General features: G+C 35.0%; 1 protein-coding gene and 3 non-coding genes across 4 annotated transcripts; 1 reads left to right on the forward strand and 3 right to left on the reverse strand.

The window, feature by feature from the left end:
• Positions 1 to 24,132: 24,132 nt before the first annotated feature.
• TRNAP-AGG (transfer RNA proline (anticodon AGG)) lies at positions 24,133 to 24,204 on the reverse strand. Its single transcript has one exon. It is a non-coding gene; the product is annotated as a tRNA-Pro (tRNA).
• A 428-nt stretch (positions 24,205 to 24,632) lies between these two features.
• On the reverse strand, positions 24,633 to 24,704 carry TRNAP-UGG (transfer RNA proline (anticodon UGG)). Its single transcript has one exon. It is a non-coding gene; the product is annotated as a tRNA-Pro (tRNA).
• Positions 24,705 to 24,782: 78 nt separating this feature from the next.
• TRNAP-UGG (transfer RNA proline (anticodon UGG)) lies at positions 24,783 to 24,854 on the reverse strand. Its single transcript has one exon. It is a non-coding gene; the product is annotated as a tRNA-Pro (tRNA).
• A 19,018-nt stretch (positions 24,855 to 43,872) lies between these two features.
• On the forward strand, positions 43,873 to 46,804 carry LOC140747875 (trypsin-1-like). Its single transcript, XM_073080495.1, has 4 exons — positions 43,873 to 44,026; positions 44,568 to 44,794; positions 45,805 to 45,986; positions 46,603 to 46,804. Exons 1-4 carry the CDS (start codon positions 43,873 to 43,875, stop codon positions 46,802 to 46,804), a joined length of 765 nt encoding a protein of 254 aa, XP_072936596.1.
• Positions 46,805 to 54,455: the final 7,651 nt, after the last annotated feature.

Raw genomic sequence — 54,455 nt, forward strand, 5'->3', positions numbered from 1 at the left:
GACTATTTGAGGATCTGATAATGTGGCTCGGAGACAAAATATGTAACTCCTCAACCGATGGGAATAATTGAGTTGTATTTGAAGATATTTGGTGTAGGTTCTAATGAAATTGAAAAACCAGTTTATCTTTGACTATTTAAGGGTCTGATAATGTGGCTCGGAGTCAAAATATGTAACTCCTCAACCGATGGGAATAATTGAGTTGTGTTTGAAGAATGTTGGTGTAGGTTCTAATGAAATTGCGAAGCCAGTTTATCATTGACTATTTGAGGATCTGATAATGTGGCTCGGAGACAAAATATGTAACTCCTCAACCGATGGGAATAATTGAGTTGTGTTTGAAGATATTTGGTGAAAGTTCTAACGAAATTGCAAAGCCAGTTCATCATTGACTATTTAAGGGTCTGATAATGTGGCTCGGAGACAAAATATGTAACTCCTCAACCAATGGGAATAATTGAGTTGTGTTTGAAGATATTTACTGGTTCTAATGAAATTGCAAAGCCAGTTCATCATTGACTATTTAGTTAGGTTAGGTTGGAACATATAAGACAATATAAAACTAAGCGAGCAGGGCGCGGCAGCGCCCTGCGAGCGGGCGGTTCCAATCAATGTAAATTCAGACCTTACCTTAATTCATGATCTCGCTTATACAATTTTATATTGTATTAATATAAATGTTATTATGTCATCACTAAAAAGGGTGAAAAAAATTTTTTAACAAAAAATACAACCGACTTCTATGTCACTACAAAGTAAAAAATAATTCGAATAAATGTTGGTTTAGTACATATTTCTGAAGTCGGCGCTCATATTAGACACGCTGTTTACATCGTTATCCAACGAAATATATTGAGCGCCGAATTAGACACGCACACATATTAGACACGCTGTTTACATCGTTATCCAACGAAATATATTGAGCGCCGACTTCAGAAATATGTACTAAACCAACATTTATTCGAATTATTTTTTACTTTGTAGTGACATAGAAGTCGGTTGTATTTTTTGTTAAAAATTTTTTAGTGTTTGAAAGCTAATACGACGTAGAATTGCATTAAACAATAATAAAAAAATAAAATGCCTAGATTATTTTGAGGAAATTGATGATTACTGAAAATTTTACCTAAAAAAAGTGCTTTTTTGCACTAATCTGACATTTTTTTCCTGGGAAGATGATTTTTTTTTTGTTTTTTTTTTCATGGATCAGTACGGCCTATCATTGGCAATCATTCTTATTTTTGTTTGAACCTGATAACCCTCTTAGTTTAAAAGTTATAGCGATTTATTTACTTCAGGTGCACAATTCCCAAAAAAATAATTCAAAAGGTCGTAAAACCCAAAAAAAAATTTTTTTAATTTTTTTTATATTTTTTTTGTCGACAAAATGCGGTTTAATTTTACCTGTTTCAATATGTGCACTTTATGGAGATTCACCCTGTATATATATATATTTGTCGGGTTAATGACAAAAACCTTTTAACGATTGTTATCTAATAATAGACGTCAAAACCAGCTGTTTGGAAGCTCGTTAACGAACATGATGGATGGATGAATACCACTAATACGAGTAGCTACCCATTTAATAACTTAACTGTCAAGAATTGTTTAATTTGAAATATTATATTTGTGGCCTGGATAACACAGGAATTTATACAAGTGCTCTTTAGGATCATAATAAATTATATGATCCATTTTAAATACGGGGACATGTTTTTAAACCATTAGTATTATTTACTTAATATTGCGTCTATAATATAGACAACGTTGGAATGCATCGTAGGTAAGTCTCTCCCTTGCCATATGTTTTAAACCAAAAAACATGAGCATTTAAAACTGTTATTTTAAGGCAGATATAGTAGCACGGTGGATTTTAACACCTTTATTACGTTAATTTACCGCTCATATGCTAAAATCTCTTCTTATATAAACTAATCATAAGTAAGAGGGTCACAATTAGCGTCTATAAAATAACTCGTCAAACATGAGTCCGTGTTACGACAAAGGTATGATGCGAACAAATGTTCGACATTTAATCATGTCAAACATTCCGTAGGCAGCCGAAAGTTGATGTATTAATCTATTGGACTATTCAGCTCACACTAAGCTATTTAAGCCAATTACAGTACATCAGAATGACAATTGTTACTATAACATAACTCGTCAAACATGAGTCCGTCCGTTTACGACAAAGGTAATCGATGCGAACAAATGTTCGACATTTAATCATGCCAACATTCCGTAGGCAGCCAAAAGTTGATGTATTAAACGTAATGGCCTATTCAGGTCACACTAACCTATTTAAGCCAATTATAGTACATGAGGATCATAATTGCGTTTATAACATAACTCATCAAACATTAGTCCGTTTACGACAAAGGTAATCGATCCTAACAAATGTTCGACATTTAATCATGCCAAACACTCCGTAGGCAGCCGAAAGTTGATGTATTAATGTAATAGGCTATTCAGGTCAAACTAAGCTATTTAAGCCAATTGAAGTACATGAGGATGACAACTATGTGTATAACATAACTCGTGAAACACGAGCCCGTGTTACGACAAAGGTAATCGATGCAAACAAATGTTCAGCATTTAATCGTGTCAAACATTCCGTAGGCCGCCAAAGTTGATGTATTAATCTAATGGGCTATTCAGGTCACACTAAGCTATTTAAGCCAATTGCAGTACATGAGGATGACAATTGTGTCTATAACATAATTCGTCAATACGAGTCCGAGTCCGTATTACGACAAAGGTAATCAATGAGAACAAATGTTCGACATTTAATCATGAAAGCATTCCGTAGGCAGCCGAAAGTTGATGTATTAATCTAATGGTCTATTCAGGTCACAGTAAGCTATTTATCCCTGTAGACTTAGGGAAGCTTATTTCTAGATCAGGCGAGTTTTAGATTAACTTATCACGGGGCACAGGGTAACTGGGTATTACGTACTTATCCAGAGGGATTTTATTGTTTAGGGTAAAATACCCTTTCGAAATTTTGGCATCAGAATATTGAAATATAGAGTTGAAGTTCAATTATAAAATAGATGTTAATAAGTAAGTGTTCTGGAATCAAATTAAGTATAATTTGCAATAATACATGAAATTATTTAAATTACATAATTTATGACATCATATTACATATTATGTATGTCTTAATTTAATAACATATATTTAAGTATTTTCAAAAAGTAACACTCGTACTACGAATTACTATTACTAATTAGCCATTAAAAATCTCATAATTATAGATTTTAATTTTGTGAAATGTTAAAGAATTTGGAATGGAGACTCAAAAGCCTTTAAATGTTTAATATTGGAATGAACACGGAATGTAATAAAACAAAAACGCCACACTGTAATAGTAGAGTTTAATATAGTTACTAAATTATCCACCACGGTAACACATTTGACCTGAGACGTGTCGCAAGCAGGATGTTTGCCCGCGCCCTGTGTGCACACCGCCGGCAAATATTGACATAAACCGACTTATACTTAGCCCCTAGTATGGAGCGGAAAAATACGACGCAATAAATGAAACCTACTACGGATTGTAGTGACTAAATGACTATTGTTTTGAGCATAATAGAGATATGTCGGTATTGAGCTTATATATTGAAGAGTGAAGCCATTGTCACTTATTTCTGTCTAATTTAAATGGGTACCATCATTAAATTCTAATTTAAATAATAGCGCAAAATGGACACATGAGTTAGCTATCCCAGCATATGTTTTCATAAAAGTATAGAATCATTTAAGTCATAAAGCAAAACTTAATATTAGAAATCCCGTAATTTTTCATCAAGGTTTCGAATATGTTGTCAACTAGATACAATTTTGCATAAGATAATTTAATGACAGCTTTTGTATACTAATATTATAAAGAGGTAAAATTTGTAACTTTGATTGTTTGTTTGTTTGTTTGTTTGTAAGGGCTAATCTTCGGAAATACTGAACCGATCATGAAAATTCTTTCACAATCACATAGCTACACTACACTACATAACAGATGTAGGAACACCGATTGAACCTCTATATACACTACTGTACACTGTACAGTCTATATCAATAGGGCTCAACAACAACCTATTTTTTTAGTTTCTTACACTACTTTTAAAAAGTACCTACTTATAGAGTCGCATGTGCAGACAACATGTGCAAATACAGATTTGTTCTAGATACATGTCTGTGGTCACATGAATTATTATGAAAGAAAAAAAACAGAGTTTAATGATCATCAATATTATTTTTTATTTCACCGCCATGTAATTGACGAATACGCAACATATTTATTCATTATTTCGTGTTCATATTATGTTCGTCATTGTCAAATATTGATAATACTGTTATTGTGTACACAGACGCAATAAATTCTCGTTCGTAACAGCTGTGTCACACATGTTCCGATTAATGTGAGTACAAACAATAGCTCCGTATACATCAACTTACATAAATCATCGAAGTTATCCTCGTTAACCCGTAAGAAAGAAAAATATTCTTATATTGTCAAAGTCAAATTTTACTTACAATTGGATAGTTAATTGTATCAGGCGTTACTTTGCGGAAATCCATGCTATTAAGTTAAGATTAAAACTACTTCGCAACAATCCGCTACAAATATGTATGATGGTATATATTTTAAACCATGCAGTATGTACTACCAGTTACTTTCAATTCAATATGGACATTTGACTTTCTCACTACCGGTTAGTAAGTACTACGGTTCTCTGATCATAACGGAATGCTCGTTAAATGGATTTGGAGCATTTCAAGCATTTTTTACACTCTTGACAATAGTTCTAGGCAATAATTGTCAAATCGAACGTTGATAGACAAAAATTTGTTAATATTTATGATTATTTACGAACGTAGGATACTTCTTCATATTTAGATGACGTTAAAGAAGATTTAAAGATTTTTTAATACATATCAGATCTCTCGGTATCCTCGCTATGTCTAATTAAAACAAGTGATTATTTATTATTAACTAGCTGACCCGGCAAACTTTGTACCGCCTCACAATCTATTTATCAAATATAATTCAAATAAAATATAGCCTATGTTACTCGTGGATAATGTGGCTTTCGAATGGTGAAAGAATTTTTAAAATCGGTCCAGTTGTTTTTGAGCCTATCCATTACAACCAAACAAACAAACAAAGTTTTCCTCTTTATAATATTAGTATAGATGTATATCGAAGTATAATTTTCAAAAATCAATACGTTACTGGGGTATAAAGTATGCGAGTCGACAAGATGCATGCTCAGCATAACTGCTTATTCATCTATGGTTTATTATGAAAAGAAAGTGGATAAAGGAATTCTATAAAAGTAATTTGTCTCCTTCACAAGGGTGTTAAGGCAGACTGGCACTCCTTGTGTGCCGTGCGGCGACAAATATTGACAACCCCGTCGACTTACGCCTTGCGACATTCATTTCGCCTAATGAGTTATATATACAGCTGTACATAAAAATTACATTTAAAATAAGTGTATAATGCCTTTCTGGTGTTAATTCATTATTATCTCACTGCTACTGGTCTGCTCTCAGATTGAGGGGGACTGGGCCATAGTTCACCACGCTGGCCAAGTGCGAATTGGTAGACTTCACACGTCCTTAAGAACTTTTTTCTAAAGAACTTTTATGCGAGAAGGTTGCTTCACGCAAGTAATAATTATCTTATTTCTAAATTGATAATAACTTTTTGAAATCTGAGGCTCCTGGCATTCGAACCTTGAACTCTCCGACTGAGGGGCCGAGTTTTAACCACGAAGCTATTAACGAAGCTTCTAAAATACTTATCTAGACGAAATACCATTTTGGAAAAAAATGTGACTTATTATTGAAATAGCCAAGGAAATTTCTATATTGTATACAGGATAAAATAACATTCAGCTCCTTTTCATTGCTTTTTTTATAAATAGGTCATTCCAAAATTATCACTAGAACGGATGGTAGTGTCACCAAAATTATTCAAAGTGTGCCAATTCTATCTCCTTTATTACGCTGTAATGTGGACTATAAATTTGAAGTTAAGTGGGAAACTTCAGAATAACCAACTAAGTTTCTACTAAAAGATATGAAAAGTCTTATAGTACTCGTAGGTAGAGTTTAAGCGACCACTTGCGTTTTTGTGTTAGTAACTAAAATTTATGCAGGTTTGTAAATGTTTTACGTGTTCATAGATGTAAATGTTAAGCTATGGATTAAGAACGCATAAAATGAAAAAATATAGATAAGTATACAAAAATATAGAGGATACAAAAGAAAACATAATGAAATGACTTAAACCAATTGCATATTCGAATTTTAATTTAATAATTTCTTTACTTGCTTTTTCCTGTCTACGTCATCATCATTATCATCATTGACTTGCCCTTTTCTGTTATATTTGTCAAAGCAGTTTAAGAAATAGCGATTTAAAAATGAAACAAACATTTCTTCATTGCTACATAAAGTTACTTAAGTTTGAACAACTTAGTGTGTTTTCATTTGAACCTTGTTTGTACTTAAAATTCTCATTCTTCTCGTAATTGTATTTCCGTTACCACAGCTGCAGTTTCCGTGAAATCCGTTTCTATAAATAGAATAAATGTTTATTTGCTGATCTATTGAAAAATCATACTGAAGTTTGAACGAGCATTCACACTACTATTTGCTGTTGAAACTACCGCAATTTCCTCGTATACCTTCCGCACAGCAACTTCCGATTGTTTGCGGATTTATACAATGCAAGAAATATTGTATTTTCATCCATTGTACCCATTTTATAAGGATGTGAATGAGACACGTAATAATTACAGTATCTATGGCTACATTAATTGTAATAATAATCACTATGTATATTTTTATTTTTTTAATATCCATGCCTCAATGTCTTTATTTTATTAGAAACATTTAAAAGCATGTTTATAAAGAAAAATGTAAAATAAAATGTAGTAAACTTAAATAATTATTAACCAATATGATTAACTAATTAATTTTATCAACATATAATCCAATTTACATAATCACTTTTACTCGTTTATAATTGCTTTGAATGCCAGGAATTGAGGAAATTTAAATTATTACCTATTAGTTAATAAGCAAACAATTATCTTATTTGGTTGGTATTTAAATTAAACAAATAGAAACATTATTACCCATCCGTCATTTAATTTCTGCTTCATAAAAAATGAGCAGAGTAATTAGGCTAAATGGTACAACTGGCCTGAAAACAGTGTAAACGACAGGCTATTATGAAAATTACCTGAAATTACGACAGGTACATTTTACTGCGAAATAAGCTTGTAAAGCGAAATCTTCAAGTTTTCGTAATCATTCATTAATGAGATTAAAATTCGATTACACGGTTAACGGCATCGAATTATTCCACCATCGTTCCACCCTCGTCATTATAATGCATATGACGTAGAAAGACATAAACGTATAAACAACTAGCTTTATTCCCGCGGGTTCGCTTGCAGTCAGGTTTTAATCTATCCCTCAAGAACGGTACATTTTTTGGGATAAAAAATACCCTATGTCTTTTTCTAAACTCCTGACGACGTGTGTACAAAATTTCATGACAATCGGTTACGTAGTTAAAGCGTGAAAGTCTAACAAACAAACAAACAAACAAACAAACAGGCTCAAATTCGCATTTTTAATATTAGTAACAAACAAACAAACTCTTTTTACACTCACAGCCCCATACTAGGATTCCCTGTGTCGTGGGTGCCATGGACACACACATAGATGAATACACAAAGACCCAGACCCAGAAACAGAAATCTAAATTCATCATTTAGATATCTGTCTGACCGGGGATGGAACCCGGGACCCTTTGCGCGTCAGACCGGAATGGTGACAGCTCCGCCACGCGGGTCGTTAGATTAAATTAGTTAGGTTATATTAAAACCTAATTTACAAGAAAAACACGTTTCGTGGCAGTAAAATTAGACGTTTCCGTTGAATATTAATTAAAATGGACAGCTTTTTAAGATTAATTTGCTAATCTGACAATATTATTACTGTAACATAATTTTAGGTCGTAAACCTAAGTCTTCGAGAATAAGCCTGGTTATGACCAAATTGCTCTCTAACAACATTTCTCCTTGTATTCAAATAAACATTTTACTTATATTAATATAACATCCTTCTTTTTTACGCATTTTATATATAAGTTAAAATATTTTACAAAGTCTAATAGATTTGTTTCTTTCTTTTACTGATGTCTGCTACTTCTTTTAAAATAATAGGTACGGGCTACGATTCCTTGCGATTTGTTTCCTACCATTCTTTGGATTCTATTTTACTTCTGATTCAGTATTGCAATTTTCCGAATGTAGATATGTAGAATTAGTTTAGTACTGATGCAATGATTACGAGGTACAAACAAATGTAATTAATTCGATAAATCGTACCGTATTTATTTGTGTTCATTTCATCAAAGCGAAAATCTCCTGTTCTCCCTCAGGCAAAAGGAGATAAATATTAAATAACATAATAATACACTGTTTTCTACTTGGCTATCATAGTTTTACGTTGTAGTCTTAAAAACATTTTTACGGAGAAACATTCGATGATCAATGTTAAAATTACTTTATAAATATTGTTTTTTTTTATTAGATTGATGTAGAAAAAGTATGTGGGCCCTAAAGCCCAGACAGAGGCGGCCCTAGGGCGGTGCGAACGGTGTTACACACCGGGCCCCGTCATACGAGGGGCGCCGAAAACACATACAGGTGGCCCCAAAAACACCAGTGTCATTATTTAGTAAAGAGGCTAGAATGTTAATTGAACGGCTACTTAAGCTACTTGTTTGCAACATACATATTCTGTGGCGTAAGTATAGGGTGCGAGCTAAAAACGTCCCCAAGACCTAGGGAGCGCCACCATTTGATATCATCTAAAATTTTGGTGAAACAATAAGCCGCCATTGAGTCCAGATATCTATAACAAGCTCCTATAGGACAGGAATTCTACCTAAAGCCAATTACAAATCCGTTGCTTCTCTTGATGATGGTCACCGCATATGTAAGTCAACCGGTATCCATACTCCTCTATCAAAATGTAAGAACCTTAAATAGCTATCGCGGTGGTACCTCCCCGGTCAAACCATACTTGTTTACCCTTTCAAAATAATAATTAATAGGACAAATATGATTTTAAAGCCAGCAATTACCGCGGTCATTGTGTCCAGGGTACCTCATTAACCTGGATTCAGTCTGCAGCTGTATAAATAGCGAATTAGTGGTTTCAAAACAAACAAAATTACACAATCACGTCATGTTCTTTGTCTATTTGTTGTTGCCATAACTGAGTTCCCACTTTTGCGAAATAATTAGGTACGTAAAGAACATTTTGTGGTTTTAGATTTTTGTATCTTGATTTTAATGTGTTCAACACGGGAAAATCAGTTGTAGTCCACGCTAAACTGCTAGTCCGCTGTGAAGTTGTTGCGAGCAGATGTAGTCATATACGCGCTCCACATTCTCGCGAGATTGTGGGAAAAATACGAGAATCGGCTTAAAGCGTTCACGCGAGATTCTCGCGAGAATGTGGGGCGGGCTGTACAATTTGCTATGGCGACGTGATTCATTTCTATATTCAGAGCGTACTAGCAGTTTAACGCGGACTATACAAGTGTAATATATTAAGCCTAAACCCTTTAACCCCATGGCTTAAAGGTATAATTTATGAAATCAAAAACACAAAACAAAATGTTTTCTTACACTCTCGTATCATAGTATGGGGTTGTACACTATAATTCCCTGTGCAGTAGGTGTGATAGTGTGTTCATGGGAACACACAAAGACAAAAAAAAATACTATTATGTATTTTAAGGCTTTGTGATCATCGTTTAGATATCTAACCAGGGATCAAACCCGGGACGTTCTGCGCGTCAGACAAGTATGGTGACCGCTCAGTCACGGGAGTTGTCGAATAAAATTTCTTCTATAAATTTCAAAATTATTGAAACTGTTACCATTATATCTTTAGTTAGAACTTAATCCTGGAACAAGAACAATAAATAATAAGTTCTTTAGGACTTCGACTTAACTGAGGCTTATTGGCCCAGAACAGTGAAAAACTTTGAAACTATCTGAAATATCGCCGGCAATTTATTGAGTCCATTCTTAGATCGTATCTTTGGATTAAGAAGTTATTTCCTATCACTTCAAATAAGTGCTATAGGTATCTTAAGTCCATATAGAAAAGTAATAAAAAGTAACAAACTAGCATTAATACCTTTTATAATTCAACATGTCCCGTAGCTACGCAATGTTTATGGGGTTACTTTCTGTTAGGATCCCAAGCACTGTAGAATATCTTTTCTAGGATAAGCTAAATAAATGAAAAGGAGGCAATCCTATTAGTGAATTGGTCACACAGATGTGTGACACATAGATATGTAGGAGGAAGATATTTTTTAATAAATCTTTCAACCAAAAATATTTTCTCCAAATGTCAATCACCTCTCTCCCCTCACCTAATCCCTCCTCGCCCTCCGTCACCGTACCTTGCCTTAAAGCACATCACCACTGCTTTGTTACACATTAAAGCATCTCACCACTGCTCCGTTACACATCCGTAGCCCATTACCACGTGTCTCGTCTCTGAAAGAGCACCCTTAGTATAGTATATCCAGGTTACTAAATAAATTATTTGCCGAGAACGGCGCCCGCATTGTCTTCAGTCTTCACCGATGGAATAAGTGTGATGAAAGCGCAAAGCACAACGGAAGTCCTCGTTTATTGAAAATTAATTATTATCCACTCACACCGTTCACTACGCCGGTGGTAATAAAATAGCCTAGCGGACTGTATCAGAACTGATTTAAAATGTATGGGAAATACGTAAACAAATACAATAACAGACATTTTTGTAAAAATGTAAAAACTCATACTACGGGTACAGGAAACTAGTAATCTTTTCCTAGGGTATAGCAAAATAATAGTAATTTGTTACCAATGTAGCCCTGAACTAGCAATTATGGCCCGCGTGGTGGAACACGTTACCTGATACGACTGATGTTACGATTCTACTGATCAAACCGTCATGGTTTGATCAGTAGAATCCCAGATTCTAACCCCAGCAGGTTAGACATCTGAACAATAAATATTTTTTTATCTGGGTCTGGTTACTGATATACGGTTACATGTCTATGTGTGCGACATGTGTACGTACGTACATCGCACACATAGACGAGTACGATGCATCATCATCATCATCATCATCATCATCAACCCATTACTGTCCCACTGCTGGGCACGGGTCTCCTCTCACAATGAGAAGGATTAGGCCATAGTCCACCGCGCTGGCCAAGTGCGTATTGGTAGACTTCACATACCTTTAAGATTTTTTATAAATCTCTCAGGTATGCAGGTTTCCTCACGATGTTTTCCTTCACCGTTTAAGCGAGTGATAATTAATTTCTAATACGCACATAAATTTGAAAATCAGAGGTGCGTGCCTGGGATTTGAACCTCGGACCCCTCGATCGAGAGGCCGCGTTTCTTAACCACTAGGCTATCACTGCTATACAAGTACGAGTACGATACAGCGAGTCCCCATATTGTCACATGGTCTACCAATGGTCACACACATACATAATCTATGACTCTTAATACATATATTGATTTTTTAATCGTAGGGTTAAATATGCCTATCTTTCATACAAATTCATCATATATTTTATCCATAATTTATTTGTGGTTGAATCACGTCCCTATTCACATTAAATTATGGAGTTGTATTGAAAATTATCCGCGCATTGAATAAATAATGTTAGCTATGATCTAATTTATTATTGAAACTCTCAATCCAGTGATTTTATTAATATACTAACTTTTGCTAGGATGTGGCTATTTATTTTCATGTGGCTATTTAATAAAACCTTAATATAGTTTTTACGTTTTGGTATCATGGAAAAAGTATTTTGAAGGGACCATTTGTGGTTGGATTCCGGCGGCACTACCGCCACACCTATTTTTGCCTAATAACACCAGTGTTAGGGGCTGCTGTGTTCTAGTTTGAAGGGTGTAGTAAGGAAGACATACTTTTCCTCGCTCCAGCTTTAGGTATAGTGGCGAATCTGTGGCCGACCGCAGGTAGAAATCTAATTCTATCTGTGGTTGATTACAGATGTCCATAGCAATAGCCACTTACCATCAGGGGGACTCCATGCTCGTCTGCTACTCCTATATTATGTAAAAAAGTATAATTTGTGTCGTCCTCAATTGATATCAATCTTCAAAATTTTCAATTTCAAATTCAAAATCTTTGTTTGTTTTCACCTCATATGACTGTAACACCCATCACAAAAGAGAACAGGGAACTATAAGTAACACAAGCATTATTTATTTAGAAAGCATTATTGTATCATTGTTACCTTGTCGAATAATATAGACGTTATTCCACGTCAGTAATACACCAGACGTCTGTCTATACGATATGGGTACGCCCTTGGGTACGATATCTGACATATCGTATCTCCAATATCTTATTCTAATAAATCTAATAAAACAATAGTATCTAACGTACTTAGTTATTGACACCTCATTTCGACCTATCGGCTTTAGATGGAAAATATATGTAATATTTTGAATGAAAGAGATCAATTTAATTTATTTGTGTAGCGTACAGAAATTGTCAAATATATTTTGTATTTATTTCAATTATGTTTACTGGAAGTAGAAAATACTCATAGTATTGCCATATAATGTGAATTTTCTGCCTCGTATTATAGGCATCTATAATATAATGTGAAGGATATTATTAGTATTATGAGAAGGATTAGGCCATAGTCCACCGCGCTGGCCAAGTGCGTATTGGACTATGGCCTAATAAGACTTCACACATACCTTTAAGATTTTTTTTATAAATCTCACAGGTCTGCAGGTTTCCTCACGATCGTTTCCTTCGCCGTTTAAGCAAGTGATAATTAATTTCTAATACACTTATAATTTTAAAAAATCAGAGGTGCGTGCCTCGGACCCCTCGATCGAGAGGCCGAGTTTCTTAACCACTCGGCTATCACTGCTACTGCTCGGATATCACTGCTTGTAATACTTTTATAGCTCGTCAGTATATAAAAAAACTGATAAATGATTGTTTAGTTAAGTTTATGAAATTAAATTGCATAAAATATACAAATGAAATTTTTGAGGTTGCAGGACCCTCTTTTGGTTCAACTTTGGTGACATAATCGCTGCACCTAGTTCTGCCTATAACATTTTCAAGAGCAATACCGAAAACATTGCCTTCCGCAGCCGGGTAAAACATGTATTCAGTAATTATTATGTAATGCAAAACCTTTTACAAATTATTAAGAAGGTAATAATTAAACGTAGACTCATCGAAAATGGAGAGTTCTTTAAATATCTCTACCAGCGTTTCCTGCGACTTTGTTGGTTTCGCAATCAAATAATTTCCTTTAACTATGGACGTAATTGACTCTCGATTCTCTTTGAAAATTGCTTCGTGGTTCTGACGATGCAAACGATCCTATATTGCTGTTCGACAAATGAAAAAATATTGTAATTTAGAACCAATTTAGGACTTCAAAGAAATATTGCGGAAGAATTATGCGATGTTTGTTGTTAATTTTTCTTTACATAATGGAATTAGTATTCCATTTTGGTCATTCATATATAAAAAATATGTTTTCAGTCGACTACGGAAGGTAATGTTTTGTTAATCATACATATGAAACATAATACTCGTTTGATTCAACTAAGTTGTGGGTGGGTGACGTTAACTATGTATATAAAAACATTCGGGATTTTTCTTTATAATAATTCTGTATTTAAGTTTAAATATAGGGGATATTTCTTTCCACGATTAAGGGATTTACGGCGCAGTTAATTTGTATAAAAGATAACTTTGAAAGCTACGGTTTCGAATTCAATAATTTATTGCTTCAAAGATGAACTTGACTTTTTACGAAACGACGAAGTGGTTTTTATTTTACTATCTGGTAATGATTTCCATTTTAAAATCAAAATCTTAAGTTTCTATATTAATCGTTAAGTACCACAAACTAAGAGGTATTTGATAATAAACCTTGCAATATTGTAGCTTTTCATTTTTTACCCATCAAACATCGAAAGTACAATGCCCATGAAAGTATGGACCGCCGTCCAGAGTTGCATCAAATTGAAACTTGTTGTGGACGATGTATAATTAACCAATTACTACCACCAATAATTATTTTTTTTTAGATCAGCACCCGGGTTCTGAAGTTATTTACCGAAATGTTACATAACCTCAAAATCTAAAATATCCGATTATCCGGTATTGACAAACACACACGAACTAAATCAAAATAAAACGCCATTGCCTTCAAACGCCACAACGCCTTGCCATCAAATTGTCACTTTATACATCAATTGTAATTATATTATTTGTTTAGTCAAAACACTTAATAGATCTTATTGAATTCCGAGTATAAAATACCGCCATTTTAATTTTTAAGAACAACAATCAACATTTTGTCTTATTTTATCTTAAAAGCTAGTATAAATGAAATTCCCTGTTCAAAGAAACTATTCTGATCGACAAACTATGTAAAAACATCAAAAAATAATTTTAATATTACTTTCATTTTGACGCATGAGAAAAATCAGTACCAAGAATGGGCATTCTCCTTTCATAATATCTGTATGAAGATATTTGGTAGGTCCAATGTCGATGTTTGGTGCGCAAAAGAATAAATAGATTGATTATTAATAAAGGGCGTTAGTCGCCAAAGATTAATAAATTCAACGCTTTCTCAGAAATTACAGGTACCGAACAAAAACGCTTCATTCCCTTTATGCTCAAAATTTTTACTTCGTTAAGCGCCTTTATTGCTTATTGACAATAATTTGGTTTCAAAAGAGAAATCTTTTATAGTATCTTCTTTTATTCTATACGGTAAACCTACTCAAGATGAATTGTCGAGATTTCTATTGTCGATATGTTGGCTTGGATAGATCTTTTGTGGAAATAAGACGTATTTCCGTTAGAAAGCGTATTATTTCATATTTCCGTTTTAAGTTCAACGGCTTAAGACTTGATTACAATTTTGTAATAACTGTATAGGTAAAATTAGAAAAACCATTTTGTGTCTGTCTAGGAGGAAATACCTGAAGCAATTTTAACGGAATCTTCTAGCAAAAATATAGCTAAAATAGATAAAAATCACATAAATAATATACATAAAATAAATACTAACAATGCAGTTATCAAATTAAATTGTCTTATCTACCACAAAAATATAAATAATCATTTTAAAATCCACCTCAGTATTTTTTTTATTTCGAGTGTTAAGTATTTACTGAAGTCATATAGATTGAAGAATAAATCTTATAAAATTTTGCTGTGAAATAGCAAATGAAATATTGTAATTAGGCATTTCTTATCGCACTTTGAGAATTTTCTATTCAGGCTAATAAACTCAACTCAGACAAATTTCTTTGTAAGTCGCGTAAAACACTTAATATAAAGTCACTAATTAGACCTAAATGGTTTTAGATGATTAAAATCTAAAAACATTAATGAATCTAGCCTTATTTGAAGAGGTATTGAAGCAATTAGCTTTTAATTTGAATTGCCTATTGTCTGAATGTAACGATTTGATTGAATTTAACCTTTTGTTGGAGAGTGAAAGGGCTCTCTGTTAGAAGCGTCCTTGTAATTCCATATTTTCTGAGACACCATTGTTTTAATAATGAAGATTAATATGAAAGGTGTTTTATTTTTATCTTACAAATTTAAAATAAAACTATTTTACCTTACCCCAATCAGTTTACAGCACCACTTAACCCTCCTATTAGAAGGCTTTTTTTTATAATATAGGAGTAGCAGATGAGCATGCAGTCCATCTGATGTTAAGTGACTACCGCCGCCCATGGACATTTGTAATCAACCCCAGATAAGATTAGATATTCCTACCTGAGGTGGGCGACAGATGTGCCGCTACCCCCGAGGACTAAGCTGGAACGCCTCAGAAAAGTCTGTCTCCCTTACCACACCCTTCAAACCGGAACACAGCAGCGCCTAACACTGCTGTTATTAGGTAGAAATAGGTGTGGCGATGGTGCCGCTGGAGTCGAACCAAAACTTGTATAACAACAGTGCGTTTTAACCTAGTCCTCAGGTACAGCAAAAAGCAGGCAGTACACTTGATGATAACTGGTCACTGCCGCAACCATTAATTAATTCCATATAGACCAGGTGTTATCTGATGCCTACAGATGTATTTCCACTTCTGAAGACTATGGTTGCCTCCTATCATATTATGTAAGTGAACCAACATCCGCTCCTATCCACCAAAACGTAAACGTTGCTTAAAGCAGAAAATAACTGGAACTAGCCTACTACTGGTTCTATCAGTTCTTCAGCGAAGTAGCAGTACACTAAGTATGTTTTACTTTATTAAAAAAGAAAATATCCCCATTAAGAAAACAGTTTATGTTGATACAAGGTCTTAATGCAGCGGGTCCGCCATTTGGGCCGTAAATAGCGGGCTCTTACCAGCCGGCTTGTCTCTAATGATACTAAATGTCCATTCATGCCTCATTAACTTCCACCCAGTGTAATTGCGTGTTTTATACTCCGTTACAACGCTTGCCATTATGTCTCTGTTGTGCCCAGTCAGATGCGTGCAGGTTATTTCCGTCAGCCCGTCCAAAGGGATTAAATGCTTGTCAGGATCTTCTCAAGGGTAATAAAAGGTAGATTTTGCGACACAAATGCGATAATATCATTGCCATTTTTTAGCAACCCGCGTGATGAAGTGTTCATTCTAGTCTGATAAGCAGTGCTTCGAGTTCGATCCCTGATCAGCTCGATATCTAAATAATGTATTTAGGTTTATTTCATAGCATTCAACACAGAAAAATCCTTATGTAGGATCATGAGTGTAGTAAAGTCTTATTTTTATTTTTCCTTGCCTCATACTTTCTGATTTGAAGAGTGTGGTTAGACATATTTACAGATATGAGACTTTTAAACTTAATCCTCAAGGGTACCAATACATCAGTAATGCATTTTAAGAAGAACTTCTGTGTTTAGTCATGTCATGTTTATAACAATAACATAATAACAAGTAATATATGACATTAAACAATTGCAAAGTTACGCAATTCTTCTAATTGACATTTTGGTTCTATTGTTCAAGCCACTAACAACAATAAACAACAACTTTAATGAACATGTTTGTCAACTACTTAATAATTATTGCACAACAATAACATTGTAATAATCTGTCGAACGTATGCGTCGAAGTTATTTCTACGTCTTATTATATATAACATTTTGTCAACTACTTAATAATCATTACACAACAATAACATTGTAATAATCTGTCGAACGTCTGCGTCGAAGTTATTTCTACGTCTAATTATATTTACCATTTTGTCAACAACTTAATAATTATTACACAACAATAACATTGTAATAATCTGTCGAACGTCTGCGTCGAAATTATTTCTACGTCTTATTATATTTACCATTTTGTCAACTACTTAATAATGATTACACAACAACAATAACATTGTAATAATCTGTCGAACGTCTGCGTCGAAGTTATTTCTATTTCAGCCGGACAGCGACCAATAACCAGAGAAAATTGAAACGTCAGCCGCATGCATATTGGTGGTTGATTAATCCATAAATCTTCATACAACTCAATGTCGGTCTTTATTAAAAGCCTTTTGAATAATATTGTTTTATGTGAACGTTCAATTGTATACTCGTACTTATTGTAATAATTTCTAATTCAACATAAATTAATGTAAGTGTTAATGAAATTAAATTTCTAATGAATGAACTGTAAATAACATGAGTAGATGGAAACATTTGCGCTGTAAAAAGAGCTTTTCAAAGAGGTGCAAAAAGCGCTATTTTTGAAAACCGTTGGATTAACGACTCCTCTGTTGTTGCAAATGTAAAGGTGACGATTACAACTTCTCGTTACGTAACTTGTCTTCATTTTCGATAGTTTAATTATATAAAAATATCATTAATTTTATATTAACAACTACATTTACATTTTGGTAAAATTAGTCGAAACTACAACAAAGACCTAAATACCTCTATGAAATACCTTCGCTTCATGTTCACAATACAACACAGTAACGAACGCATTGTATTAGGCTAATGGAAACCAAATACTCTATTCAGTCTATTCGAATCGCAAAATTAGTCAAAGTAGATTTACACGCCCGGAATTATAAAGTCTCTGCCTCGCCACAATGGCTGTTCAAACTAATAAAATTATATGACCGCTTTTATTGCGTACTAAAAGAGCGAACGAGATATAACAAAAGGTATTATCTACTATAGTATTATAAAATTGTCTATTTGTTCAATATCCCGTGAAAAGTGAAATCCATTAATAATCCTTAAAAGGTTTGTTTGAAGGTGGTTTAACCCTTTGTGGTTCGATTCCGGAAGCACCGCCACCACACCTATTTCTGTCTAATAACACCAGTGTTAAACGCTACTGTGTTGTGATTTGAAAGTTTATTTTATTTACTCTTTATTGACCAGTGTGGTGCAAAAGGCGGACTTAATGCTGTGGTAATGGGAGACACAATTAGTTGAGGCGTTATAATTTAGTCGTTATTTATCATCAGGTGGACTATATGGGACAATCATGTGTGCTATTTGCATGCAGACCACAAAATTATTTTTATTTACAGGAGGTACGGAGCAAAAAGAATATGCTATAGTAATATTGGCCACACAGCAGAAGTCGCAGGCAGAACTGGTCATTTATAATCTACAATAAATCTGAAACTCAACAAAATTCCCGTTAAGATTATAATTCGTAAACCCAGTAAATATAAGCGCGATTAGAAAAAGTCATTACTTCTCAAAGTGTTTATTTTTTCCTCAAGCGAATCTCGTTAAAACGAATAAACAAGGCCCATGTTGATATTCGGTTACGTAACATTTTGACCCGGGAACGAAAGTTTAATAACATCGAAGAAAGAAAAAGTTCGCCAACTCGCGACGCTGCCATAAATTTTACATACCTGAGATATTGTGTTTTATATTTAAAGGGCAGGTCCAGATTACTTTTGGATATAGCCTTCAAAATTTATGACTTTGGGAAGGACGTTTCACAGTTTTACATTTTTAATATTAGCTACGATAAAAACTGTTTTATCGTAGACTACTGAGTCATACTTTAATTTAATTTGAAATCGTATTTGTTTTTGTGGATCTTTGTACATGATACTCTCTGTTTTTATGAAAACACTGCTACTGTAATGCATGGTACTGACATCATACACCTATGGGCGTAACCATAGTTTTTATGGGTACAGTGTAGGATTCCGTACAGCCCCGGAATAGATTTGAATAGTTTCTTTATAAAAACAGCTAAATATGTAACAAATAAGTAGAAGGTTATAAGAAAAAAATATTCTATATAATATGTTATATCCAACTAAATGAGAGTTGTATCAAAAACAGTAAAGGTACATAAATGAAGAAGGTGTCGCTATTTGCATATTGTTACAATGCGATGTCAATTTTGTAGGACCAGGGGAATGACGCAGACAAATTGACATGTTCAGGCCCTTGTCCGCATAATTGAGGCTTCCGTTGACAACCACCTTTTGTTTATGTGGTGAATAGTATAGTAGTAGCAAACGGATAAGCAGATAATTCTGTTATAGATCTCGTATTGAGAAATTGTGACTTTCTATTGTAAGTACTTCAAACTACACAGTTATTGTATTGTGTTTAAAAAGGTGTGATCAGATGTTCCAACTTAGCCCTAAGGTAGCAACATGTCCTTGATTAGTTGTACATTGACACTGATTAGATAAGTTCACATTCCAAATTTATCTAAAAAATTACATACAAAACTGTTAGCATATTCGGTTTTGCAAAGCCATCTCATTCTATATCTAAGGCTTATTATACTACTCAATAGCCCTGTAATAGATGATACTATTAGCGTAATAGTAGGCTTAAGGAATGAAATAAAGCTGATGATAGGCAACCACGCAGAACAAAGCTCGAGCCCACGTACAATATGATTTAGTTAGGTATCTGGTATTTGTATTATTGTGGCTGTCACCGCCCGACGACACTCGCCGGCCATGAAACTGACGAGAACAAATTGACATGTTCAGGCCCCTGTCGCGTTTCCAATATATAGCTGACCTACCGGACAATCTTGTTAGTGTGTGATATGTATTGTTGGTATAGAAATATATACAAATAAATTTAAATGCACGTATGTGAAATCTCAAAATAGCTACAATTTTTCAAATAGCTATTTAGTATAGTTTACAGTATAATAGTCTTAGTAAGACATACAAAACAATGTTTTAAAATTTGTTTGTGGACATGTGCTGTTCTTAAAAACTACTATTTCAACTCCGGCGGCACCACCGCCACACCTATTTCTACCTAATAACAGCAGTGTTAGGCGCTGCTGTGTTCCGGTTTGAAGGGTGTGGTAAGGGAGACAGACTTTTCCGAGGCGTTCCAGCTTAGTCCTCAGGGGTAGCGGCGCATCTGTGGCCGACCTCAGGTAGGAATATCTAATCCTATCTGGGGTTGATTACAGATGTCCATGGGCGGCAGTAGCCACATCAGGTGGACTGCATGCTCGTCTGCTATTCTTATATTATAAAAAAAAAAAAAAAAATACTATAGTTATCGATTTGAATGAGTGTACTACGCAAAGTTACGTGACTTTAATTGTATTTTGATAATATTTATTGCTATTTAAAAATTGTAAGGCGCACGTGTTTGTACCCATGCATCGTAGTTCCTTATAAGTAAATGAAAATTAATTATAAATACAAGTTTAAAAATAAAATACACAATAATAATCAGAAACACTAGTCTTTCAAACCTTATAAAACTTTATACGAATCATTTATCAAAGACTTAGATATGAAGCAGCTACAAACGTTACATCAAAAATGTATACAAGTAGAAAGTAGGAAGAGTGAATAAAACAACAGTGAAATGAAAAATGTTCTGGAGTTTGAAATAAAAGAGCGAGGGAGGAAAGTGCACATTTGAGAGAGTGTTGTTTAACTTAATTTTCATTAGCATCCCTGATTAAATTCCGCGGGACTCCTAAACGCCGTAATGCGTATACCAGATGGTGTTATATCTAAAATACGGGCGAAGAGACTGCTTACATAAATGTAGGTACTTTCTTAATAAGTTTGAGAAAATGAGAATGCTGTACCTGATGGTAAGTGGTCACTTTTCACCCATTGACATATGTAATCAACATCATATGTATGTGACTTCAAGTGCGTCACCCGTTCTCTAACACTTGGTTGCTGACGTATAATTATACAGACACCGGTTACAGACGTCCAAAGCAGTATGGTCATTGGTCACTCTGCATGGTCGTTTCCTATTGTAAGAAATTAGTTTTAGAATTAACATTTACATATTGTAAGAATTTAGTCTCAGAATGTAAAAATAGTTTAATTACATAACGATTCATAATAATATTATACATTTTGAGAAGTAAATCATTAAAATTTTCCACTTCTTCGGTAGTTTTGTCAAGCAATATTATGATCGCCACTTTCGCCTGTCCGCATAGAAAAGTTTGCCGGACTATATATTTGTGTGGAATGACATGTCATCCCGTAAATCCGCTTGTGTCCGAGGTGGGCGGAAGCCGGCGGACAGAAACCTTTATTTTGCATAATAAATCAACGTCACGAGCGATGTTGCCGATGATAGCCAATATTTCAATCTCACGCAGATGACAGCGTTGGAAGGTTCTTGTGTCAACGTTTTGAACTTTGTATGTTTATAGAAACAATGCCGTTTTCAATATCAATCTACCTACGTGTTGGAAGCTACAATATTCTGTAATATTATACTGTTGATATTATATGAGTAATTTTAATAAAAAGAATATCTCCTTTCAGAGTGAAATGGGCTTTAGGCTATAGTCCACCGCGCCAGTAAAGTGCCATGTTGTAGACTTAAGACATCTACTAGAACTTTGTCTTAAAGAATTCTCAAGCGTGTAAGTTACCCTGTGATGTTTTCCTTCATCTTTATAGAAAGTTATTATTAATTTAATATACGCACATTATTTTTTTAAAATTAAAGGGTGGGTTACGCCCTGGGTTGCAAACACCGGACCCTCTGATAGAGACGCCAAGTTTCACTCACTATCACTGCTAAATAGGTACCTATAAATATCTTACTATATTCAGATTTTTTAATCTCTTTAGCTATCCTTGCTTCTATTACATTTACCACAGATTACCATTTGTATAAATTTGTCAGAGTCCCGTATTAAAATGATATTTTCACCTCAATACATAACTAGGGATTATTTTAGGCCACACATTAAATCCTTGCGGTATCTGTGTGGACTCGGCCGTGTAGACCGCGGTTGTTAACTTAATCCCCACTTCGTAATTATTCAGCGGACACACGTATGCGCAAATATTTTATGATATAATGTGGGATTTATTGAGCTCAACACTTAAACCATATAAACAGGAAGAAGTTTGTTTTTATTTAAAGGGTTAGGTGCAATTGGACTTCGATTCGTCGATTTAAAGAAACCGGCTAGCGGGGCCATTAACATGATTAGTCAGAGACAGAGGATTCCAGGTTCGATCACCGGCCAGGCAATTATCTTGAATTTATATTTCAGTTCGGGATCTGTGTGTTTATATATTTAACTTTGTATGTGTAGGTACATTTACTCACGACAAAGGGAATCCTTGCGAGGAGTTGTGAGTGCAAATAACGTAAAAAATAACTGCAGTGTTCTGATGCTGTGTTCTAGTGTGAAAGATATGGTTAGGGACAATGACATTCCAAGTTATTCAACGGGAGCGGCAAACTCATTCTTATTTTAAGTTGATAAGAGATGTCAATATTATCCATTACTATCAATGATCAGTTATCATTATTTCAATTTCATTAAAACATCTCTCTACCTGCAACACTGTTATACTTGTACGTATTTAACACACACAAACGTACGTGAGTACGTGGGTTTAATATCCATATTCATTCTCGTAGACACTGTTTCTGTTTGCTTACACTTGAGCAACCCTACAATACATGTACCTATTGTCTGAGCTACTAAAAGCTATCTCATACACGAAGTTCGAAACAATCCATGTCAATGAATCTGAGCTCGATCCTTCGAATACTTCACGAAGATACTCGAACATTCTCGAACATTCCTGCAAGCTCCATTGTTCCCTCTCCTTATTAGAGGTATTGTGTGTGGAATGATAATTTGCAATTCAATGCAACGCCGTAGGTAGAGATGTTTTCAGTTGTTGGCTTCTTACGGCTATGTAATGTTATTTTATTGTTGCAATAGGTTTATAGTTGTTTTATCTCGCTGCTGAATTTATTAGGTAATATTAAATTAAAATAAGGTGTCCATTTATATTCACAACATGTTGAATTTGTTTTTAAGTCATTTCTAACACTACATAATAAATTAATTTTGGACGCGGCTTTATCGTTTCTAACGGTGATTTTTGGGAAAAGGCAATTGTATAATTTTTCGGATCTACAAATACAAGGTAATTTTCATCCTGAGATTGTTTTTTTAAGAATATATGTATTATAGAAGTATCATAATAGCATATGTTCACCTGTACCCTTACCAGGAGTTTTTACGTTTCGACAAATATGACTGTTTTGGTATTTGTTTATGTATTTGCCCATACAAATTCCAATCAGCGCCCCTAGCGGATTGTGTCAGAACTAGGAAATCGTATGGGCCAATACGTAAACAAATACCAAAACAGTCATATTTGTCGAAACGTAAAGACTCCTGGTAAGGGTACTGATGTTAAGTGGCAAATGCCGCCCATGGACAAACTCGTATTATGTAAACGTGCATGTTGATTTCTTTTTATTTCAATATTGTGGTCTTCTTATCATTCAAGCAATTTTCACTTTAAATACTCTATATGATTAAGACTTTTTAAACTATTTTTATTTTTTACATAATATGTTTAACATTGTTATTTCTAAAATATTAATTTATTGTACGCACACAACAAATGAAGCCATTTACTTAATTTGATATAAATAATTGTGAAATCGACACAAATATCATAAAATAGTTTTTATTAAATATGAAAAGTTATAAAAGTAAAAAAAGGATTTGGGCTCGTCCGGGATTTGAACCCGGGACCTCTCGCACCCTAAGCGAAAATCATACCCCTAGACCAACGAGCCGGTTGACGGTGTTCTGAAATTTTATCACATAAAGAGTTGTAACCTATATAATTCATTTCTTTTAAAGTCTATGTTGTAAATATAAAATTAATTATGAAGCGAACTATCTTCAATATGTTAAAAAGGTCGAGATAAATTCTTATCTACATGTGACAAAAAATTGTACATAAGAACAAATTTCGCATTTATTGATAGTAAAAAAATCTAGGTTATTAGTAAATTTCGAAATAACAAAATAATTTAAAAATATTTTAAACATAATTTGTAAAACAAAATGCAGTTTAAAAATAATTTCCTTAAGTGTTATTTAAAAAAAAAAAGTAGAAAATATTTTTCCTCACAAAAAGTGTTGTAAATATCTCGTAAAATATATTTTTTTAAATAGACTACTTGATTAGATTCTCCTGATAATATAAAAAAAGGAAATTGGGCTCGTCCGGGATTTGAACCCGGGACCTCTCGCACCCAAAGCGAGAATCATACCCCTAGACCAACGAGCCGCTTACGTGATAAATCTAAATATAAATCTAAAACTAACATGTTACAACCAAACAAAAATGAAAGCAAAAAACAAATTTGGGCTCGTCCGGGATTTGAACCCGGGACCTCTCGCACCCAAAGCGAGAATCATACCCCTAGACCAACGAGCCGCTTATGTACCTGGTCGAAATAAAGTGGTACAATCTTTGCTATTTCCATAAAATTATAGAATGTACAGTTAGATGCGGTTATCAACCTTGTGACGTCATACGCTACCATCGAACCGGAATTGGTATTGTGTAATATTATGTGAATGTGTGAATCGCATTCATCGGAAAATAATAAAGATTAAGTTGATGCCTGATAGCGCAAGGCCGCGCATGAGCAGTTTTTAATGAACGCTATTTTAATCCACCTTTAATTAATCTAAATTTTAATGTAAACAAATTATTATTTTTCTTTTTAATATAGAAATAGGCAACGGTGCAGTCCATCTGATATTAACTGACAACTGCCGTCCAGCTGTGGTCAACCCCAGATAGCATTAGAGTCCTACCTGGATGTTGCCTTTAGGGTACTAAGTTGGAACACCCATTATGTCTCTTATTTTGTACTTAAAGCCTAATACACAAACACTCAGGTCCAGAACAGATATCTAAATTAATTTTTAAGATATCTGTCTGGCCGGGAATCAAACCGGGAACCCTTTGCGAGTCAGACCGGTATAGTAACCTCATCACGCTATTCGCCAAAGATTAGTTTCTTTACTATCTTAATCTCTACACTACTTAGTATCGCAATAGTAGTAGTAGTTAGTATAATATTTTTATTTCTACCTAATAACAGTAGTGTTAGGCGCTGCTGTGTTCCGGTTTGAAGGGTGTGGTAAGGGAGACAGACTTTTCCGAGGCGTTCCAGCGTAGTCCTCAGGGGTAGCGGCGCATCTGTGGCCGACCTCAGGTTGGAATATCTAATCCTATCTGGAGTTGATTACAGATGTCCATGGGCGGCAGTAGTCACTAACCATCAGGTGGACAGTATGCTCGTCTGCTACTCCTATATTATAAAAAAATAGGTAGACCTCTAAAATATTTAAAAAATATATACCTCAATCTCGTTTAGGTGTGTCATTCAGCTTTCTTTTGAACTTTGAACCATAGTACGCTATTTACGGCGCTCGGATCCAAATCCAAAAACATTTTGCATTAAGTCCGCGCTGAATGCGAAATTCGCGTAATACATCAGGCGGCGGCCTCATAAAACTCGAAACACCGACTATTCTTAAATCATTCGATATCGTAGGTATGCGATATTTTTAATTGCAGTAGTAGCAATAATAATAGTAAAGTAGATATAATGAAGTACAAGTATCCACCTAATACTTTATTTTCCTTAATACCAATATCAGGTTAAGTCGCAAAGATTTATATAGATATTTATATATAAAGGAGTTTATATAGATATATGATGATTAATAAAATGTTTGAAAAAAAATGTTTCTTACATACACAAGATATCTTAACTCGTCTTTAAAATAAATGTTTCCTAGTTTTATTTCACATACTACGAGTACATTATCTGAGTAAGAAAATGAGACTTGATTTAATTAAATCCCACAAAAGAATACGTTTTACGTTATAAAAGTTCTGTTCAATCGAAAAAAAATTTAACAAAAAATACAACCGACTTCTATGTCACTACAAAGTAAAAAATAATTGAAATAAATGTTGGTTTAGTACATATTTCTGAGGGCGGCGCTCAATATACTTCGTTGGGTAACGATGTAAACAGCGTGTCTAATATGAGCGCCGACTATAACAATAAAAAAAGAATTATTAAAATCGGTCCACTAACGGCGGAGTAATTCGTGTACATACATAAAAAAAAAGATACCGGCCGAATTGATAACCACCTCCTTTTTGAAGTCGGTTAATAAAAAGCGAGGGATTTGAAGATAGCGCCCTGTCGAACGGTGCCGGTTGTCGTACGCCTGAGATAGCTCACTCCGCCACGCTGCACTGCCGCAATAAATGTATCACGCTGCAGCTTATTTATAGTTCACTTGAACCGACTGAAGTTTAATAAACAATTACCTACTTAGAGTAATTGTTGTTTGTTTCATATTTTATCTTCCTCTACAAACATTGAAGGTGGTGCTTCAAAGGTCGTATTGCTTCGACTACGTTGGCACCGTTAAATTCTCTATAGTGGCACTATTTGCGTGGTTGTCGTTCTGGATTTTATATTGGTGGTAGTTTAGTATTTAAGGTGGTAGAACCCTTTGTGGTTCGACTCCGGCGGCACCACCGCCACACCTATTTCTGCCTAATAACAGCAGTGTTAGGCGCTGCTGTGTTCCGTTTTGAAGGGTGTGGTAAGGGAGACAGACTTTTCCCAGGCGTTCCAGCTTAGTCCTCAGGGGTAGCGGGGCATCTGTGGCCGACCTTAGGTAGGAATATCTAATCCTATCTGGGGTTGATTACAGATGTCCATGGGCGGCAGTAGCCACTTACCATCAGGTGGACTGCATGCTCGTCTGCTACTCTCATATTATAAAAAAAAACTACGTTGGCACCGTTAAATTATCTATAGTGGCACTATTTGCGTGGTTGTGGTTCTGGATTGTATATTGCGTTCAGGTACTACTCGTACAAGAGGTGTGCCAACTTAAGATTCGTTGTACGAGTAATTGTGCATTTGTGATCAGGTTGGACTAATTTTCTATTTGGATTTAGTCACAGAAATGTGTGTGGGCGACAATAGGTAACCATATATCATCCGTAGTTTTAAATAAAAGATTAGCGATCATAAAATAAAGTCCACATAATTATTGAGGCACTCTTACATAATTAGGTTTGAAGCGCTTGCAAAAATGGATAAAAATTAGGTCGTATTTCGACTTAAAATGTCTGTAAAAATGTTTAGGGCTCAACGAAGTTTCTGAGCAACGGTAAACAGCTTGCGAGCGCTTTGATAAACAGATGGCTGAGCTATCTCGTCCCCTTTCAGCTCGCTTAAACCATAAAAGTTCTCATTTACCTCTGTATTTACAAATTTGTTGCTTTTAAGAATATTCCCGCATTCAGCCAGAGATACAAATTTCGTTAAAATCGTAACAAAGTCGGTTTGTTATCTTTTCGGTTTTGGGGTTAGGATTTACCTTTTAAGATACCGTTTTATTAATAAAATATCCAGTTAGTAAAATCAAATGAAAATGTCTTCAATACAATTACGCTTTACTAATAATATAAGCAATAATCTATCCTCGGCAATTGGATATAAATATACCATTGCTTATCCTTATCCTTCTCATTCTGAGAGGAGACCCGTGCCCAGCAGTGGGACAGTAATGGGTTGATGATGATGATGATAATGATACCATTGCTTGTTTGATACTGTATATGACGTTTTAAGTAAAGTATTACGTCATTTCACTTAAAAAAAATGAATGAATTAACTTCGTCGGCCGCGGAATGCAGTAACTTTAACATATTTAATTATATCCTTAAACCAATATTATTATCAGCCTACTACAGTTGTTGGGATCTTCTGTCAGAGTGAGAAGGGTTAAAGCCATAATTCACCGCGCTATCCGATTGCGTTGGTAGACTTCACACAACTTTGAGAACATTATTAAGAGTTTTCAGGCATGTACCATTCCTTACAATGTTTTCATTTAACGTCAAGGAACTGATTGCAAAATTAATTCCGACGAATTAATATGCTCTTTTTTGATGTCGGCAGAAATAACAAAGGACCACGCAGTCCACCTCATGTTAAGTGGCAACTGCAGCTCATAGGCATTTATAACCCCAGATAGGATTAGAGTCATAGTACTAGGATTTAGTCGGATCGTCTCATGAGTGTTTCTGACGCTCTGCAAATTAGTACCTACACACATATAGCCAGAAATAGATTCGGCGATGATAAATAACCACATGATAATAACCACCACGTTTTCTGTAGCCTTTTACCCTATCGAAATACTATTCACACACATAAGTAAACCATTAGTACTGATTGTATTAATAAAAAAGACTTAGATGTAACTAAGTCACGCAGCCGCTGAAAGAACCTAATCAAACCTACAAAGTACCAGACACAATTATCCAGACCATTTGTCACGGCCTCGTCGCGACTAATGGCCAAATGTTTGCGATCATTTGATATTGTGCGCAATTCCTAACGTTTACAATAACTGTATAATCAAATAAAAAAAACTATAGTAGATGCTAATTGTATTTATAAGAAAGAGCTTTAAATGTAACTAAGTCACGCAGCCGCTGCGAGAACCTAATCAACCCACAAAGTACCAGACATAATTATCCAGACCAATAGTCACGGCCTTGTCGCGACTAATGGCCAAATGTTTGCGATCATTTGATATTGTGCGCAATTCCTAACGTTTACAATAACTGTACATTCAAATAAAAAAATAGTAGTACTAATTGTATTTATAACAAAAAGCTATAAATGTAACAAGTCACGCAGCCGCTGAAAGAACCTAATCAAACCTACAAAGTACCAGACACAATTATCCAGACCATTTGTCACGGCCTCATCGCGACTAATGGCCAAATGTTTGCGATCCATTTGATATTGTGTACAAATCTTAACGTTTACAATAACTATTCGAGTAAATGGGTAATACATGCGCAATGTATGTTAAACGTTTGCACAACATTGTATGCAATTATTATTTCGTAAACTTTTTTTGTTTCTTTTAAACAGTTTTAGTCTATTGGTATGAAATTCGGCCTCTCACGATAGAAGTCAGAGGTTCAATCTCAGATTTTTCGAATTCATGCACATTTTTTCAATTAATTATAACAAGCTTTAACCAAGAAAAAACATCGTGAGGAAACCAATATGCCTGAAAGATCTTTAAAAAATCTTAAGGTTATGTAAAGTCTACCAATCCACACTCGGCTAGATTAATCTTAATCTTATCATTCTGAGAGGGAACCATTGCCCAGGAGTGGGTAAGTAAAGACTTCGTGATGACAATTCATGTGATAGTGATTTAACTTCTCTACATCAACACGTTTTAATAAAGCCTCGTCTTTACACGATTTATATTTTTGAAGGCAGGTAACAACGTAACTAGATATTATCTCTTCACTCCTTGATTTTATAAACGACCCAATGCCCTGTTTAACGAGATTTCCCAGAAAAGAACGTAAAAGTATATAGCCTAATCTTTTTTACCATTGCATGGAAAGTAAACAGACGAGCTCATAAAAGTTAAATTTAACCAACGTAAGCTCCACCGTATTTTGTAAGCTCATTGAAAGAAAGGGTTAAAACCGGAACGAAATAACGAAACCACTCGGAGCTTCAAAACAAAACGTAGTGCTTATAAAAGCTCTCCGTGGAAACAAAATTTCCGACGTGAAATGGCTGAGTGGCTGCAGTCAGCCGCTCTTCAGCCAAATGAAATAACCCTACTCGTATCAATACACTATTCCATTTTTCAGTCCTGAACCTGGATTTCAGGATATTTTTGTGGCTTGCAAAAATCTGAATTACCTCTCCCGTTGGTTTTCAGTTGTTGTTTTCAAGCGCTCTTACTCAAAATTAAATTGGTTCCGTAATTAGCTACAATGTTAAATTATTATTTATTTTATGGTGTTTTAATTACCAATATACGATGCTTTTGAATGGTGAACTAATTTGAAACCTAAATTAAATGAATATATCAAATATTTTTGACATTTTCCTTCTATTTTTGTAAAAAATAGTACTTATATTATAAGTAAAAATATGACTATATTGTATACCTACTTACCATGGTATAGTGTACCTAAAGTGATGTTGTTGCAATCTTTCTGAACTGCACTTTACAAAACATTGCTCAAACACTTTTAGTAGGAGTATTAAATAAACTAAGGATTTTCAACAACAAAGTCATAGCTTATTTACAATCAATAAGCTAACCACAACATTTGCTTACACTTATCCCAGCAATAGCAAAACAAACAACACCTTTTAGATATAAATTATTCAAGGAAATTTTCTAATTCCAAGGCTCGCATGACGTAATCCGTGGAAAGCCATTATATCTGTCGGGAAATCTCATTTCCGGTTCGGGAAAAACGGACTCGGGCGGATCGGAAGTGGGTCGCTGAACAGTCGTGCAAATGTCGATGTGAGCCATTACCGATTTTACTCCCTCCATGATTACTTATATACCTTTATTGATGAAATATCGATTAAAAATAATGTATTATATGATTTTTTATAATTGAAAATGGTTTTTAAATGTTTTTAAATGAATGAAATTGAGATACTTAATGTTAATATCAGCAGATTACAGTCAAAAAGCAAGAAATAAACATGACATTTCCACATAATATGAGTTTCTTCGTGCTGAGAATCGAGATCGAGATCGCGAGGTCGAGATCATAGTGCTCCATCTTGGCTAAGTGGATTAGTAGATTACTTACATGGTGTCTCAGTACATCACGTAAAACATTGAATTATTAATTTACGTTTTTGATGATATTTATTAGCGTCATTAATTTTCTAGCGATTAACTACTTAGATAGTAAAACTTGAAACCCAACCATCCTATTCAAACTCAAAGCAGCGCAGTAACTCGAAATTCACGCCTTCGGATTAGTACAAGTAAGTTCTATATGTAACTATTTGTATTCATCTTCGTATAAAAATTGACACGACTTGTATCGCGTTTAAGAACCATAATATGAATACATGCAGCTATTAAGAAACACAGCTAACATAACTTCGGTCATACTCGTATTTATCCACACAACGAGTCTGTTGCAGAGATAGATTTAACACGGCGTCGTCATAACAAGGAACCCACACTCGGTGAAGCACCTATCTTCGTCATAATTCCCACTCGCAGTACTAATTATGTAAGAAGGACGCTCCGGGTTTGTAAATTATGATTCAGTCGCTTATCTCGCTGTAACCTCTCGGGCTCCGTAATTACGACTGTAAGCACTGATAATTGTCTCGAGATTTGGCCCTAGTTTTCAGAGTTTTTGCGACCATTATCCTCAATTTAAAACGGAGTACAAAGGTAGGTAAGTAAGTGCCTACTTGGAATTCGCTTTAAATTCTTGCCGAGTTTTATTTAAGCTGTATTTGCATTTTTGTTAAAATATAGGTAGTAAGTAAGAATGTACACTAACTAGATACCTAACTAAATAACAAATAATTAATTAAGTTAAGACGTTCAGTCACTTAATGTTTGTATGTATCATTTTTGTAGCAAAGAACAGCAAATTTAAATCTAAATCTGTAAATGGTCAATCTCGAATCCGATTTTAACAGGATTTAATGAAAAAGTATAAAATTTCACACACAGGTAAATACACACAGCAATAACCATTACAAAGAAATCTAAAAGTTATTCATCTACTACAACTTTAACATAACTTATTACGATGACTGTAGCTTTTGTCTTCCCAGAGGAGATAAGATGAAGATATGCTGGTATTTCACTCATAGTGATTGATAGATTCAGAGAGCTAAATACGATAAAAGCAAAGCCGTATAACTTTGAATATACCCCAATATCTTCTAATGCTAAATTTAAAACGTCACATACACAAACATATACTCAAGTTCCCTTCACGCATACACCACACAATTACCCACGATCTACATGTATATATGCTAATTCTCATTCCCTATCCAACCAACGCTACAACGTATTACTGCCACTTGAGTAGTTGAGACAGTTCACAATGAACAGCTTCCGTCTGAGTGTTGGCGGGGCGTGTTTAATACGACATTGGACTTATGTGTACTGTGAACCGCAAAGTATCATCCAAATTTAATACGTTTTTAAATTTAGTTTGAATTTTTTCTTATTTGTATTTAATACAATACTGCCGCTTGAGTAGTTCAGACAGTTCTCAATGAATAGGTTCCGCCTGAGTGTTGGCGGGACGTGTTTAATTCCACATTGGAGCACTGTGTACTGTGAACCAGTGAACCACAACGTATGATTTATGCTTAATAAATATTTCAATTTAATATAAATGTTCTTGTTGTTGACCTACTTACTATAATACTGTCGCTTGAGTAGTTAAGACAGTTCACAATGAACAGCTTCCGTCTGAGTGTTAGCGGGGCGTGTTTAATTCCACATTGGAGTATTGTGTACTGTGAACCCGTGAACCACAAAGTATCATCCATTCTTAATACATTAATTATGAATCTTTTCGAATTTTAACAATTTAATATGATGGTGCCACTTGAGTAGTTGACTTCACATTGAACAGTTTCCGTCTGAGTATTTGCGGGCGTGTTTAATTCTCCATTGGAGTACTGTGTACTGTGAACCGATGAACCGCAAACTTAATACATATTTAAATTTAATATAAATGTTGTTGTTGATTACTCGTATCTACTTAATATAATACTGCCACTTGATTTCTTGAGACAGTTCACAATGAACAGCTTCCGTCTGAGTGTTGGCGGGGCGTGTTTAATACTCAGTTGGACTTATGTGTACTGTGAATCGCAAAGTATCATCCATTCTGAATGCGCTTTTAAATTTAATATAAATCTAAAGTATTGTCCATCATACACATACATATTTCAATTTAGTATGAATGGTTGTGTATATTATTTTTCTATTTAATACTAGTTTTTGCCCGCGGCTTCGCCCGCGTTTAAAAGAAAATAATATGACATACTAACATACATAAAACTGAAAATTCGTACCTTCATTGGAATGGCAGTGGCCCCACCAGGCGAAAATTGGTCAACAACTGGGCTCATGGACAACAACTTTGCTAAAGATCATCACTTGATCAAATGCATAGTTTACGATTCAATTCCTACTAATATCGATTAAAATAATCGATTTTTTGGTTCAAAAGATCGATTTTTCGATTAATCGATCTTAGATCGCCATGCCTACTACCCGTGGGACTTCCGGGATAAAAACTATCCTATGTCCTTTCTCGGGTCTCAGACTATCTTTGTACAAAATTTCATTAAAATCGGTTCAGTGGTTTAGGCGTCAAGAAAAGACAACCAGACAGACAGACAGACAGACAGAGTTACTTTTAGATTTATAATATTAGTAAGGATTATGCTGCCACTTGAGTAGTTGAGACAGTTCACAATGAACAGCTTCGGTCTGAGTGTTGGCCGAGCATGTGTAATTCTCCATTGGACTTATGTGTACTGTGAACTGCAAAGTATCATCCATTCTTAATACGTTTTTAAATTTAATATGAATCTATTTGTTTTTAACTACTTAATATAACCCATGATATCTCTCGAGTATTTTTACTCGTTATTCGTGTGTGTGTATATTTAGTGTGATATAAACATAGCTACTTAAAAAATGTAACAACTTGTGTTGCTCATTGTTTTCACGTTTCACCGCAATTTTTCCAATGACGAACACTTTTACGGGATGCCACCGCGAAGCCGCTGACTCAGCACCCTACATCATGTAACGATATTACTTATTACTTACGAAGAATTACGCTTCAACGTATTTTGTTAGAATCCCTCTTCCCGTCGTAGGAGGCGATTATGGGATTAAATATGCTTCAGCGGCAGCATCTTTCTAGGAAATCATTTAGGTGTGTATTTACCGCAGTCAACAACATGCACGGGAAAACGTCGTGATGACAAAACTCCTCTTTCTAGTAGCTTTTATCCAGGCTTATCGACTTTTGGGTAGATACTTAAGTTACTGAGTAGATATTTCATTTTTGATATTTAAGAAAAAATGTCCAATAATATAGGTATGTGTTTAGAAATTTGTTGTTATAGCGGCCACCTTTATACATACTCTGTAAAAATTTCAAATGTCTATCTATTACGATTCAAGAGAGCCTTGTGACAGACGGACAAACAGCAAAAGCTTAGTAATAAGGTTCCGTTTCTACTCTTTGGGTACGGAACCCTAAAAACGAGTTAATAAATATATGTATATGCTCATAGATTAGTAAAGATTACTCACTCCGAACAATAAAATGTACCCAGTTTTGAGAATTGAAATAGTTGCGTAAAAAAGTTTACAACGTCTCCGTACTATAATGTCCCTAAAATATTTGAAATAATTATTTATTTATTACGTAAATTACGTAATTATTACGTAAATTAGTTATTCATTCGTAAATTTTCTCTAAAAATGTTTTTATTTGTCAAGGATTCAAAAAAAGAACTTACTAAAATAAGCCGTTTGTGGCTTCATTCAATTTCAAGGCGGCGAAGTATCTTTACTAATCTATGTATATGCTCTTAATGTTATGAGAGCGTTAGATATTTCTATATATGTTAATAAGATGGAAACATTGAACATAGGTACAACGTAACTACATGTTTCAGTACAACACATAACCATCCACATCTGAGTAATACAACGTTGTTAGCCTTAAACTCCAGTCTTTACACCTCGGGGACAACGCTCGCTCAATATGCACCGCTGAAATTGCCCTCAAGCGAATTAACCCTTTTAGCTACTTTATACAGAACAGAAATGGAAATGTTATTATGTCAATTTTCAAAGTGTAAAAATATTTTATAAGTCTGAGAAGATTGTATCGTTTATGTATCTGAAAACACGTTTCAAATTCTAATTCTATGTCTGACTTTAGATCTTCTTTATAATGCTTTACCACTGTTCGATATCTATATATAGATGATGTATCAATATATCTACGGTACATCCTTATACATCCTACCTAATAACAGCAGCGCTGCTGTGTTCTGGTTTGAAGGTTGTGGTAAGGGAAACTTTTACGAGGCGCATCTGTGGCCGACCTCAGGTAGGAATCCGGTCCTATCTGGGATTGAATACATATGCCCACGGCAGTAGCCACTTAGCAGCAGGTGGACTGCATGTTCGTCTGCCACTTCTATATTATAAAAATTATATATCTGCATACAAAAAACATAATATACAAGAAACAAATAAGCATACCTTCAATCTGGTGGTAAGTAGCCACTACCACCTTTTTTTTGTTCACGAGGGGGAACCTTCGAAAGGTACCCGTTGCCGTGGGAGCTACACAGGGTTATGTGGGACTCTTACCGCACTTAAACTCCCCCGGTGGACGTCCTCGGCGCTGCTTAGAGAACTCTGGGATCTCCAAAGGAACGCAACCGGAGTCCTTTTAGCGCGTTGCCCCGTCGGGCTCCGCCCAGGTGAGCTTAGGGCTCGCCGCACCGTCTGGTGCGTAAGGCGGTTTGGACCACACATACCGCCGTCCTTCCCGGGATCGTTGGCCGGGCGGTTCGAACTCCCACTCTCGCCACGAACCCAGAAGCCCCCTTATAGTCGCCTCTTACGACAGGCAGGGGAGTCCTATTCTTGTCCCGGAACTACAGGGATATGCCACTACCGCCTATAAATCTACCTAACTATCTACCTAAGGTCGGTCACGAATGCGTTTCAACTACTAAAAACCAAGACGAAATATCTATGTGCCTAACTCTCATACAACATCCATCTAACCAGACCACAGTAGCGCTACACGCCTCATGCTTTCGACGCCAATGTTTCTTCAACACTTAATTTTTAGAACTACTTAGAATTTCTACAACAAATTCTTAGGAAGAAGGCGAAGTGCATTTATTTTAAATACTCTTTGAATTTGCCTTTAAGAAGCGACCACACGTTGAAGGCAAATAATGGAGTTCTGTGAAGCCTTAGGGAAATCTAGGTTGCCTTGAGTCTTGCAAAGATTAAATCAAAAGAGGAATAGCCTGAGGAAAACCGAAATCCAAGTTCTCCTTTACAAACTTGAGTAAGAAAATTTTAGACTAATTCTTAAATTTTACTGCATTACGGTTTTCTAAAAACGTTTGAAGAGAAAGTAAATAGTAGAATAGATATAACTAATTTAATTAATATTTAATCAAAATATCAACAATTCATTGCATATACAATCCCGGCCATTTTGAATTACAACATTTTTAAAACAAGTTATAACAATACACTGAAAGGGCCTCTTTCTTGTCATGCGGGCTTATGTCAGAGTGCATGACTCATCTCTCGCTCTCATGACAATCGCTCTCTTTAAAGTTCAAATGATCTTAACATACTTGGTGTCATACTAAATAATCTGTAACAATATTTCATATTAAATAATATATAATAGGTACTCAAAAAACAGATACAAGGTCTCGTGTTTTGTCAGTTATATAATAAACAAAATTTAAACCCGTAACTATCTCAAACTTTATGTTTTGTCGGAGCAGATATTAAACACAATGAGTTATTAGTACAAACTTTTCACCCGTACATAAGTTTATATACCAAATGGAACCAAACTTTCTCAATTATGGCCGGAGATAATAGACAGACGGGTAACTAAGTTACGTATATTTGTTAATTTTGCTCCATTACAATTTTAATAAACATCTAGCTTTGACATTACAACTATGTAGTTTAGTCACGATTTTATGTAATGTACTAACGGAGCACGCGGGCTTATTATGAGAAATATAATAATTGTATTTTTGAAATAAATAAATAATTACGTTTCGAAAATATATTTCGGATATTTTTCTAGTGATAAGATAAGAAACAGTGATAAGGCTGTCTTTTTAAGGAAATTCTTTAAACGTAGTATTGTTAAAGATTAACCTGGCACACAATAATAATAATTAATAATTTAATTATTTATTTAAAGTAACAAAGACTCATTACAGGCTGTCTTTTTAAGAAAATTCTTTAAACATAGTATTGTTAAAGATTAACCTAGCACACAATAATAATAATTTAATTATTTATTTAAAGTAACAAAGACTCATTTTTGAATTACAATTACAATTTTAAAATACATTACAATTTTAAATGTAGAAAACTGCAATGAGAAATATCACTACAGTTTACCCTATTGCTTATCATCTTCAGGATGCTGTTGGAGCTATCCCGGACACGGTACATCAGGGAGCTGCATCTTTTTCTCATGCGTACTTATATTTTATTGCATTTAATTTGAAATACAATAAATAGTAACATGAACCATAATGTTACGCCGCAAATGGTATCCTAAATAGAATTTAGAACATTTTCAAAATTCTCTATTCCAAGTCTTTACTTGAAAACTGTACAGAAAGTTATGTACATAGAGTCAGTAGACAGCACTTTATACATTATTATGCTGAATCTCACCTTATAAGTTTTTCTCCATTCCTACTCTTTCCACAAAACTTTTCCTAAAGACAAAGATGCATATCGAAACTTCTGAAACTTTAATTTTATTGTTGGGTGTTATTTTCACATTCTCTCAATTAATGTATTTTCTCAATAAAGACAAATAAACAAACATCCAGGACTGCATGGAGAGGTAAAATAACTAACTATTATTTATTAATGCTAGGTTTTTAGTTCAAACCCAAAAGGTTATGGGCAAACTGTCTCCAGACCGCAAATCAAAATACTATTTACTTTTCTGTCTTTTGCTACATGCTTATCTGTATCGCAAAAGCTACATGTTAAATTTATTTTTGTTCCAAGTTCCAAGTACAACTTACATAGGAGACGTAGGAGTTCTTGTTACATATAATACATGTACATGAGAACCAAACTGTTAAACAAGTTGCTTAGAATCGAAAACGTCATAGTTCTCATTTTCTTGGAGACTCCATTGAAGCATTTTAATCGCCCGAACCCCACTTCAAATTATTTGCCGCCCCGTAATCCATAATGATTAACTTTAACTATAAATAATTAAAATGAAAGCGTCATTATGGCGTATGTTACCAAGGGAAAACCAATATCGGACGCAGCGTGAAGTAACGAGCTTGCGAAAATTAGATCTCTGGTTCTCGTGCAAACGCCGACGTGTAACTGAACGTTTTCGTATGAATTTTATTACCTACAGGCATCTGTTCGCATGCAACGAGCATTGAATTTTTAAATATTTAAATCGTCGTCAACCTATGACTGGTCCACTTGCTGTCTATGGCTCTACATTCAGGGTGAGATTCGCTGGCCAAAAGTGTTTTGGTGAGGTTTTTTTAATATTCCTCAGGCATGTAGGTTTCCTCATGATGTTTTCTTTCACCCTGCTTTAATTCAAGTGATAATTAATTTATTATACGCACGTGATTTTGAAAAGTCAAGGGTTCGAATCTCGGACCTCGATCGAGAGGCTGAGCATTTTTAATAAAAAGTTTTATTATTTATAATGTTATGTTAAAAGTACGAGTAACTAATCGCCCTCGGAGGAAAATCTTCGTATTTTAATTTAATACGAGTAATTTTTTTTTCTATAATATAGGAGTAGCAGACGAGCGACGACTGCATGTCCACCTGATGGTAGGTGGCTACTGTCGCCCATGCACATCTGTAATCAACCCCAGATAGGATTACATATTCCTACCTGAGCTCGGCCACAGATGCGCCGCTACCCCTGAGGACTAAGCTGGAACGCCTCGGAAAAGTATGTCTCCCTTACTACACCCTTCAAACCGGAACACAGCAGCGCCTAACACTGCTGGTATTAGGTAGGAATAGGGGTGGCGGTGATGCCGCCGGAGTCGAACCACAAAGGGTTCTACCACCTTCAATATAACAACCTAACGCCAACCACATCTGTCTTTCATTAAAATATTATACAAATTAGGTACGTAAAGGATTTGGAATGTATCTTTTGTTTTGTAATGAGATAGGCACAAAAAATATTATAGGTATCAAAACTGGAAACCTCCTAAAAACGTTAAGGCTGCTTTTTAGGTTAAGCCAATATGTGACAGGTGTTTTAAGTTGGCCCAATATGTTGGCCCAATAAATTGAACCAATTAATAATGCCTTAGAATCAGAATATTGTGGTCTTCAATAGCTAATAAATCTTGACGCAAATTCACCAACACCGTTTACCAACGCTGTGCAATAAATTGCCTCGGATGCGATTATGCGTCATGATACATGTACAATGACAGGGCCATCGAGAAAACCATGTATGCCTTTTGGCCTAACATATTCGCCTAACGTGGGCATATGTTCTGTCCAATGACTAGGCCAACGAGTAAGCAGTGGAGGTCTAGTGGCCAAATATATTGGTCTAACGTGGACAGATACCTTGTCCAATGATTGGACCAAAAAGTATTGGGTGCTAATGAGTTCAATATATTGGCCTAACTTGAACGAATCTTTGTCCAATCATTAAGCCAATAAGTAACAGAATATTGGGAGGGTATTGGCCACAGACCTATATTGGGTACAAAATACAGGTCTGTAGTATTGGCCCAATATGTTGGCCTAACGTGAACAAATGCCGTTATGTGAACCGCCGAGGATATTAACATTCGATCACGGCGCGATCCACATCAAAAGGATTAAACGGCACATATGGACAGTTTACGGTTATTTAAACAGGATTTATTTGAGTAGGAGAGGAATTTAAACAGATTAGTGCGACCCGCACAACCCTTGTTGGAATGTATGGATAAATTACACTAAGCGTGAAATTTATACAAATTTATTTGAAAATTATCTCAGAGATAAAAAAATAAGTACACACTTTGTTCGATTCCCCCTACTCCTTCAATCTCCTGATTAGTCGTATCTATTTTGGAAGGTACCTATACCTACCTGCTTGCGTAGTTTGATTTTTATGCACTACACTAGCTAAAAAGACATTCAGGCAAACACGCCTTTACAAAAAATATTTATCTACGTCAAAGTGTTAACACCTCGTCGATGTAATAAAAATGTTACCAGGCAAACATAAAACGGCGTAGTGGCCAATCGGTAAACGGTAAAGGCTAGCAGAGCGTATAAACGACACCGCTCCGATGGCGTTTATTGCCCGCTCAACCGTACGGGAATGCTATATATAGTGTAGTTGTCACATGCTCTAATACGCTCTATTTTACTATTTATACTTTCATTTACATAACCAAGATTATACGCTAATGGACGATGATTACATATCCCTCACAATGTCAAAGAATCTTCTATTTCATAGTATGGTAAATGGTTACTTCTAAATACATTAAAATAAAATACGCTGATGCGTGTGAATTCAATCAAACTTTTGTATAATAAACGAGTTTTTAATTCCTGAATCCATCAGCTCAGGCAAACACGCCTTTACAAAAAATATTTATCTACGTCAAAGTGTTAACCCCTCGTCGATGTAATAAAAATGTTACCAGGCAAACATAAAACGGCGTAGTGGCCAATCGGTAAACGGTAAAGGCTAGCAGAGCGTATAAACGACACCGCTCCGATGGCGCTTATTGCCCACTCAACCGTACGGGAATGCTATATATAGTGTAGTTGTCACATGCTCTAATACGCTCTATTTTACTATTTATACTTTTATTTATATAACCAAGATTATGTTCTCTCAAAATAAGGTTAAACACATGACCTATCAGGGAATTACTGCCACAATATTATTGATATTTTACGGACAGTTGCCCAGTGCGGCAAAAGAAGGGGCAGCAAAATTGAGAATGAGTTCTTATTTTGCTGCTGCATATAATCCTATAGAATGTATATTTTTTCGCCAATGTCTTCCTACTGATGACAGTGGCCAATTGTTGGCAGGAGCGGCTAAATAATTAAACTTAACCATACAAATTACTGCAGCGACTACGGACTCTAATAGAACCCGCATGTACCAGCCATCCAGCAGACTCCATCATCATTTATCTAACAAAAAAATACGCTACAGCAATATAAATTATGCACTGTCTAAATATGGCGATAGTAATTTTAGAAAAGCGACTTATATTTCTACCATATAAATCCCGTCCATTTAGTTACCTTTAAGGAAAACATAATTAACTGTACAATATCTTACTTCTATATACCTTTATTCACCACAGTTCCGTCGTTTGGTAAATAGTAAAAACCCTCAGTTAAACAGGTCAGTATTTTATTCCGAGTTCTACTTTAACGTTTAAAGTTATAAATGGAACAGTCCTTATTTAGAAAAAGGAACATTCGGAGAGAAGTGCAGAAAATTAAAGGAAAACATTTCTCAGGTAACTTAGTTGGTTGCTTTTTTGTAAGGAGGTTTTTGAATAAAATGTAACAAAAATAAAAAGTTGATTTTTTTTTATAATATTAGTAGCAGGCGAGCATAAAGTCTACCTCATGGTAAGTGGCTACTGCCGCCCATGGACATCTGTAATCAACCCCAGATAGGATTAGATGTTCCTACCTGAGGTCGGCCACAGATGCGCCGCTACCCCTGAGGATTAAGCTTGAACGCCTCGGAAAAGTCTGTCTCCCTTACCACACCCTTCAAACCGGAATACAGCAGCGCCTAACACTGCTATTATTAGGTAGAAATAGGTGTGGCGGTGGTGCCTTCGGAGTCGAACCACAAAGGGTTCTACCACCTTATAAGACCATAAAAGACCATAAAAAGACTAAACAGTTCACTACATTTGTCCTGCTCTATGTAGGTACACACAGTTTTTTTTGTTTCTGTGGTTTCGCTAATGAGCTTAAGGTTGATAGCTATTTTTTGTTATCGCTTGAACCGACTATTGCTTAGCCCACTATGTTGTTGCTTAGGCAACTAACCAGTGTTTTAAAACGCTGTCGTTAGACCTTTCAGTTTTTTTGTGAAAAATCTGTCAACAGTCGATTGTTTGACGTCTGTATAGATTCATAAAGTATTAAAAAGTCTCCGAACTAAACCCTTATTATGAGTTTTTACGTTTTTACAAAAATGACTGTTTTTGTATTTGTTTACGTATTTTCCCATACAATTCCAATCAGTGCCCCTAACGGAAAGTATCAGAACTGATTGGAGATGTACGAGAAATACGTAAACAAATCCAAATCAGACATTTTTGTAAAAATATAAAAACTCATACTAAGGGTACAGTTGGACATTCGTATAGTTTGACAGTCACTATTAGACGCTATAGCTACTAGTTAATCAAGCTATAGTAACCGATGGGTGATCAGTCTCAATATATATAATATTTTAAAAATTCTTACGTTCTTAATAATGATTATGGTCAAATTTCGATGACTACGTGAACAGGAATTTCATATTTCACTTTTGCACAATCAAAATATGAAATTAATTTTGCACACTTGGCAGATTAATAATGTACAGGTACACAAAAGGACAAATTTCAATTAAAAACGTAATTTAAAAGTGTTTGTCTTACACAAGCCAAAATTACAAAACCGTACAATTAAACTGTAATTAAAAAACTCAGTGGTTCGCTGGTCGAGCTCATGCGAAGTATGAAATATATTTACTTTTTGCTTTCAGTTTTTTATATATGTATTCCTGATGTGAACGGGAATAATTCCAATAACTATTTTTCTAAAAGAGGTAAAATACAAAATGTCATTCCATATGTACTAACAATATGTATAGTAATATTTTTTACGCTTGACGCGGTGAAGCAAATAGTAAAAAAAACATTATGATTATTGAAGTTATAAATCTGTAAGGGCATTGAGAAAAACTGACCATAATGTACTTTTGACGTAAGACAAAAGTTTGTGCGTCGATGTAACACATAATTTATATTTAATAATTTCTAAGGAAGGTTCTTATAGGTCGTATGCTCAGTTGATTTTTTTTAATAAATACAAATTTTATATTTGTTACGGTAGAGACCGTAATTAATATGCTCGCCCATAGACATCTGTAACCAAATCCATATGGAACAGGGCTCTATCTAAAGTTGGTCAAGTAAAGATGTGTGTCACTTTTGGGGTCTAATATGATCACTTGATGTGATTGCTGACTTTTTTTTTATAATGTAAGAGTAGCAGACGAGCATGCAGTCCACCTGATGGTAAGTGGCTACTGCCGCCCATGGACATCTGTAATCAACCCCAGATAGGATTAGATATTCCTACCTGAGGTCGGCCACAGATGCGCCGCTACCCGTGAGGACTAAGCTGGAACGCCTCGGAAAAGTCTGTCTCCCTTATCACACCCTGCAAACCGGAACACAGTAGCGCCTAACACTGCTGTTATTAGGCAGAAATAGGTGTGGCGGTGGTGCCGCCGGAGTCGAACCACAAAGGGTTCTACCACTTCTAAGTTAACCGGCATCTACAGTCTTGCACCGAAACGCAAGAACGCTTCACGCAAGAAAAATAAGTGTGACGGTCGTAGCCCTCCGATTGAACCTTACTAGTTGTACCACATCTCAAAATAATTAGAATAAAAAATATAAATTTCAGGACATATTCCGGGACTTTCGGGTCATGTCGTAGGAGGGGTGGAAGTGCCTATTGCAATGTATCCGTATGTGGCAGTAATTTTCATAAATCGTAAAGGCATATGTGGAGGGTCTATTATTAGCCATCGAACCATATTGACAGCGGCTCACTGCACTATAGAGCGTGGGAAAAAGGGACACCTTAAGCCTGATGCATTTGAAGTTCGTCTTGGTAACTCTGTACCTTTGTACTTCGGTGAAATTAAGATATACTGATAAATACTATATTGTGAATAATTTTACAAACTATATTACACTACAAAAAAGAAATCAAAACAAAATTATATATTTTTTTAATTTTTTTGCAAAGCTATATCATCATGTCATGAACAAGGCTTAGCTATAGATTACTAGGACTTTATTTATACATTTTATTATAAAATAATTTTTGATGTGTGGATGGAGTGGAGAGTAATGAAACGATTGATGGTTCGATATACACTGACTTTATTTAAAGGAAAATACATCTTTTTATATTAAAATGTAAATAGGTACTTAAAACTACGCGTCCCGATTCAGGCGTCGGTTTACTAGTGTTTAGTTACTAATTAAAGAGAAATAATATGATATCCCAATAGCCTTAAAAGGAATTAAATATGATATTGATATATATTCTTAAAGACACGTGTAACCTAAATTCCTAAGTGAAATCTCATATGAGTACTTATTCCTAATACCTACATTACAAATTATTCTTCAATCTTCATTTTCAGGTTCCTCGTTTTTCAACCATGGCGTTTTATATAAAGTATGCAAGGTAGTGCCGCACGAGTTGTACTCTCGTAGCCTGTATTTTTACGACATAGCAGTATTGATGTTGGGTAGACGAATAAAATTCGGGTCATCGGTACGCAAAGTGGGAATTGCGCCCGACAACACGTGGAGGAAGGAAAAATATTCGTTCACAGTTGCCGGGTTCGGGATGGTATCAGTAAGTTTAGTTTAACGGTGTTTTTTTAAACTTAACAGTATCATTTGGTTATATTACCTAAACGAGATAAACAAAAGTTTTTTAAATTATAATTTAAGAGTAGCAGACGAGTATGATAGCAGTGAATAGCAGTGATAGCCTAGTTGTTAAGAAACTCGGCCTCTCGATCGAGGGGTCCGAGGTTCAAATCCCAGGCACGCACCTCTGATTTTTCAAAATTATGTGCGTATTAGAAATTAATTATCATTTGCTAAACGGTGAAGGAAAACATCGTGAGGAAACCTGCATACCTGAGACATTCTCAAAGGTATGTAAAGTCTACCAATACGCACTTGGCCAGCGCGGTGGACTATGGCCTAATCCTTCTCATTATGAGGGGAGACCCGTGCCCAGCAATAGGACAGTAATGGGTTGTTGATGATGATTGAGACGAGTAAGCATTCCACCTGATGGTAAGTGGCTACTTCTTGTATGTGTAACCAGGCCCAGATAAGATTAGATTTCCACCTGAGAGCGTAGTAATGCGCCGCTACCCCTGAGGACTAAACTGTCTCGGATAAGTATGTCTCTCTTACTAAACCCTTCAAAAGAGAACACAACAGCGTTTAACACTGCTGTTCTTAGGCAGAAATAGGTGTGGTGTGGAGTCGAGTAACAGAGGGTTCTAATCACCTTCAAATATATACTCGTAATTATTCGATCACTAAGTAATTTGTATGCGATAAGTTGAAATCTAATGTTATAGAAATTAGTCGTAGTTACCTTTTATTTTTATATCACATTTATATTTAACGTTTTAATAGTTATACTTTACTTAAAATACAAAAATGAATAATCCGTACCGCAATTTTAGAATATTGCGCTGCAGATATCTAAATAATGAATTTAGATTTCTGTTTCTGAGTCTGGGTGTTTGTGTATTTGTCTATATGTGTATCCATGGCACCCACGACAGGGGATCCTAGTGAGGGGTTGTGAGTGTCGAAAACGTTTATTTATTTAATCCTTTGTATTTTCAGTGGCAAAGTGACGTTTCCGCAAAGTTGCGAGCAACTCGCATGAAGTACGTGGAGTCGAGAACGTGCAATCAATCTCAGTCGTCCAAACCGATGATAGTTCCGGATCACATGTTTTGTATGATCGGACAGAGATGGACGAGCGACTGCTTCGGGGATTCCGGCTCGGGGATTGTGTGGAAAGGGTATGGGTGTTCTGGTTTATTATACGCAAAATGTATTAACATCGGTCTATGTGCATAACATTTATGTTATAACTCACCATAATTTACTATACCCAAAATATGTTAGCATCGGATTATGTGCATAACATATATTGTCACTCACCATAAAAGTAAAAAAACGTCATTAAGATACTCCATGTTTATTTTGTCCAAAGCTACGTAATTTACGGCCAAGTTGCTGATAGGTGGTATTAGGACACTTATATTACCCGATTTTATTTGATCAAATCTTGGTAATGCAAATGTATTTTAAAATATACTGTAGCGACTTTCCGCTACTCGTCAAGAGATGGCGCCGCTGAATCACCCTATCAAAGTTTTCTAAGAATCTTGCATATGTACAAGCTCCGAACTGAGACTGTTGGAGCACGGCCGCTCCCCGGGCATGATCACCTAGCCCGGCGGGAGATCTCCCTTTGCCAAAATACCTTACCTTCTAGACGAGGTCTTGTTCAGACGTCAATAAGATTTTTTGTCTTTCTAACAGCGAACTATATTACACCAATTCTTATTTTTTATGCATATTTTTAAACTGATTTTTTGTGCCTTCCTTAACGAATCTTCTTTTGTCTTTTAGGTATTTAGTAGGCATCGTGGCGACCGGTCGTGATAACTTCTGTGGTGGTGACATGATGCCATCTATGTACACTGATGTATATTTCTTCAGGCAATGGATTGAATCGAAAATAATAGAAGCGGATGCCTTGACCAATCGAGACTGTGATTCAGCAACCGAAATGAAAGCAAAAAGAAAAATCTTGTACAGGTCGAACTCGTAAACCGTGTACTGCTTATACGCAATGAAACGGTTTCCTGTTATCAACTTTACATAAAGACTTATAAAACAACTAGTCTTTGCCCGCGGCATCGCCCGCGTTTAAAAGAAAATAATATGACACACTAACATACATAAAACTGAAACGTATCTTCATTGGAGTGACAGTGACGCCATCTGGCGAAAATTGGACGTACCAACTCTGAAACCTTCGAGGGCTCATGGACAACAACTTTGCTAAAGATCATCAATTGATCAAATGCATAGTTTACGATTCAATCCTTACTAATATCGATTAAAATAATCAACTTTTTGGTCCATAAGTTCGTTTCTCCGATTAATCGATCTTAGATCGCCATCCCTAGTTCCCGTGGGATTTCCGGGATAAAAACTATCCTATGTCCTTTCTCGGGTCTTAGACAATCTTTGTACAAAATTTCATTAAAATCGGTTTAGTGGTTTAGGCGTGAAGAAGAGACAAACAGACAGACAGAGTTACTTTCGGATATTAGTAAGGAGTAAGGATTTGGATATAATTTAAGCCTACCTTACAGGAATCTTTCCAATATTACACCCATACAAACAATATAACTGAACTTCCGTGGTACTTTACTTACTTAAACTAGACGCTCTGCTACTTTTCCTCCAAATTTATGTCCTCCAAATTAAGATTGTTCCTCCAAATTAAGATTCAAAGTGTAAACAAATTCACATTGTTGGATAGGCTAAAAACCTAACACGCAAAGAAGCCACTTTACATGTTAGACTTTAGCGTTTCCAGTGGCGAAATGTAAAGTGGCAAATCCATTTATTACTTATGTCTAATCATAGCGGAATATCCTATGTAAATATATTACAAAGGTATAGTTAATTATAGGAGTATTTTTACGAAAGTAAATATTCTATTCGCTGTTAACGTACACGTGTATGCTTTATATCAACGACCTCATATGATATTTGAGTACAAAACAAAACGGCACGTATACAAAATTATGTTCATCATAATTAATGAGTTACTAAATGTTGTAGTTTTTAGAATAGAATAGTAGCTGTGTAGTTTTTAGAATATTGCTAAGAGTAACAGTCGTAAATAATTGCTATAAATAAACGTAATCACTAAGGTAAACACTTTATTAAAAAAAGATAAAAGTTGCACAAAAATCTGTCTATTTATTTCTATTAACGAAACTTGGCTTGAACACTGCCGTGCACTTAGATGAATGAAAATGAAAAAAGTTTTGCTTATACAGCTGCAAAACTTTCTGTTGATTGTTGAATTAAATGAATAAAAATATCTGAATCAACATAAAAAAGTATTAAGTATATTACTTTATATTTCGTTGCACATCTTTAGCGTTATTTGTTCAGTGCTTAAATGAAATCAAATCAAATCATTTTTTTAATTCAAAATAGTTTCTTTAAAGAGCACTTTTTGAATGTTAATACAACTAGCACTTACTTAATTAACTACTTTATGAGTATGACTACGTATTTTATACAATTGTTTTTTTTTAATTGGTTAAAATAGTAAGCACGCTCCTTCTGATAATTGGTTACTACCGCCTATGGACATTTGTAGCCAAATCCACAAACAACAGTGGTTCTATCTGTATCCTTACCATGAGTTTTCAAAACATCCCACAATTTTCCGTTACGTTTACTCAATCCATTATTCTGTTCCGTTTGCTTTAGTAGACTGAGTAAATGTAACAATAAGTAAGTGCTCAAGTCTTTTTGTTTGCCTCACATGTTCGCAATAAAGAGAGACAAAATATTAAGCGCTATTTTGTCAATTTAGACATTTAATGTTACGTCACTGACACTATAGTTCTGATAAAAATCGCTAGGGCGCTGATTGGAAGTTGTATAGGCAAATACGTAAACAAATACCAAAACAGTCTTATTTGTAAAAACTCATGGTAAGGGTACTGAACGCAATAACGAATGCATTGCCACACCTGATTGCCGCATTCTGGTAAATCAATCGTCATCCAACCCCTTTCCAGCTTCACACTAGAAATAGGTGTGGCGGTTATTCCTCCCTTTCTCTTCTTTATTTAAATAACATGTTAACAAAAACAACTATTTATTAATTAAATTAGAAGTCTACTTCTACAATTTCTATATAATTTTCCTACTAAACAATATACGTGATCTAAGTGATCTAGAAACAGATATAAATAAAAAATCTAATCCCAAGTAAGAGTAACGACTTTGAATACAAGAAACACCTATTGCGAAGCTCCACAGCGCTTGAATTTAAAAACTTGTGAAGCTGCAATTTACAAGATCTTTTGTTTTAGCGTGATGCTTTGTGTAATGGAGAAATACTTTTTACCCTATTTGAAGCAGCGAGAATTTATTTATATCATTATGAATCAGAATAAAGTGAATTAAATAAGTTTATATTTATTTGTATAAATACTACAATAGTACCTATTAAGTACATTTAGAAACATCTATATGTTCATAAACCTACTATCTACATAGTAGGCTAAAATACATATATCAATGTATTACTATGTGCCCACATGATTATAATTTTAAAGCAATAAACGATTCTACAGATAGGTTCATAATATACTCGTATGTATAAGGTGAAAATTTGAAATATATAAGTAGAAAGTGAAATAGAAATTCAAAATATATAATTTTGTTTCATTTTCTTCGCTAAAGAATCTAATCATCTAAGAACTTTCACACTAACTGCCTTTCGAAATGACGTGCCATTAAAAAACTGCACCTTTTCAAGGATCTGACAACAAGAAACAAGGAAGGTTGCACAATGAACTGACATAACGTTACAATTACAAAGAGGCATTTTTAATAAGCGTGTTTTGAAAGCTCTGTTCCACATTCCCCTGGGCGAGCATAACATAAAGGCGGGAGCCAGGATAGTACTTACGCCTAATTGTTACGAACTTCAAAAATTTTATCCAAAGTTACAAAGGAAGGTACTGTTGCGAAAACACGCTTCTGTCGGTGCAAAGTGGATTTACGAGTACGTCTGTCATCCTGTAAGCAGATGTTTATACTTTATTGAGGCAGGGCCTTGTGTTTCGCACTATATTCAATTTAATTTTAAATCTTTTGTTATTGTGTGATAACTTGTGTAATTGAGAAATACTTTCTATCCTATCTGAAGCAGCAATGCAGGGAATTGATTTGTTCTATTGATTTGAAGTGAATTTACATAGACTTTTTTGCATTTGTTTGCATAAATATTAGAATAGTACATATTAAAGTAGATATTTAAAATATACATATAATATCAATGTATTAGACATTGATTTACAATAATTGTGGTAAAAATTAAAACTTCATGAAAATAATTCTAACAATTTCAAAATACACGATTTTGTTTAAAATTAGCTGAGGAATCCAATCATCTAACAACTTTCACGCTAACTGACTTTCAAAACAGTATGCCATTAAAAACTGCACCTTTTCAAGGATTTGAAAACAAGAAACAAGGAAGGCACAATGAACTGACATAACGTTACAATTACAAAGAGGCATTTTTAATAAGCGTGTTTTGAAAGCTCTGTTCCACATTCCCCTGGGCGAGCATAACATAAAGGCGGAAGCCAGGATCGTACTTACGCCTAATTGTAACGAACTTCAAAAATTGTATCCAAAGTTACAAAGGAAGGTACTGTTGCGAAAACACGCTTCTGTCTGTGCAAAGTGGATTTACGAGTACGTCTGTCATCCTGTAGGACTACCATGAGTTTACAAAAGTATTACTCGCTAGCGACTGCGTAAAATAAATGTATGAAAAATTGTACAGCGCCTCTGGTGGTTACTCGTAGAACTAAAATCCGTAGTGACGTAACTCGATACGTAAAAAACCTATCGAAATCAAATCGCTAGCGAATGTCATTATGATCTATTGCCATACAAATTCGGTCCCATGAGTCATTAATTTGACAGACGTTGTCAAGAAATACCGTAACGATAGTAGTTATGTTATTCACTAGCAAAATGACAATAGTTTTCTATTTACCATTTCTATAGTGGCGTTTCTATGCCAACTCATGGTAATGCTAGTAAGCAGATGTTTATACTTTATTGAGGCAGGGCCTTGTGTTTCGCACTATATTAAATTTAATTTAAAAACTTGTACAGTCGCAATTTACACCATCTTTTGTTTATGTGCGATAACTTGTGTAATGGAGAAATACTTTCTATCCTATCTGAAGCAGCAATGCAGGGAATTGATTTGAAGTGATTTTAAATAGACTTTTTTGTATTTGTTTGCATAAATACTACAATCGTACGTATTAAAGTAGGTATTTAACTAGTAGGTATTTAAAAGAAATATAATATCAATGTACTATATAGGTTTATAATAATTGAGGTGAAAATTAAAAATATATTTATAAAATTCTATTCATTTCTAAAGACATGATGACATGATTTTGTTTTTTTTTTTTCAAGGAATCTAATCATGTAAGAACTTTCACACTAACTGCATTTTAAAACGTTGTGCCAAGAGAATGAACACTTTATGCAAGATCGCCTTTTATGACATAAATGCAGAAATAGGCATTAGTATGCATTATAATGTTTTTTTCTCTCACAGATGCTCACCAAGTAATGAGTGAATTAAATATTAATTAACCTATGAATCTGTAAGCTATTAGGTTGCATCCATAAAACTTTGAAACAATTTTTCAAACCCTGAACATAACAAAACCAACTTTTGTAAGCTAGCGCCGCTGCAGCCGCTTTTTTGCCAAATGTAAACTGTAATAATGATTTTCATTAACTACCTAACTTATATTGTATTTGTAATCATCAATAAGCACGTGCGTTACCAAATTTTAGTAATCTGTAAACTATAATAATGATTTTACTTATTCCACGTTAATATAGCTCATATAGAACCTACGAATATTAATCGACATTGGATTTTCATGTCAGTCTAATTCCCACAGTTGCCAGCTAATCAAAATGCAATATTCTCGTGTCCAGCCGGATGAGCAGGTCATTAGTCGGTGCACTGGTCCAGTACATTATTTAATCATGCTCTAGCATATGTTGACGGATATACCGATGTTATATTAAGCATGAACATCAACTCTAATGCATATGTTGATATACCGATGTATTTAGTAACATAAACGCTAATTACCGTTATAAAATTATTGTGTTTTATGTAAGCATCTGATTGCGTATTGGTGTGATGCCCAAGTGGTTGAAGTTCGTTCCCAGTCGGCCGGTTCCAGAGTCGATTCCCTGATATGCATCTCTGATTTTTCAGTTTTATGCGTATTTGAAATTAATGATCAATATATATAAAAGTTAATTAAAACACTACGAGGAAACCTATGCCTATGCCTGTGAGTTCTTTAAAAAAGCTCAAAGATGTGAAGCCCACCAATTCGCACGTGGTCATAATCGTGGATAGAGATGGGCAGAGGGTTTAAACCCAATGGGTGGATACGGGTTTAAACCGGGTATTTTGGGTGAAATAGGGTTTAAACCCAAATAAACACCCAAACAGCGGGTGTAAACTATTGTCATTCATATTTTTATTTTCTTCGTGTAATATCATTTTTAAAATAATATTGTAAACAATTCACTAAATATGCACTCTAAAAGCACATATTTCATTTAACTACGCTGTTATAGTCGTTATAGTCCATTCGGATGTGTTACATTTGGGTTGCAATTTTCGAAGACCCAATTTTATTTTATAGATGTCAATGATTAGTGTACAGTTAAATCCTAATTTGTGGAGTCCCAACTGTTGTCCCTCGGCCGCCATCTTGAAAAAAGGGGCACAAAGCGTTTTTACGCTCTAACAGGCATACTATTTGTCGCACAGAAATTTAGTAAGAACAATTATGGTTTCAAATTGATTTATCTATAATTTTAGTTCTATAACTTTTTGTCGTCAAACCAAAAATAACAAAGATAATAACAATAATAGGTTACACTTTGGGAAGACTTTTTTTAACTTTTTTCTACTTAATTTACAGAAAATGACATTGAAATATTTTGATAAAGGAGTTTTTATAGTCCGGTCAATTTCGACATAAAAATAGTAATCAAATAACATAAAGCTAAATTTCCGTAGAGATCTTGGGTTTACCATCACAAGTAAAGTTCCAAAAGTCCTCATCGATGTGTGTGTCGGCACTTATTCCGGGTCAAACGTCAAAATTTTCGGGTTTCTGGATTTTTCTCGAAAACGGTAAATTTTATCGAAAAGTACCTACCTTGGACCAAAGTTGTAGCACTTAAAATTTTCTATAAAATAATGTTTATATTTTTTTTCTTAAAGCTATAATTATTAAGATGTTACGTAAGAATTACATTTTACATTATATGCCCATATTCCCACACCACCTGTGCAATAGTATACGAGAGGTATATTTATTTGTTTTAGTTGTGCGCTATTTGTTTCGTCAAACAAATAATAATTAAAAAGGTAATAAAAATAGATGAACCCCTAAAAATGTAATATTTAAAAATGTAAAAACATTAGAAATACAGTAAAAACCTATAGTATATCTATTAAATAAACATTTGAACTATTTTAAAAGCTTTGTGTAGATTTTATTAACTCATTTTATAAACACCCAGATAAATACCCAGTGGGAGGAAATAAACGGGTATTTATTGGGTTTAAACCCTGCACAGGGTTTAAACCGGGTTCTTTGCCCATCTCTAATCGTGGACCATGGCCTAAACTTCTTTCACTCTTATAGAAGATCCCTGCCCATCAGTGGGATTGTAATGGGTTGACAACGAATATCAAAAATACCTACTTATTTACCTATGTAAAAATTAACATAATTACTATCCAAGATAGAAGAAGTCGTTAACTTCATAATTAATGACAATTTATGATTAGGCCCTATTTTTCTTCCAAACATAACGGCAGCGTTATAGATAGGCAGGCGAGCGTTATCGCATTCTGCCTAGCGCAGAGCCCAACGCGTTACATTACAGGCCGATGCCCAATAACGCGCATGATTGAGTTTGGTCAGAGCGCATATGACCGGCAGAAGTTCAACTGTGCTGGTAAAGTTTTATTTCATTTATAGTCCATCCATTCATTTCTGAATTACAACGTAAGAGGCGAGAAAAAGGGGATTTGCGGGTTTCCGGGCAGCAAAAATGGGAACTCGAACCAACCAGACCAGTGACTCCGGGAGATGATGGTACGTGCTATTGCATGCTGACGTAAACACATTAAGGAGGAAGTAAGCTCTTCCTGAACTAAGCTTGACAAAGGGCACCATATTCAGACGCTTGCATTCCGTTGGAGATCCCAGTGGCCTCTATGCCGAGCGTCGAGGGGTGTTTAGTGGTGTTAAAATACCTCCAATGTGTGTCTCCCTAGGTACCGTGTTACTTTTTAAGCCTTTACCCTAGTTACCAAAGAAGATCTTCACTCTAAGTTTAGTTTGCATGGTTTAGAGTAAATCTGAAAAGGAGGCCTCCGACATCAATGTCCACAGTAGAATATAATCAGAGGTCACTGCCTAATAAAATACCATAACACTGAACCTCTGAAATATGTTTTAACTTTGCATAGAAGCTCAGTCTTCGCTTCCACCACATGACTTTAGCAACGCCGCCGCCGTTTTAAATTTCCCCTGCACCTGGATTAAATTGCTCTTCCATCGTAAAACTAATTT

Source organism: Epargyreus clarus, unplaced genomic scaffold (genome assembly GCF_041222505.1).
Source record: "Epargyreus clarus isolate Ecla_fem2 unplaced genomic scaffold, WU_Ecla_fem_2.2 ptg000015l, whole genome shotgun sequence".
Classification (NCBI taxonomy): Eukaryota; Metazoa; Arthropoda; class Insecta; order Lepidoptera; family Hesperiidae; genus Epargyreus; species Epargyreus clarus.

Coding starts and splice junctions, on each gene's coding strand:
- LOC140747875 (XM_073080495.1), top strand. CDS start 43,873: ATGTATCCGTATGTGGCAGTAATTTTCATAAATCGTAAAGGCATATGT. Junction 44,027..44,567: donor TGCATTTGAAGTTCGTCTTG/GTAACTCTGTAC, acceptor CTTCATTTTCAG/GTTCCTCGTTTTTCAACCAT. Junction 44,795..45,804: donor GGATGGTATCAGTAAGTTTA/GTTTAACGGTGT, acceptor TTGTATTTTCAG/TGGCAAAGTGACGTTTCCGC.